This window comes from Ornithodoros turicata, chromosome 10 (assembly GCF_037126465.1).
Source record: "Ornithodoros turicata isolate Travis chromosome 10, ASM3712646v1, whole genome shotgun sequence".
Taxonomy (NCBI): domain Eukaryota; kingdom Metazoa; phylum Arthropoda; class Arachnida; order Ixodida; family Argasidae; genus Ornithodoros; species Ornithodoros turicata.
This window is the reverse complement of record NC_088210.1, coordinates 32,132,038-32,204,126: the sequence shown is the minus strand read 5'-3', so window position 1 is coordinate 32,204,126 and position 72,089 is coordinate 32,132,038. Positions and strand designations below refer to the sequence as shown.

The window sequence follows — 72,089 nt, the reverse complement described above, 5'->3', positions numbered from 1 at the left end:
GCTGTAAAAAAAAAAAAAAAAAAAACACACACACACAAGGGGGAAGGAGACAAAAAATATGACCCCTCTTGAATCTACCGCCTTCTCGTCTCTGCCAAACTGCGAAAAAGGATCAAAGCCTCGACCGCTATGTGTGTGATGGCGCTGTCTTCTTGCCTGGATTACACAATAACAAAGACCTCCGCTGTGTTCTCCATATAGGCGGCGTTGCAGTCATTTTTTTTTCTTCTTCTTCTTCTTCTTCTTTTTCCTTCTTCTGTATAGTCGTAGCGTGATCAGTTTGCGTGAAGGTGTGGTGGGGTTACTCGCAGCCCAGGAACTGTCTGCGCTATGAGCGTCTTGGCCTCGTGACATTTTGTACTCGAGGATTATTCTGATATAGTGTGTACGGGAGGGAAAAAAATGGAGGGGGGGAAGGAAATGATAAGGAATCGCGGAGACGGAGCAAAGACCTCTTTAGATGTGGAGAGGGCGAGAGGTGGGATTATAACTCTTTTTTTTTTTAACTGTATGTATGTGGAAGGGGGTTGTGACTGCGGTGTTATGAGAACAGTGATTTGTGACGATCCCCGATGGTACGATCTTCACGGGAACGTAGAAACGTATTATCCGGGAAATCACCATCAAGCGGAAAAAAAAAAAAAAAAAAAAAAAAAAACTAATTGGGTCGCCACTGAGTGCGAGAAAATTAGAAAATTGTATGGTTCGGCTTCCTCTAATCCACTGTAAAACTATGAACTGAAAATAAATTGAAACTATGAAAAAAAAAGTATTATAAGAAAAATCATATTATCTAAACTTACCTGTAATCTAATCTCATTTAATCCGGAGCTATAAAACAAATGGAGAAAATGTCTAAATTCTAATATTATCTAAACTTACCTGTAATCTAATCTCATTTAATCCGGAGCAATAAAACAGATGGAGAAAATGCCTAAATTCTAATATTATCTAAACTTACCTGTAATCTAATCTCATTTAATCCGGAGCTATAAAACAAATGGAGAAAATGCCTAAATTCTAATATTATCTAAACTTACCTGTAATCTAATCTCATTTAATCCGGAGCTATAAAACAAATGGAGAAAATGTCTAAATTCTAATATTATCTAAACTTACCTGTAATCTAATCTCGTTTAATCCGGAGCTATAAAACAAATTGAGAAAATGTCTAAATTCTAATATTATCTAAACTTACCTGTAATCTAATCTCATTTAATCTATAAAACAGATGGAGAACATTCCCGAGTTTGCTTATTCCGATTTAAAAAAAAAAAACGACAACGAAGCTGTACATAAAAAAATTGCGTAATGTGCTTCTCTATTGATCGCAGTATCTTTCGTAACTCAGCATAGACGCTGTTTTCCCAACTCTGCGCAAGTTTGTCATTCACCATTCTGTCTTTTCCGCCATTGTTTGACGGCGATTCAAACAGGATCTCCTCTTCTAAATGCGTAATACTGGTGCACGAATAATCTTCAAAAACAGGTATTGAGCTGTATGGAAGGTTGCAACACAAATCCCGCTTGTCTGAAAGTGCACGCTTTCAAAACCTTTTTGTGAGGAGTCAGAATATGTGAGGTCTCTTTTGATGTCAACATCTTTTCTCCGCGTACATATACCTTTTCACGCTCCGATGAGGATGAATATATTGATGAAGATGTATGGAACTTGGTAAAAGTATGACGAAAGCTTGAGGACACGGACTAAAGCAAATTTACTATGGACGAAATACAACGCTGTAACGAAATCGGCGTTTCGACGAGATGCTTTGATGGGGGTATTATATGTTTATGGGCAAGGCTTCGAGAGAAAACTGTGTCGACATCAGTTTGATTTTTTTTTTAAGCTATAGTTTTATAGGGTCACGTGACACGAAATTTTTATCTTCGACGATGGCCCTATATAGGTACAGGGTATTTATTTATTATTTTTTAGGGGGTATTTTTTATTTTTTATTCGACACAGATTTTTTTTATTTAAAAAGCTATTACAGCTGCATAAATTTCGTTTTTGCGCAGGTGGGTTTATATACGTCTAGGCGGATATCCTGTACAGGACATCCTGGACGACATAATTAAAATAAATTAATTAACTCGATTATTCGTTAATAACAGTGTCAGCGGTCGTGCTGAAGACTGTGAGGTACTGGGTTCGAATCCTACCACCGGCTGTGCTGTCGCTGAGGTTTTCCCTGGGTTTTCGGAAGACGTTCCAGACGAATGTCGGGCCAGTTCCCCCTGAAGTCGGCCCAGGACGCATAGTAATCCCCCTGCTGTCCTCTCCCCATCTGTCCACATCATAGCCACAGTTGCTTCGCGGCGCGAACACGCAATTAAAAAACATTAATAAATAAATTAATAACAAAAATAAAATCAATAAATAAAATAATTAATAAATAAATGATTAAAACACAGTGTACGCGTGCTATACGTCACTGCCACGTCACAATGTGACGTAGGTGAACACTCCCTATATTGGACCAATATTGGCACGAGATCGGGCCAATATCGCCAACATATATTGCGCTGCTTAGCATGGGCCTATGCAGTCAAACTCCTTTATAGCGAACACCTTTTTAACGAAAATACTATTACATCAAATTTCTTTGCGGTCCTGCTGGAGCCCTATAGGTCCAATAATGGACATCCTTTTTAACGAAAATTCCTTTACTGCGAATTTTTTTTTTTTTTTTTGCTGTCCCCCGAGTTTCGTTGTAAAGGAGTTTGACTGTACTTCTTGGTTAACTGTGTCGATATCCGCGCCTGGAAGACGTAGTAGCGGAAAACCTGAAACAGCACAGCCGCGTTATGGTTTGCCGATCCCTGCCATGGATATATTGCGCGTCAGATTATCTCTTGCTCGCATTCCTTCCCAGCATTCTAATTCTGTCATGTCGGAGAAAAGACGTTTCGGTGGGATCTCTCTCTCTTATCGCCAACACTTTCTTTGAACGATTCTATAAAAGGCTTCCCTCTTATCGCGTCCGTGCGTCACGGCAATGTTTTCCCGCAGAATCGTTGCCTTCTGTGTGTGTTTCGGAAGTTTTTTTTTTTTTTCCCCCTTTGAAAGACATCTTCCCGTGGGAGAAAAATGGTTCCGTTCGTGGGAGGATCTTCTTTCGACGTCCGGCGGCGACGATTTCCCGTATATGAGGTGGCGGGTGAACGGGAAAAATAACGGTGTTTTTTTTTTTTTTTCATTTTTGCTATTCGTTATTTTGTTGCTTTTATGTAAAGAATGTTGTCTCTTATTAGGTCGGAATACATTTTTTTTGTAATATATTATACTCTCATGAAACATAAACTTCTTTGAACAAGAGATAAACTGATGTTCTGAGGCTGGAACAACACAGAAGGGACAGATACAAACAAAGCCTCAAACTGCCTAAGAAATCAACGCTGAAAGATGAAAGTCACTGAAAAGGTTAGCCAGCTGTAGGGATCGAACCCTTAGCTTAGATTAGCTTAGCTCAATTGGTAGAGCCCTGGACCGGCAATCCAGAAGATGTGGGTTCGATCCCTACAGCTGGCTAACCTTTTCGGTGACTTTCATCTTTCATCATAAACTTCTTTATCCAGTTTGTAATTAGATGAGCGGATCCTGCACTCGTTGATAAAGTATCTGATTGGTCTTAGCTTCAACGCTGTGGACGCCATCACCGTCACATCTTCGGGAATGGTGTGATGTGATGTTGAAGTTGATGTCGAACGATTGATTTTGAAATTGAAGTCAAAGGATGAGTTTTGAAGTTGATGTCCAATTACCGGTTTTCAAATGTGAAGTCGAAGGCCTTGAAGTAGAATTCGAGCGGTGGATTCCTAAGTTGATGTCCGATGATGGGGTATGATGTTGATGTGATGTGACGAGCTGTGAGTAAGACTCACTTACTAAGAGTAAGCGAGTAAGTTCACGACTTTAGTTAAAACCGAAAAAAAACTCAAATTAACCACGTGGACGTCGTTCGACATGCTGCTCGATTTATAAGTCCATCATCTCTCTCCCCTTTTCTCCTCTCTTCTCTAGCGTTCCTTTCTCACTTCAGCTCAGTGTTGCCAGCCGAATGTTCAGAAAACGAAACTAATTGCCACAGGGGGCAACACGGAAACACACGGTCACTCCTTCGTCGTCTTCTTCACGACGTACAGGGTGTATTTAGCAAAGGTTACACATTTTGATCGCGTCGTAAAAATAGAAAATGTCGTTTCTGGCGCTTCAGACTTTGCAGACTGGTAGTCACTTGCCTCAAGTTTTATCCACATTTTTTTCCAAATGCTACCACTTTGCAGAAAAAAAGTTAGAAGCAAAGCAAATTCTCACCCCATGCATTTCCTATGGCCTATATGCCGCGCGCAAACCGCCATTTTTTCCTCTGTCTGCTTCACGTTCACATCACCTCGTATAGGTGGCGCTGTCTCGAAACCCTGCACTGGATTCTATAGGCTAGGTGGCGCAAGCTACTGCTCGCTCCAAAGGGAAAAGCCACAGTATCCATCCATCCATCCATCCATCCATCCATCCACTTGGTCCATCTGGTTGTTGTTGGTCGTTCCATTAGGTTTCGGTTTTGCTGCGTCTCCAGGCAGCGCCACCTGTGCGTGGTGATGTAAACGTGAAGCAGACAGAGGAAAAAATGGCGGTTTGCGCGCGGCATATAGGCCATAGGAAATGCATGGGGTGAGAATTTTTTCCTCTGTCTGCTTCACGTTCACATCACCACGTATAGGTGGCGCTGTCTCGAAACCCTGCACTGGATTCTATAGGCTACGTGGCGCAAGCTACCGCTCGCTCCAAAGGGAAAAGCCACAGTATCCATCCATCCATCCATCCATCCACTTGGTCCATCTGGTTGTTGTTAGTTGTTCCATTAGGTTTCGCTTTTGCTGCGTCTCCAGGCAGCGCCACCTGTGCGTGGTGATGTGAACGTTTAAACTAGACTTTTGTTTCTGTTATCTCGTGTGTATTTTATGAGTGTATTTTTAGTGTATTTTATTTAGTCCCAGAGGCTATGGCGAACCTTCTACCAGAAGTCGAACATAGCCCACCCTGACTCAAAAGGGATAGGACATGGCTACTACTACTACTACTACGTGAAGCGGACAGAGGAAAAAAAAAAAGGCTGTTCGCGAGCAGTATATAGGCCATAGGAAATGCATGGGGTGAGAATTTGATTTGCTTATAACTTTTTTTTCTACAAAGTGGTAGCATTTGAAAAAAATATGGATAAAACTTCATGCGAATCACTATCAGTGTGGAAAGTTTGAAGCGGCAGAGACGTTATATTGTATTTTTACGACTCGATCGAAATGTGTAGCCTTTGCTAAATTCACCCTGTCAGCAATAGAAGGCTTTCGTCTCTACGCCGTTCGTTCATTTATCTTTGCTCTTCATGAAAGAAGGCGTCCGACGGGCGAAATAGCGGGGCTTCGCATATATTTTCAAACTCAGGCAATATTACCATGAGAAAGCACTTTCGAAGTGTTGCAGGTTTTTTGGGGAAAATGTCGGCCTGATAAATCGGCGGATGAAAAACTTCGTCACCTCTTTTTATTTTTTATTTTTTTTTATATATACATATTTTTGTGTACCCCGTATTGCGCGCCATAAATTGCTGCGTGCGTCTTATACGATATTGAAGGAAATTGTGTTTCAACCGAGTATTGACGGCTATCAATTTTCGTTCCGCAAAAAGTTTAGATAAAGGAAATTGGAATTGATATTCTATGACATGCGGGGGTATAGAACGTTCGTTATAGCGGGTACTTCGTTGGCGAGTGCGCTTTCACCTTCGGTTTACAGCATGAAGGATATGGGACATTTAATTCTGTTTAGTTTCATAAGTGTTCTCCATACCAATAAAACCAATGACATAGCAATAAAATGCGATGGATAGTTGCATTTCGCGGAACGATTTGACGAAACCGGCGGATGATTTGTCGTTGACCTTTGTGCTTACTTTGGCAAACGTCCCGTGGTGGGACGCGAACCCAGCACCTTCCAGTCGTCAGTGCGTACTCGGGGTTACGACCAACCAGGAACAGACATAAAAAAAAAACAGATGAGGGCACCTGTGACGTGGAACCATACGTCACACATCCTGGTACCTTTTTTCTTTTGGCATTGATGCGACGCGCCTTTTAAAAACAGACGCCTTCCACTCGAATTGCTTATATATATTTGCCTTGCTGCTTTTTTGTTTCTAGGTTTTGTCCTTTAAAGGAAAACCCGGAAGCCGAAAAACATTTTCTTCCGTGTTTTTTTTTATTTTTTTTTTCGGTCGTAAAATACTTGACACGTTCATGGCATGTGCGCGCACGAAGAGAAGAGATAAAAAAAATTAAAAAAAAGTAGTTCTGGAAATGTCGACTAAACAAACACTCCCTACGCTGACGCTGGCAAGCAACCACGCAAACACCGTAAGCCAGAAATCTATTTGAAGCAACACCAGGGTATGGATAGAGACGTGTCATCTTTTGATGTCAAGTTGCCTGCGCGAGTCTCACAAACAAATATTTTTTTATTTTTTATTTTTATTTTTTTTTTTTGTTATTGCACGTCGTGCACGTAATAGTTTTGCATATTTGTGAGTTACCGGTATCTGATTTTCGTTCACCGTCCCCGGTCTACCGCGCGAAGAGAGAGAGAATATAAGTTTTGAGAAGTGCTCGTTGAATGCAAGCAGGAACGATCGATATGCGCATAATGTGGGAGTTTGCGGAGTTTGTTCCGGTTTGTTCTGCGTTCTTTGCCACCTGACAGTGAAAGTATATGCAAACAGACTTGCGCAAAACTTCTGCAGCAGAAGCGGGAGAGAGGAGGAAAGGAAGGACGAAGGCTTGGTCGAAGAAGGATGGAAAGGAGCCGTCTCATTGGACGGAAAAAGTTGCAAACGTGTGACGTCAGTTTAGTGTCGTCTGCTAACTGATTCGAAGAACGGTTTCGGACTTTCTCGATGCGTATACGCTCGTTCCTTGCTGAAAAATAACGCTTCCTTTCGTGTTCTTCGTCGTCTTTGTATGTCTCGACATAAACCACAGTTAAATAAATGTTGTCTTCGTTCACAGTCAGTGCGCGAAACATTTTAAATTCCGATTCGATTATTGGCGTCACTGTCGGCAACTTCCGGTTCCAGAGCTACTATGGTGGATGCTTCTTTTTTCTTTTTGGCCGTTATGAGACATCTTCGGCCGTAATGAGACTACCTTCGGCCGTATTGAGACTTTGGCCGTAACGAGACACTTGGGGATTAAAGGATTTTCGGCCGTAATGAGACTTTTGGCCGTAATGAGACTTCGGCCGTAATGAGACTCGGGCCGTAATGAGATGTTACCTTTCGCCAAGCAATCGAGACAGGCATTCGAGACAAAACTTGGTGGTTACGTTATATCGTATCCCAAAACAGTCCCAACTCTTGGTCGAGTACCCTTGTGACGTCACAGGAAAAAGGTGCGGTATAGCTTATGCTTACGTCACCGTAAAACCGAAACCGGAAGTGAAGAAAACGCTGTTCTTTTCTTCTTCTCCTTTTTTTTTTTCTTCTTCTTGTTTGTCTCAAAAACGATGAGGCTCTCTTGGACGAGATTTTGCGTATGGTTCTGGTTTCATGGTATGGTTATGGATATTGCATATAACTCACAGTTCAATCAGTGGACAGATCTAGCCTGGCCCCTTTAATCTTGTGCAATACGTGGCCTCCTTGTTTTCAAATCCGGATAGCATGTTTTAATTTACTATTCGGATTCAAACATAACATAAGGGAGGTGATTTAAATATTGATTACTTAAATCGCGATTAAAATCGGTGATTTAAATCTGGCTGATTTAAATCAATCAACCCTGCACATGATAGCATGAAAAACATTTGTCACATTTGAGGTACCAACGGCTGTGCAACCGGACGGCATCTGGGGACATTTTGTCCGGGGACATTTTCGGGGACGTTTTGTCCGGGGACATTTTGTCCGGATCCTGGATAGGGTAACCATCCATTGCGCTTGTTTTCTTCAAGTTCAGGGCCGTTGCTTCAACCATGCCTGTGGTTAGTCTCCCATTATATAGCCTCCTTTCCTGTTTCTTTCTTGCTCATCTCTATGTGTTGTGTGGTGGTGTCCCATTGGAGAAAATGCTGCTTTGACCTACAGTAGGAGGACAGCACACCGAGTCATTGCCCTGGCCTGTCACGTCGTGAAGAACAAAAGGAGGTTCGAATCGGGAGATTTGTATGCCTGAATAGGGAAACGTGAAAGACGTCACAGAAAAGACGTTTTCCCCTAGAGTTCTGAACATTATTCCGTGGCACGTAAAAGATCGTCTGATAACATTACTGTCCTAACTGTACAGGAGCTTGCTTTGCCTTTTTAGTTGCTATTGGTGTCAGAGTACGACGCCAGTGTTGCCTGGCCACCTGTTCACAAACGCCAGAGTCACGTGCAAGGAAACGTTTTTTGTCTCGGAGCTTCAGAATCAACTTTTTGTCTATTTATGTCTTCAGTTGTCGTTTTTGTCGCAGCTGGTCGCGGTGAAGCGCAAAAAGACACTCTTCCACTCCCTTATCCACAAATGAATTACGTCCTAGCACCAATGAATTACACCAATGAATTACGTCCTTTTGCGCTTCGCCGCGACCAGCCGCGAGAAACTATGTAAACCGAAGCCGATTAATTACTGTAATAAACGACCCGCTTCGGATCGGTGGCAGATCCTTCTCTAAAAGATGTCCCCTGAAGGTCCCAAAAGGGGTAGCGGGCATTTTAATGCCGACGGCACCCTGCTTTAGAAGTTACGTTTTTTTTTCATGAAACTCATTTGAATTGTTATTTAAATAATGAGCGCCTCCCACTCATTCACACGGTGCCCAGCTTGTATGTGGTACCGGACAGATACTTGTAAAAAAGAAACTTCGTCGATTGGTGTACCCGTTCGCGAATTATTTAGCCCGGGGACTTAGTAATAATAGCCCGGGGACATAGGCATATAAGAGTATGCAGTAAACAAACAGTTTCATGATACATCACACACACTTGGTGAAGGAACCTGCAGGTGTAAGACAGACCTTTAGCCCCTGTTTGCAGTATATTGCAAATATGTGGAATATTCAATGCAGTACGTATATTATTGGCGGATTCCGATTTTATCTCGTATTTATAGCGCCCATATACTTGTCTTTTTTATGTTAGCTGAACTTCTTTTTTAACTTTCTAAGGTCGCTTCAAATAGATCTATAGGAAATCCACCAGCGAAGAGGGTGAGGCGAGAGGTCGCCCACTTGCAGGCACGCCCGAAGCGTCTTTGTCACGACTACCTGCGTCACGAGGATGATCTTCCAAGACACATGGAAGCCGTGGGGAGATGCATCCGCTCCGGAAGCCATAGCGACGATGAAAATAAACACCACATCCCCCTCACGGAATATTGCAACCTAAAGAAGAGGCGACGAACTGCTCATGAGGCGTCAGAATATCGGGGAGCGGCGTTTGCGCACATATAGCAGACGACACCCGTCGTCCCTGCCTGTCGTCTGCTACAGAACGTTGAGCCCTCGTGCACGCGTGGCAGTAGAAATTGACCACGTCTTGCCATAGCCTCCTATATACTGATCAGTATATAGGAGGCTATGGTCTTGCACATCTTCCGCTGGATGGTGGTGGTGGTGGTGATAGGGCTTGCCGTTGTCGGCCTCACGTATGTGGGCAACGTCACGACTCACGCCCTGGGGGAATGTGCGTCCTGGGCCGACTTCTAAGGGAACTGTGCCGACATATGTCTAAAAGCGTCTGAGGAAAACCCAGGAAAAACCCCAGACAGCACAGCCGGCACCGGGATTCGAACCCGGGTACCTCCGGGTACTTCCGCCGGACTGTTCAGTATTCTGTGCAGTGCTCTCAACCAATCAGGTGCTGACGTACTCGTCGAGACAGGGATAATGGGACGAGGTTGCCTAGATAAGGTGAACACCGCAGCATCATACTTCGGAAATATACAGGGTGTTTGCTCTAACGTGTCCAGAAATTTTATTTAAAGCGAGCGATAAAAGAAAAGCAAGCGGTACTTTTCTGCTACTTGACTAAGAAACAGGTGCTACTAGTGAAGCAGTACCTGTTTCTTACTCAAGTAGCAGAAAAGTACCACTTGCTTTTCTTTTATCGCTCGCTTTAAATATAATTTCTGGACACGTTAGAGGAAACACCCTAGAAGTTAGCCTTCCGGAAACTCGACGGCTCCGATGAGGACCACCCTGTATTGTAATCGACAAAAACCATGAAGAATGAAGTATCTCAAAACAATTTTGTCGTTTCAGTACTTCCTATACTCCTGGTGTGAGCTAGATTTTGTTTTCCACACCCGAATTGGAGGATCTTCTGTGTATAGTTCTGCATCTTTGATATCCGTCAAGTACAGGCAGTTGCGCAGGGGAGTGAGGATGATGTGAGATATAGGGGAGGGAAGAACTGTAGACATCTCAGAATTCCAGTATCTTCTGTATCCAAAGAGATCTTACGGTTGTGTGTGGAATAACAGCAGAACTATATACATATACAACAATAACGGATTTTACGAGGCACGGGGTTGGATTTCTGCAAGGAAATCAGCCAATCAAAGGGATCGCAGAAGTGGTGTTATACTCGTTAATAAAATTTCACAACATTAATTTAAAGTCTCATTTCTATTAACTTGAAGCCTAAAAAATTGCTACTCAGCACCAGTCCTTCCAAACCGACCTTTGTGTTGTCGTCTGTTTCTTCCCCGAACGACTGCGACTCAACGACTTTGCCGTGCCCGTCCAAATTCCTAAGGACCCAGGAAAGAAAACTGAAGGACACCAGTTCATCCGTGAAGAAAAGCAGTTCACAGTGGCCCCATAAAACTGCGAGGGGGGAACAATAGCCCTCTTTAACTTGGCCATTTCGCGAAACACAAATATAAATAAAGCAATAATCGACGAGCACGATAACCCCAGCACCAGCGCAGTGACAATTGCGCATTTGGTGCCTGGTCGTTGGTCTAGTTTTGGTTTCGTTTTTCTTTTCTTTTTCTTTTTGCCTTGTACATTGCGTTTATTTTGGTACATATTGGTTTTCTTTGTTTTTGGAGCGCGTGACCCCGATACCTTGCCGGTGGAGCCGACGGGACGGGTCATCGAGATAGATGCAAAAGTGAGAGGCGTCAGTATGGCGCCGCCGAAGGAAGTGCTAGTTCTCCTAGTTCTCTTAGAAGCTAGCAGACGTTTCCCTATGACGTCATGACGGCAGGCACGCACGCACACACGCACGCACGCACGCGGAAGTGTAACGGTCGACGTATTGGGGCTCACATCGGCGATGTAGATGGGATAATAAAAGGCAAATCATGTTTCTGTTTGATTCAACTTCCGTGAAAGCGAACGATTGTAGCCGACGTAGCAGACGATAGAATAGCAGACGGCTCGCATTCTTGTAGTTAGCAGACGTCAAGCTCCTTTCAACGTCACGCAGATGAGAAATTCACGCTCATAAGGCGAAGGCCAGTCCTACAAGCAAGCTACGTAATGATCGCTGCCTTGTATCTTTCAAGTGGGGAAAGTTAAAAATATATTTCGTTGTTTCATTCCCTGCAGCTCATTATAACGTTGTCGTCTGCTTTGCTGTGTGACGTCATGCGTGCAGAAAACACGGAAACCTCTCTTTAAAAAAACGAAGAGGAACGTGCATGAGGAATGAAAGGGTAGAGACGGCGAACCCCGGGAGTGTGTTGCATGGGTTGTTGCCCTTTCCAAGTCGTTCTCTTCTCCCCCTCGCCTGTTATGATGTCAACGACCGGTTTCCTTTTAGCAGACGATATTTATCCTGTTTCTTTTCTTTCTTTCTTTTTTCTGCAACGGTTTCTTTTTCTTTTGTAGCGAGTTGGGTCTCACATCTGCATGTTGCTCCGTAGTCTCGAGGTTCGTGACTCGGCAGGCGTTGTCTTTCTGAGCGCGCTTCTGTTCGTTTGCCGGCGCGGCTTATTTTCGGTGCCAAGTAACAGACAGCGGCAGGGTTTTCTTTTTTTTTTCATTCCATCACGCTGTCGAAGTATGTTTGCAGTAAAACCACTCTCAGATCGTGACGGCGAATAAGAGTTGTCGACGTGCTTGTCAACGTGAGAATTTCCAACCAGTGTTTCACTGTCTTTCTAATGAGGTTTCGTATTGTACATTCTGCGAATGCAAGCAGTGTTCGCTCGGTCGCGTGCTCTTGCCTGATTGCACATAATCATCAAAACATTTATATTATACATATACGACAATTTGTCATGATTTCAGCTCTTCCAATAAAAAGCATAGCTGCGTATTTTATTGCCCCCCTCCCCCCCTCCATGCTGCCACCACAGCAGAACCCGAAACATAACGTAGTAAACACACAAGTCACACATCTGACCGTTTGGACCAACTTGACCCACATTATGACCTCCACGCCACTATAGAAACACTCTCCAACGCAGCTACCAAAATACCGGAAAGAGACCCGAACAACACGCTGGAGGACTCCTTCAAAATCCATCTCTCCTCCCCACCTCAGTGGAAACGCATTTCGTAATCAAGAAGCAAGGGTTTTCAAGCGCAAACTTTTGCCAGGTTAGCAGAAAGAAATACAAAAATGGCAAAGAGACTGGCGAGGAGGAGGTGATCCCCTTCCCAACGACAGACGAGTCTACGGTGAAGGCGAGGCGCCCCCCTCTGAAGGTCGTACGTCTGTGCGTTCGTCTCGTCCCGCGCGCGCGCGCGCAAAGTAGAACGTCATTCAGTCACGTGACTGCGCGCCGCATAGCACAGTCGCCAGACAAAACACGATGCCAAGAGAAAGGAGGGTGGGGAGAGCGCGCGCTGTTTGTACTTGTTACTTGTGCGAGGCGAGGGGGGGTGATGCGAACGGGATGGAACAGCCATCCCTTCTGGGCCCTGGCTGCTGTTGGCTTGGCGACGTGTTCGGTTTTCGCTGCGGCTAAAAGAACAGTACTGCGGATATTCGTTCGCGTTTTTGTGGCAAATGACGCACAATAGCTTGGCGTTGCAGTAGCTGCGTGTGAAGAAGACGACACTGCTATTGTGGAAGAAGCAGCGGTGGACAGCGTTCGTCGTCTGCAAAGCGGGTGGGTATCGCTTCCTCGTGCTGGGAGTTGCCGTCTGCTTCCTAACAGGTCTCGCATCCCCGTCCTGCTTTAAACAGCCCTTGTTTTACTGAATACTGTGAACTGTGATGTACTAGAGGTAAGAGCGTGTTTATGTATATAATGTTTTGTTGTTCTCATTGCGGTGCAGGAAGCAGACGAGAATATTTGTTGCTAAGTGCCCCTCTCTGCTGCCGATGAGCGGAGCGGTGGGGAGAGCGCGCGGCTCTCGGATCGGCTCGCCGCGCCCTCGAGCGGCAATCGCGCGAGACTCGGCCAACAGAACGTCATGACGATCCGGCGCGCTCAGTCGCAGTATGTTGGCGCTCGATGACCGTCGCTGCTGAGGCGCCGCCATGGATGCCCCGTCGTTGTCGTCGCCTTCGTTACCGGCGTGTACGCCGCACCTGAAGCGAGTGCTCAAGAGCTATCAGGCTGCCGCCATGTCCAGTCTCCATGGGCCCCCTCCCAACAGTTTCATGGCGGACTCCGCTTCTCCGCCGCGCAAGACTCCCGACAAGTCCGTCGCCGGCAGCACGGACCCGGACTCCGACGACCCATTTCTGGCTCCGCCGCCGTTCCCTATTCAACAACCTCCACTGTTCACACCGCCCGATCAGTCTTGCTGCGACAGATCGGAGACCATCTTAGAGTCTCACACGATATCGTGCTTCTGCGTGGGCGGCGAACGGCGACTGTGTCTGCCGCAGATCCTGACCACGGTGCTCCGAGACTTCACCCTGCAACAGATCAACGGTGTCTGTGACGATCTGCAGATTTTCTGCTCGCGCTGCAACGCTGAACAACTGGAAGTGCTCAAAGTCAGCCGCGTGTTGCCGTCGTGTGCGCCCAGCTGCGGCCTCATCACGAAGACGGACGCGGAACGCCTGTGCGCCGAGCTCCTTCACTCGAGCGGCGACGCGGTGGACGAAGCCGTACTCGGCACCTTCCAGGTTCCCGTCTACCACGAGTGTTTCGGCGGCACGCACGGCGACCTTTTCCCGGACGCTTATACGGAGTCCGATGCCGCTTGTGTTCGCTGTGGAGAGTGTTCGGCCATGTTTTCACCACGCCGGTTTGTGTGCCACGCTCACAGGGGACGCGAAAACAGGACTTGCCACTGGGGATTTGACTCTGCAAATTGGAGGGCCTATGTGCTTCTCGATGAAGAGCAAGTTCGTGGGCAGGACGTCGCCCGGCTGACGCGGGCCCTCGACGACGTCAAGGCCAAGTTTGCTAGCGACGGCAAGCGGAAACAGGTGAGTTTCTTTATTTGTTTTTTTTTTCTTCTTCTTAATATAAAAACCATTGCAGGTGTTCTTCCCATTGAAATTGTTACGTTCGCGGCTCGGGCATAGATTTTTATCCTTTATTTGTTTCTTTCGCGTTAACCGGTGTTGGTGAGGCCCGCGCCCACCGCGAGTAATCGATCCAATCTCTCGACCGCGCACGGTTCCCTCCCCCGTCCTCCTCCCCCCACCCTTTCTTCCGTTTCACTATTTATTTTTGTTAGTAGTTAGAGTAGTCGCTACGCCATGCAATGTATGCATGCATGCGCCTGTTGCTGGCCTTTGGTTGTTGGAAGCGTTGATTCAGGTCTGAGCGGGTACCCTACTATTTTCGTCGCCAAGTCCCTTCAGCGCTTGAAAAAAAAAAACAAAAAAAAAAGAGAGAGAAAAGCTATGCTATAGCTTAGAGATAACTAGAAAGATGGCCTGCGGTGACCATGGTTTGTTATTTCCCAATATATACACCATTGGTAGCGCTTGTAGTTTTGGGAAATCGCCGTGATCTTTCTTTTTTTTGTCTGATACCCGAACAGGTACACCACGCAGCCACAATACCCCATTACGGGCGACTTTAATGGTAAAAAAATCGCTTTGGTAGTGCTTGGTAGTAGTGCTATATATATCTCGTCAGCACTACGAGCAAAATGTTGCTAAGTAAGGGGTTCGCGGCTGGGAAGCACTTTACGAACGTGCACTACGGCTCAAGGTCTTTCGGTGCCGGCAGTTGCTTTCGCCATTGGGAGCGGAATCGCGATACCGTTGGCACGCTTCCGACGCAATTTTTACCCTCAGACACCTCGCTATCAATGCCGGTAGTGATGCAACGCGCTGATCGGGATGGTGGATGTGGCTCGCCGTTTCAGACAGCACAGCTGGCATCGGGATTCGAACCCGGGTACCTCGACGTGACGTGGCCAGCACGCTAACCAGTGAGCACGCCGGCTGGTTCGCCCATTTTCGCTAGATTGTTTCTACGTCGTACGGGGTTCCACCATTGGGATTCCACGGACTTGGTAGAGAGAGAGAGAGAAAAAAAAAGATCAAGTTGGGGACCTCCTGGCCTCAGACGCTAGGGTGATTGCTGCAGTGAATATCAGTCTACAAAGCACCAGATTTTTCTCACTACGTACAAAAAGAAAAAGAAAAAAAAAACAGCAAGAACGCGCAACATTTTCAGGTTAAACTGCAAATAATGGTCTCGGTTGTCTCGCGACGTAAACCCCCAATTATTATTATGCAAATAATGGTGATATCTACCTTATAAAGGCAAAATAGCGGACATCGATACATAAAATGCCCTCCTTGCTCCCTGCCTTGCAAACCCCCACTGACTTCTTGCCATAGTTTTTCCGGCGATGTCTGATTCGCTAGGGACAAACTTAAGCGAGGCGCGGACTTGTTGTCAGTCAGTCACCTGTTCCGATTTCTTCCATCTGCTGTAAGGTCCATTACCTTCGCTTCCAACGTGTTCTGGTGGAAAAAAAAAGGGCCCCCAAATTTCCGCAACAAATTGAGCGCTTCGACACATGCACAGGCAGGCATGCAGGTCGAGCAACACACACACACGGGGCCCTCCTCTTTTCCTGGATAGTGAGATGACCACAAAGAAAAGGAGTTCTCGGAAAAAGAAGGAACTGAGGTGTCCGCACGTAGTAAGCAGTTGTTCGGCTCTCCGAATAGTCTGTGGATGAATGCGTTGCGCCCGCGGCTATGAAAGGAAAAGGTTGCTGGCCTCTGGTAAGAGCGTCTGTTGTTCTTGCAGTCGGAAGGACATAGAGCGCGTGCGTTCTCGACTGTCGCGGTCGGGAAATCCCAGTTTAGGTTATGTGGGGGTGTTTCTTTGTGGTTAGCTCTTGTTTCGTTATCGTTCGCCAGTGTGAGCCCGTTTTCTTTTATTGGGCTGCGAGAATTGAGCAGTAACAAAAAGAGAGATAAGTATTGTGTTCGGAATAACGAGAAGAGAGACACTTCAAGAGTGCTCTAAGGCATGGAGGAGGACATCGGTGAGATCCCTGCTGCTTGTGAAGTAGTTTATTTATTTATTGAGATGCATATTACGGAGAACGGACTATTAATAGTTAAAGGAGTCCTTTGGGCCTGTTGGTGCCGAACTGAAGTAATCCAAAGCTTTGAAACTTTGCGCAGAGTTAAAACTACATATTTATTACGAGGACTACTAACTACAGGATTAAGTCTGATGAAAGTGAGCATTCGGTGGTGTGTCGACTTAGCTCGGTCTACATAGTATTACCGCTTTTTAAAAAGATGACTTCAGGAGATAAACTGATGTTCTGAGGCTGGAACAACATAGAAGGGACAGATACAAACAAAGCCTCAAATTGCCTAAGAAATCAACGATTCCAGAAGATGTGGGTTCGATCCCTACAGCTGGCTAACCTTTTCAGTGACTTTCATCTTTCATCGTTGACTTCAGGACTACTAATAGTGTCTCTAATTCGTCTCGCGCGTCTGTACTTCGATAAAATTCTGCCTTAGACGTGGACAGACCCATCTGGTGTGTGTAGTAGACATATTTGCCGAGTTGAATATTTTTTAAACCGCAAGTGACGCAGAAATTAAGTAACCATACTGGTACACCCACGCATCGATGCAGCCCGTAGACAAATTGGGAACCGTGTTTTTTTTTTTGTTTGTTTTTTTCTCCGTACCACGTGATTTTGCCGAGACTGCAACAGGCTTGTCGAGACTATTCTGGGTAGGATGGCTCATCTGGCAACAGCGGGGTTGCTCCTCGGTCCAGGATTTTTGGGAAGGCTTTTCGAGGAATCTGGTGGGCGGCCCCCGTCCCTATCACACGTCCCTGTGGGGGAGGGGGACATGTGTGAAAGGAGGGTTGGACACCTGCTACTGCGTGTCTTTCAACGGAAGAAGTTTCTGCTGGCTGGGCCCCGCAAAATCGAGTCAAGTGCACTCGTTTGAAGGGTGTTCGGGATTTTTTAGTTTACGTATTGGGAGAGACGCCTTTGGCTGATGTAATCTAGGCTTTGGCGTTTTCGGGTTCAGGTCGGAGACATCGATTGTTCGAAGTATCCTGCCAGCAAACTCCGCTTAGTGCGATGGACGAGCTGGCGGATGTCCGTACGGCAAATTCAGAATTACGTTCTCTCTCTCTGTGTGTGTTTGTTTCTTTCTCGATTTGTCAATAAGAGTGAGTGGCTGCCAATGTGCTCACCACAAAGGTCTGTTTGCGTGCTTGAATTCTTTTTCTGAGACATCCGCGCTTCCTGGTCACTTTCACTTCGTTGTAACAAGAATTCGTTATAACGAAAATATAACAAAAATTCGTTATAACGAGAATTCGTTATAACGATAGCCTGGCGATCACGTGGCCCTATGAAGCTTTCCTTCTTTTTGGCTCCACCTATAGCGTTGCTGCCGCATCGTGTTGCGTGCATTTCACCTCCAGTTTTCACTCTGGCACTGACGCTTGAAAAGACGAGACTGGTTCCCGCAACTGCACCAACCGGTTGAGTCGAACAACTACTACGCTACGAGAACATTTACGAAACACAAAACAACATACTTGTCCACGTGAAACACACACACACACAAAGTGCATGGTATCGAGGATGGAGCGAGCGGTCCTTCGTGAGTTGAAGACGAGGGATAATCGTATATCCCCACCTAGAGACGCACTGCGCTTGCAGCTCATTGATTGTACGGGACATTTACAAAGATTTCTTTGTCGCTGCTGCAAGGACGGGTTTATTTTGTTGCGTCGATTGGCATGAGAAGGGTTGTTGTGTAGATAGTGGTTACGTACTTTAGGAGAGACCACGCCCTCGTGTTGTGCGTTTTTCGCCCATCCATCGCTCAGGCTCTCCTATCATGGAGATCATCCGCCAAACTTGCTGTTATGGTTCACAGTGCTACGGAGATCAATTTGTAAAACTTTGTGTGACAACCAGGAATATTAGCTTTCCGCGATAAAAGTACCAAAATTTCGTGCTAAACTATTGTGAATTCCTCGTTAAATATTGAAGGGTGTCCTGCATTAATGTTCATTTTACCTTACATATTCCGATATTGTCGTCTTTTTTTTTTTTTACTTGGTTGCTAGCTTATCACCTGTAACTTATCTGTAATATCGCGTTGAACTAGCACTGGGAACTACCCAGAGAGAAGAGACGACCGGGCAGGTGCTAGATTTCCACGGTTGGTACCGTACTTTACTTTACGGAAAGCTCTGGATGAGCTAATCGCAGCAGCAAGGAGAAATTGCATCGCTACCGTATACCGTGGAGTATTTGTAAACGTTTGTGTGCAATATACTGAGCGGTACTTACACTATGTGATACCAATAAAATAATACTATGACGTCGGTGGTACGACTACCAACCATACGCTGTACACCGGTACACACATAGGCCGTTCTGTCTTGGATGCTGTCTTCTAATGAGGCAAATTGGTGCTCTAGTGGTCTGGCAATTGGCATCATTTTAAGTGTCATTTAAAATGGGGGGGGGGGGCGAGCCAAGTGCGTAGAGGTAGTCCAAACGGCACGAACGAACGCATAATTATGCGAGCGACGTATAATTAATTAATACTAATTAGTTGACGTATAATTACGTCAGCCATCTTTGAGATGCGGATATATTGGACTTCGGATACGACTGCGAAAGCAGACGTCCGTGCCAACTTGATGCCGCATCGTACTCTTGAAGTGGTTCTGCACTGCTGCGCCGCTAGCGCAGAAGTCTCGTCTGCAAGGAATGTCGTCTGCTATGCGCTTGACGCTTGCAGTACCTTTCTCCGTGTTTCGGACGTGTGTCGTTGCAGACTAAATTGCTACGCATATTATACTTTACGGATTACAACCGTGCAATTGATGTCTAAAATACGACTTAAACGTTATTCTTAAACGCTGTTGAAATGCCTTGCGTAAAAAAAAAAAATCTCACTAACACTCGATCCGTCCTTGAAGAAGAGGTGCCTTTGCGGACTTTGCCGTTTGTGTGTTGCCGTTTCCACTTTTGGAGCACGTTTAATAACAGGGGGAGAGGCAGTGGTATATCTCATCGATCCCTCCAAACGCCCACCTCCTCACTCTCTACTTTTCTTTTTTATTCTGTTCTTCTTCTTTTTGAGAGGGCTTCCGCATTGCTTTCTATTTTATTCCTCGGGTATTTCATTGCGCTCTATCTCTTCCCTTCTCTCTTTCTCTCTCTCGAAGTGTGCTGGATTAAATAGCTTGGAAATAGGCGGGTGAAGCTTCGAGGAGTGACAAACAATCGATTGCGCATGCTCCGGCTGGAATGTTTCGGAAGTACGTGTCCGGGCTGGGGGTGTGCTGCAGCTCGGTTGGTCCTGTTCTGATCGTTCGCCAGTTCTGATCAGAGCGAGCCCTGTTTCTGTTCACCGCGCAGCTGTATAGGCTGTTTTCACGTGACGTCAGACGAACGCGTTTGGCCGCTTGGTGGCGGTGATCACCCTTTCGGCGCGGCTGCCGAGATTATCTAGCACTTCTTTTATCCGGAAGACAATTCATCGTTGTCGTTCGCTCAAACACAAGCGTCACAGTTTTTCTTGTCGGATGTTGTTGGCCGGACAAGTCCGTCCCTGTGATCTGCAATGTTTCTTGTCTTATGGTCGGTAAACACTCATTACAGTGATTCAACGTGCTTATATGAGCACGCTTCTACATTTATATCTGATACGTAGGCTTTCAAGTTCCCAAAACTTCGAGGCGGAACCGTTTCGCTTCGTCGTCACCAGAGGCGTCAGAGTCACTGCCTCGCTGACTCCCTCTATTGGCGTGACGAAAACTTTGGTCGCGTGCTGCGGGTCGTTACACGCTGGTCGTAAAGATAACGTCCAACGCAGAAAAGTAGCGGGGAAAAAAAAAAGTTGATGTTTCTGAGGTGACTGGGGAAAAAAAGGTAGTTCTGCTGTCGGGTCTCAGCGCGCGAGCAATGTCGTCTGCGAAACGACCGACGAAGCCAAGAACGCACTTTCATCTGCAAAGAAAAGCCAGAAAGAGAGCCGAAGAGAAGCCAGAACGAAGCTGACATTGTCGTCTGCTAAAAATGTAGGCTCGTACCCGGCGTTTCTGCTTGCGTTAGTGATAACTTAGTGATAGGAATGAACCGAAGTATTGAAATTATATGCATTCGATAGATGTCACATATTTTGTCAGTTGGCTGTTCGTGGATCGATATCGTTTGTCGTCTGCAACATCATTGAAATGACAGCAGCAGGACGGATCATGTATGGGAGCGTTTGCAATGGCCCAATATGTCGTATTGTATTCGGATTCTAAAATACATCTTTGCAAACGGCTCTCTCGTTTATGAAACACACTCACACAACATGGAATACTGAACGGGAGGAGATTTACATTCCATAGGAAGTCAAGGGGGAAGGAATGTGCCAATTCGGCTTCTTTCTCTATCGGAACATCTGGTGAAAGCCCGTCAGAATTCCGACGATGCGGCGCTCCAGACTGGTGGGGTAATACCGTCGTCGAACAGGTATACGGGGGCTTGAAGAAAAAATAAAGGTAATCCTGTCTAGGATTTCTGTACTGAGGAGGCGATGAAGCAAGCGTAATCTCAAGTGGTGGCGGTGTTGCAAAACTCACGAGATTGTCCTTTCCACTTCAGACAAAAGAAAAACGATAGGAAAAAGAACGAGCAGGTGACGATGAATTAAAGGCGCATGCGCAGTGCAAGCAACGCTGTCTTCTTGCGTACGCGACGTACTAAAACTAATGTTTGGCAGTTGAGAGTCACATTCTAAAGCTGCGTATTATAGATGGAGAGTGACTTTTTCCGGTTAAACCCGACTCTGCCCGGTTATTTCCCCCGAACTGACCTCCGACCAATTCGTGTTAAACCCGATTTCTCCCCGAATTCCAGTCACTACGAAATCCTCAAGTGACGTTTCCACTGAAGACGAACAAAGGTCGCCAATGTGTAACACGTGTAAGAATGGGTCACTTACGTTCCCAGCAATACACTCATGTGTGTCAACACTGTCTATGCCTTCGGGGATTACCGCTAGAAGATCACGATTCCGCAAAAAAAAAAAAAAAAGAAGAAAAAGGTTAGGAAAGGAGTTAATAGACAAGACGAGAAACAAAAACACCCGATAACACCCGAAGGCACAATCATCGCCCGATTTCTCCCCGAATTACAGGTTTAAAAATAGCGCCCGATTTTTACCCCCCCGAATCTGAGAAAGGCATTCAACCCGAAAAAGTCGCTCCCTAATTATAGATTACACCAGTATATACCTGTCATATTTTAAAAATTTGATTAATTTTAGTCTGTATCATCTCGTAAGCAGAATGAATTTTTTTTCCCTTGTACATGTAATCTTAGGCTATTTTGCCGTCTTTTTTTTTTTTTTTTTTAACGGTGCATTACGTAACACCAATGTTACCACAAAGCAGGCCGGAGCGCAAATTAATTTCAGGGTAACCCCACCTAATATAAATATTCCCACTTTACAAGCGAGCTTTTATGAACACCAGCCCCTGTTTCTAATCCACTTGAAGCACTTTATGACGCTGCGCAGTATCAGCCAGCACGCGCTTCAATTTATTACACTTGCCCAGAGCTGCCGCCTTTTTCAATATATTTTCCCGTGCTACGTGCTGAGTCTTGCTCTTGCATTTCGTGCCCAGCCTCTCCTATACATTGTATATTGATTTTGTGTATATTTTCTATTCTTTTTGGCCAGTCATGTTTCGTGCTTTCGAAGCATTAGTGGCCTGGCCGGACGCGGTCTGCTGTGTCGAACAAATGCGTGGCAGTCCTGCCGGTTGTAGCCTTTGTACGCGTCACTTCGGGTGTGTTGAACGTGCTCTGGTTCCGTCGTCGTCGCCTGTGAGTTGGGGGTCGCCGGGAAAAAAATGTAATCTGCGTATACTCTGTTTGATGAGCTTGTAAACTACGAAGTAATGTCTGTTCCTAATGTGATACTTGTTTCCTGGCGTGGGGGGTGTTTATTAACCGGGGTAAGTCCAGGGTTTGTTGGGTGTACAGTCAAACTCCTTTACAACGAAGCTCAGGGGACAGCAAAAAAAAAATCGCAGTAAAGGTATTTTCGTTAAAAAGGATGTCCATTATTGGACCTATAGGCTCCAGCGGGACTGCAAAAAAATTTGCTGTAGTGGTATTTTCGTTAAAAAGGTGTTCGCTATAAAGGAGTTTGACTGTATTACAGAAAAGAAAAAAAAAAAGAAAATTATGAAGTCAAACACTGTGCTCCAGGGGCTGTCATAGCGCTGTGTATACGCTGTGCGCTTTGTAATGGGTGGTACCCTTAGGGAAGCACTTCCTACCATATTTTGTCGACGTCATAGTGGACCGTCAAATTTATTATTCCAGTACTAATGCTGCCAGTACCTCGGTGTTCATGTCGATTCTTCTCGTACAACGGTATCCGCATATTAATAGCATAATGAATGATGCTGATATAGCGTGTGACGTTATCTTGGATGCAATTTCTCAGCTGCCCCTAATCGCTCGAAGTTGTTGCTTTGTATATAACGTCCGTAACTTACGCTGCGCATGCATGGTGTCCCAGCTCTGATCGATTCCATTGAACCTATGGAAAATAACGTGGCGCGCGTTCCATTCTTCACGATTATTTGCAGTGTACGTCTGTTCCCCGCTGTAATATCCACGGCCGTGAGTTAAAAAAAATGATAAAAAAATGCGACCCCCCCTCCCCGATAGCGTCTGTATATACACGGGATTTCCCCCTCTCTCCTCTCGCCCACTACGCGATCCGACAACCCCCCCCCCCTCCCTCAAGTCCGACGGTGTGGATCCGGCCCTGGTTCTCGTGCGCATTCACACTTGCAGGAATGTCGCCAGACCTTCTCCGACCCATCAGACAAAGTGGGGGGGGGGGGGGGGGGACTACTCCGTCTTTAAATATAGCAACCTGTTTCCCCCCTTCCTTCCAGCCCGCGTGCAAGGCCTCTCTCAATTGTAGCTGTGTCATCATAGACTTTTCCTTCAACTTGCAGAGGTAAATGAAAGCGAAACTAAAAAAAGACGAAACGGGCAGGTTTGAGGAAGCTTCCCTTTGCATGCCTGGTGATAATGCTCGCCCGTCTAATAAAAAAAAAAAAAAAAGAAAATGAAGAGAGAATGCTTCGCAGGCAAGGAATAAGTGTGATGCCCATCTTTTTTTTTTCTTTTTTTTGCCATCGTTACGATTCTCGGTTGTAGTCTTCGCCTCTCCCCTTTTATATTTTTTTGCGCATACTTTATCTTTCGCCAGCGCGCCGAAGAAAGTAGTCGCGGCGTTGTTGCGAGGAGAAATGAGAAATCTTGTCTGCGGACGCGGACCGGTCTAGCAGCTCCCAGACGACGACGACGGTGGCTGGGCTTGTTTCCCGAGGTCGCTCGTCGACTTTGTTACGTTGCCTACTGTGTAGGTGAGAAGGTGGAGTACCCCCCTCCCCCCCGTGTAGGTAGATTTCGTCGTGTCCCTTCTTTCAAGCCGCGACTTGTTTACTTCACGCGTTTAACCGTCAGCGGCTTCCGCTAATTAAAATGCGCTGATGGTGCCCGTGTTATCTTCGTTTTCTCTCTTATTTAAATGTTAATGTATTTTAAGGTATTGCATAAAACAAACATCGTCGTTTTAATGCTCGCAGTGAAAAAAAAAAGAAAGAGGTAAAATACGAAAGTGCGTCGAGTGACTCGGCAACTTCTGCTTCAGAAAGACTGAAAGATGAGCCATTATTGGTTATGGTTTCAGACGACGGCTACTGTTCTCTATTTCGAGCTTCCAATGTAATGAGCTTCGTTACCTAGTACACCAACTTGTAGTCGCTGCGCCATAAAAACTCTAATCATCATCATCATCATCATCAACACCAACTACGTAGTGCTCGAAAAAGCGAGAAACCGGAAGTAACTCCACTAGCAGACGACAGTTTCGTAAGACAGTACCAGTCTCCGGCACCGCTGACACTTACCCGTCACGCCACCGCGGTTGTGCTTTGAATTGGTAATATAAATCGTTCATCTCGTCGAAACGAAAGTTGCTGCGATTCTTCTCCTTCACGCAGACGACATATCTTTTTTTTTTTTTTTTTTCGTTCCCAAACTTTCTGCTGCGGTGGGCGTGTGACAGTGGTGTCTGTCGTCTGCTTTGAAAAAGCCGGGTGCGAGCTCGCGAAGCAGGCAGTGGGTCGATACCGGCGGATGTGGAAGGCTACTTGTTTTGATCGCGGTGCCGTGGCTATTTATTTGATTCAGCCGATCGAAGTGGCGGGTCGGCGAGGGAGAGGGGGTTGCTCGTGACGCCATCGCGGCGGCGTCTGCGTATCTGGCTCCAAGGAGTTCTGAAGGCGCCGACGGAGACACGGAGATGCCAACACTCTGCATGACCTCGTGCATGAAACGGAAGCTCCTGGGATAATGTGAAGTTATATTACGGTCTGTGGTTGGTTATGGGTGTGGTGTGGCACATGTTCTGGCTGTATTATGCAGCCACCGGCTGCTCCACCCGCTTGCTCGTATATCTACACGATTTTATATTACACTTAGGCATTTTGAAATTCCTGCAGTTCCGGGTTTCGATTTAGTTCGACATGTAAGGCGATTCATCGACTATGCTGGCACGCTGACGGGATAAATATTGCTCACGTTTACACCAGAGGTGATATATATTTCTTCGATTTCGTAGGCTGATTACCTTTCACGTATTTTCCTTCATCGATAGGTTTGATTACTTGTGATCAGCTCGGAGAATATGCTTATATTCAATCTGTAGCTTGTGGCACAATGTTTGCACCTTATCCTCACGAGCACCCATTGGCTTGCTGTGTGCATACTGCACAGCTGTGTTTCTGCAGGAAAAACAAAGTCCACCGTTTTTCTCGCAACGAAGTTTATGGGTCAAGGAAAAAGCGGTACCCGGTGTTTTGTGGAACTTGGCAATCCTTTTCCTCGCGCATCGGGCCCTGTGGTCCTCGTACCTGGCGAGGATGACAGCTCGAGAAATATGAGGAGACGTCCTTTTGTTTTCGCCTCTGTGAGAGGTGTGATATATCGCCTCATTTAGCTCCCAACACTTTAAGTCACGATGAATGGCCCATTGTACTCTTGTCCGCAGGGCCCTACAGCCTGGTTGGCAGGGTGTTCGCACTAATTGCGACGCCATTATATGAGGGTGGTGCGCATGAGGAATTTCGTTGTCATATATATATTTTTTTTTTTTACCCTAACCTTTGTATGTGGGGTAAGCAGTGGCTTCATCGTGGCCAGTCTTCCTCGAAGATCGATTAAAATGTGAGGCTGCCAACCGGCCTCTTCATATTTCTGTTAAAAAAATTAAATGAGGTTCATTTGGCAATTTTCAAAGTTCAATTGAAAAAAAATATACATTTCCCGCAATTAAAAAGCCTTCCTCAATGGTGGCAAAAGTTTCCAGAAAGTAATTGCCGAAATTCCGACAATCCTACGGCGAGTACGTAGCCAGTTACAATTTTTTATCACCTTAGATGAAACACCCTCGTATTGTCTATTGTGCTGGGGTTAGGCGAACGACCTTCAATTGTGTGGACGTCCAGCTCCTTGAAACTTTGCACATTTCAATTAAGGTTGTAGTTCAAAGGAAACGAAGAGAAGACACGGTCCATAGAGGTGGTATTGAAGTAACAAAAATGAAGATACGAAGTATTCAATTAGTGATATTAATTAATACTAATAATAGGTAATAAGTATTTAATTAGCGAGTAATTAAGTAAATTTTGTATCTTCATTTTCGTTATTTCAAGGTTGTCTAAGATGGATTTTTTCTAGTAACATATGTGACTTTACGATTTGCCAAAATTCTGCTCGCTGAATTTTTTTTTCTTCTTCTTTCTGATTTGTTATCACAGTCACGTTCGGTAGGCGGAGCTACAATCGCGAAAATAGTCTCTTTTTTTGTGCCTCGTCCGGTTGTCTGGAATACACATAATATTATCTGTGTTTTGCATTCCGCTTCTTTCGCCCAATCTGATAACGTTGTCTCGTGATCTTCAGTCTGGGTTAGACCGGAACTCATTCCAGGCCGATACAAAGGTTTCATCTGATAACCGAGAATTCCCTCATTGGAGCAGTTCCAGGCGCACACGCCTTACCATTGTATTCCTGACACCTTATCTCGTACAGTCGATAAACGATTTAATTGGAAGCGAGATGTACACCCTTAAAAATGAACTTCACCGCATAGCACGCTCTTAGCCAACCATCATCTCGAATGATATCGTTATCTGCCCTGATTTGTTGAAAACGGGAGGCGTACGCCTTTTTTTTTGTGACACTTACGCTGTTCGTAATTACCACAAAAAGGCGTACGTCTCCTGTTTTTTTTAACAAATCAGAGCAGATAACGATATCATTCGAGATGAATTCCAGAAATGATGGTTGGCTACGAGCGTGCTACACTCTTAAAAATGAACTTCACCGCATAGCACGCTCCTAGCCAACCATAATCTCGAATGATATCGTTATCTGCCCTGATTTGTTGAAAACGGGAGGCGTACGCCTTTTTTTGTGACACTTAATACTGTTCGTAATTGCCACAAAAAGGCGTACGTCTCCTGTTTTTAACAAATCAGAGCAGATAACGATATCATTCGAGATGAATTCGAGAAATGATGGTTGGCTACGAGCGTGCTGCACTCTTAAAAATGAACTTCACCGCATAGCACGCTCCTAGCCAACCATAATCTCGAATGATATCGTTATCTGCCCTGATTTGTTGAAAACGGGAGGAGTACGCCTTTTTTGTGACACTTATACTGTTCATAATTGTCACAAAAAAGGCGTACGCCTACCGTTTTCAACAAATCAGGGCAGGCAAGGACATCATTCGAGATTATGGTTGGCTAGGAGCGTGCTATGCGGTGAAGTTCATTTTTAAGAGTGTATGCGGTGAAGTTCATTTGTAAAGAGTGTCTAGTGTCGGTGAAGATGCACGTGTTCAGCCAAGGGAGGTGATTTTTGAGTGTGATAATCTTTCACGCAAGATTTAACGGGTCCGCATCTCGAGCAGTCTATAAATTATACCCTGCAATGCAGTAACACACTTCCTCATTACTTTCAGAGCTCCGTAACTAAGTTGTGTCTCTTAAAAACTTTAACCCCGCCGAAGGTCCACCGGCGATCTCGCCACTTAATTATGCAAATCTGCCATGCCGCCTGGCTCCCAACCGCTCGGCCTTTACATACCATCTCTCCCTTTCCACCTGCTCTATCTTCCGTTTAATCTAAGGCGACAGGTATCTCCCCGTTACGTCACTGTCAATGCAAGCCAGACCTTTGCAGGAGAGCGCATTATCTCTCTCTCATTTTCTCGACGGGGACATCAAGATTAGTACGCGCATTGTCGGCATCCGCGGTTGAGATAAGCAAATGCAGAGATGGCAGTGCGTGTCAGTCCTTGATCGGATCGTGGGCAACCCCGTACTTTGGTCCCGTTATCTGGATCGTTGTTGCTAACGTTCTGTCTTCTGCAAACGTGATGAGGGAGGAGGTCGTTGAAGACGATAGAATTTTGGCTTGTAGTTTGGCGCAGATAGGTGTCGAGATGTCATGGCCTCTTGAATGTTGATGTAGGAATTAAAAAAAGAAGAAGAAAGAAACAAACAAGAAAGCGGCCGCATTTTTTGGCATTCCGCCAAACGTGTTGAAATGCATTGTAGCCTTTTTCCTTCTTTTTTTCTCCCCTCTCCACTTTTACTGACAGGCGTACGCTCGATGTTGGAGCGCACAAATAAGCAGTTGTGGACAATGCCACTCAGTATTTTACTGAGGTGCAATGTACTTTATATTTATGGAACCTTACCTTTATGGAGTGTACCTTAGCATTATAGTGCAAATCATTCATGCTTTGTATCGTATATGTGGCCGTTTTTTTTTTTTCTTCTCAGCTTCGCTTCATTATTATTATCATTATTATTAATTTTATTTTATTCACTTCATTAAGATGATTACAATGCGAGGACTCGCCTAAACCAACAAGAGCTTGTGGAGCACGTCTTGGCTAACAGTGGAAACCGCGCTTAAAAACTGCACATAAAAACACGAAATACAGCATCAACGAACAAGTTAATCGAAGATTTACATTAAAAAAAAAGAAAACGAACAAGCGAAGCGCATTCAACTACAGAATAAAGAACGAAAGAATGTTTTTTTAGGGAGACAATCGATGATAAATTCAGAGCATCAGCCGGTAGAGAGTTAGGTAAAAGCGGAGGAGGGAGCACAGTGAGAGCGTTGCCCTTTTCAATACAGGAAGTGACGATTGACAATATAACTTTCAGGGCATCTGGTTTGTATTGGAAGAATCCGCACAGTTTTAAAATTATCGGTCCATTAATAGTTGCGAATGAAATAATAATTTTGTGTTCGACACAAACAGAAATAAATGAAATGAAAAAAATATATATATAATCGCACGCGTTCCTGAGCATATTATCCGGGGCTTTGAGTACGATACGAGTGTACCGGAAGTTATACACTCTTAAAAATGAACTTCACCGCATAGCACGCTCCTAGCCAACCATAATCTCGAATGATATCGTTATCTGCCCTGATTTGTTGAAAACGGGAGGCGTACGCCTTTTTTTGTGACACTTACGCTGTTCATAATTGTCACAAAAAAAGGCGTACGCCTACCGTTTTCAACAAATCAGGGCAGATAACGATATCATTCGAGATTATAGTTGGCTAGGAGCCTGCTACGCGGTGAAGTTCATTTTTAAGAGTGTACTGCCCACGACCTACTAGATTATAACGATCATGTCAGGCGCACCCCTTCTATGCGCCGCATTTTTGGAAGGTAGCGGTGGCGCTTCTGATCGTCCCAGTTATTGCTTCCTCAACTTCTACAATACTTCGTACTTCAGCTTACCTTAGTATTTCTGTACAAGCGGTGGGCGTTCCACAGATGTTTCATTCTGAGGTTGATTATCATCATCATTCTACGCGTTTTCATGGGAGCTATCGCTGTCGTCTGCTACGGTAGTCGTACGGTGGTGGTGGTGGTGGCGATAGGGCTTGCCGTTGTCGGCCTCACGTATGTGGGCAACGTCACGACTCACGCCCTGGGGGAATGTGCGTCCTGGGCCGACTTCTAAGGGAACTGTGCCGACATATGTCTGAAAGCGTCTGAGGAAAACCCAGGAAAAACCCCAGACAGCGGTTTTGACCAGACGGTAGTCGTACACACGCTTCTGCGCGTTCAGAATTCAAATTTCCATCGTCCAATCGTGTTGTGCCGATCAGTAGCGCCCCTGGCGGATCATGCGGACAGGCTCCTCATAGGGTTTTCTGATTGTGACATGGTCTTTATAATCTAGTAGGTCGTGGTACTGCCCTAACGCGCTTTAGATTTTAAACTGACGAATACAGCAACAAGAAAGTCTGCGACAACATGGCATAATATTTGTAGGAAGGAAACCGTGCGGGGAGGTGGGGGGGGTTCAAGAATCTTGGCCGGTTGCCTCCGCTCGCTTTGGCCGTCGGCTTCCACGGGCCAGGCCGGCTACAGCCGGTATCTTGCCAAGGAGAATGCGCTGGCGCCGTTCCCGAACTGCTGCGGCCTCATCGACGGATATGCAGAGATATGTTTGTAAACTGCTCTCTCTTTCTCGGACTTTGGCTATGCGCGTGCACCGGGAGTGCAGTTGGAGCGTGTAGGTGTTGAAAAATTGGCTCGTCTGTATAGGCGCCGTAAAGTGTGGGTATATACCCTTACATTGTTTGCGGCCGTTCGCGTCATCCGAGTTAAAACGTACCTGTCGAAATGAGGTTTACAAAAGGATAAGCTATAGATATATTTTTTTTAACGAAGCTGTTACCTACACTCTAAGGGGGAAAAAAAGGAGTAATTTTACTCCTTTTGGGGACTGAATGCATTGCCACAAAAAATAGTCCCTTTCGGGAGTAAATGAATGTCACAGAGTGGAGACTGCATTTCACGCGCTGTTGTAACAGTCCCAAGTACATAACTCGTGTGCATGCATGGAAATACTTTGAAGCAAACCGCCAAGCGTGATATAGTATCGAGTGATATAAAATCTTGCGCCATACATAGGGCACAATTTGCGAGTTTCTTACTGTGTGGCTGGAAAATTGCTACATTTGCTGGGTTATACAGCCTTATGCCATCAAATTGACCTAGGGCACATATTCACGTAGACTGTTGCATTCACGAGACCATTCGCGAAGTTCAGTGACAATTTGCAGTCCTGGGGAGTAAATGTCGGGTTAGGGGACTAAATAGGGGAGTAATTGCAGTCTAGGGGAGTAGACGCTGCAATTACTCCCCGTTTTACTCCTTTTTTTTTTCTTAGAGTGTACAGTTAGAAGCTACAAGGCACTATTGAATTAAAAACGAAATGGTTCCTGTGTCTGTGACGAATCTAACCAGAACAGCAGAAAACCCCGGATGTAAGCTAGTTTGGCAAAACAGCTCCCTGGTGGCACAACTTGTGGACGTCGTCTGCTAGAGTGCCTTCGTCTGTAACCTTGCACTGTAAAACTGTTACATACGTCTAGAGACTTATACCATGGAATTTATTTTATACCAATTTTTCATTTCTGATCTGTCTCTGATTACCCTGTACATAGTCACTTTTCTTCTCTCTATCATTCTGCACTTTCGTAGGCAGTTTCGCAGCAGAAACGCGTCTGCGTCCTTTGCGCTCGCGCGAACTCATCTGCACGCGGTGGAGCACTTGCAATATGAACTCCGGATGCTCGCCAGGCATAACGTCAACATCAGTTAAGCATGTACTTTATTAAAGACTCTACAGGCACGGCGCGTGCAATTTGTTTTCGGATGAGACTCATGCACCATCTCCTTTCACTTTCATCAGCGCGAAATTAAGTTCGCAGAAGTTGAGGCTCTGTTGTGTTTTACAGAAGTCTCCTTCTTGTCCAATTACATCAGTCATTACTCAAGGCGTGCTCCGCAAGTGGCATCAGCGTCCGCGTTTACAGAGTAATGTTTCCGACCCGCCAGCTCTCCTTTACAAAACGACGTCAGGAGGACATCGCGTCTTCTGCTTTGGAAAAACTGTCGTCTGCTAGGAAAGATCGTCTGCAAACGGGTGACATGTATGTATAATCTGTTGAATGTGTGGACCGGGCCTCTGGTTGAGCGGAAACTCATTTTCGAAACTTCCTTCTTCGTAGAAGGAAAAAGAAAAGAAGAAAAATAATCTGTTTCACTATTCGAAGCGAGCGAAACAGTCGCTAGGCGGCAGCGGCGAGTTGATGGCCGAAATGACCTCGTCTTGTCCTGACTTCCGTCTGCCAAAGTATTCGCGGTGCCACTTGCCTGCCTTTATGTTCACTCCTTCCGCGCTTTCTGCTACATTACTGCAGCCTTTTGCTTTTATTTTCCCCCATTGTTTACGTGTTTGTCCGCCGCTTTTTTTTATTGATGTATTTTTTGTCTTCGCGTTCTTCGTCTGCGGTGCCATGTCGCCGCGTAGGAGTCTATTTTCATTCTTCTCGGCTGTTCTTTTTTCTTTTCTTTTGTTCTCTGGATCGCCTGTTTCCGCTATTTTGTGTACGTGGTTGGGGTCGTCTGCATTTCGTCGTCTTGCGCCCGTAATGCCTCAGTAGACTTTGCGCGTTAGGAAGCCTCTGTCCATTTCGTTTCTTATTGACCGCTGAGTCGTTTGCTATCAGACGACACGGCGCTCGCAGACGACACAGCACTCGCAGACGACACGGCGCTGGCAGACGACACGGCATCTCGCAGACGACACGGCACTCGCAGACGACACGGACGTGTCGCATGTATTCGTGTACACTCTGCGGCGTTGCTTGCAGCTCAGAATAAATAGATTAGACAAATCATGTACGCTGACTGAAACGACGTCATCACAAAGCGTCTTTCTCCGAACAGCGACGGGAAAATCCTTACCACATAGCATTCTTGACTCGATTGACAAACATCGTCTGCTAATTACTGTAGCAGACGATGGTGATTTTAAGTACGTCAACAGAGGGTCACTCTAAAATGGCCCGAATTATGTATTCTGTCTGTTCGTTCACGTACACCTTACTGACTTCGAAATTCTCACGTAGTCGTCCGCGAAGTCCTAGCAGACGACAGCGTGGGACGTTGTGGTGACGTTGTTCTTGTTGATGTGTTTGTTTAATTCATACTTTTCAAACATATTTTCCCCAGCCTGTCACACACTATCCGGATCTCCGGATCCTGTCATAATAAACCCAAAGGACATTTCGGCTCACATCGCTCTCTTCCAAATTCCTGCTCACCTGGTGCTGATGGTGTCGATAATAAGGTTCTAAAACTAACAAACGAACACCCCAGCGTTTTACTGGGCTACTTGTATCAGGACTCGCTAGAAGGTGTACTGCCACTCGACTGGCTCCAGCATGCAGACGTCATATGATACCCATTCCTAAAGGAACCGACACAGTAAACATTGAAACTTGAATTATAGAACCCAGTTCGTAATTATCAATTCCAAAACTTCACCACCTCAAGGATCTGTCTTGGGAACAATTCTTCTCCTTATTTACGTAGACGATGCGCCAGAAAGCATACTGCACGTTCATAAGGCCTCGGCTCGAATATGCTAGCATCATTTGGAATCCCATTTCAGGATTACCTGTAGTAAGCTCTGTAGTATTGTAGTACACGTACCTATAATTCCATGATTCCTCTTATGCCCTATGTTGATCGAACCCCCCACCCTATGTAATGCCAACACAAAATAAAAACGAAATGCAATGAAATCACCAAAATGGCCCTTGTCTTCTCACAAAGGATGTTATTCAGGGGCCGTTTCTGTCAGCTCTCGGTGTTATGATGGATTGCCGGCAGTTTCGTTTTTGCCTGTGGATAGCGCGGGCAGTATTATACATCGGCGGCGTTGTCTGGAAAAAAGTTTTGTGATCGGGCGAGGAGGTTGTCTTCGATCACTTTGAGGAGTAGAAAGGGGTTGTCTTGGTGTCGTCTTAGTCTTGCCACGCGGTGACTTCTTTCTCTTCGCTACACTTTAGGGCGCGGTTACATTTTAGTAAGTCATTTTGGCGAATTGCCATGATTCGATGCGACCTTTTTTTGCAGTATATGTAGTTTGGCGTTCCGTACAGATGGCAGAGACAGACAAGTTTGCGAGATATAGTTTAGTATTCGCGGGGCTGAACGTTCTTTTGTTGGCTCCCGTGAAGGATACGAGACGGAGTACCCCATCAGAAGAGATTGAGCGCTCTTTTTGTGTCGTAGAAGTTTCAGAGAAAATGCTGTTTTGGAAGAAAAAAGCAGTCGCATTGTTTCGCGGACTTGACGTTGTGACATTGTTATTACACGACACGAGGGGATAAAGTTACAAAAATGAAAGACAAAAAAAAAAGATTTGAAACATGGGCGTCCATAAAAAAAAAGAAATAGATTTTTGCAGTTGCAGACGACAACACCACTTGACGACATCCAAGCGGAATACACCGTTCTAGAATGAAATCGATGATGAAGCGAGGGAAAAATGTCATGAGCAGACCATTTTCTGCATACTAGCTGACACGTTGATAAATCCTAGCATAAATCTCGAATAAACGACGCAATTCCACCGCGCACCTCGTGACGTATATCACGCGTGGCAGACGACTCATCTAGCAGACGACACCTGCGTCTGCATCGTGTCTGCGTGCACCTGCAGTTGCAAAAAGGGCCACGTGCTGCCGGCAACCCGTTGCGAGGTGTACAACACGACGCATTCTTTGCTGAGAACTACCCGCTTGTCACGTGGGAAGAAAAAACGAAGAAAACGAGGTGGAGTCCGTCTCGGGCAGCTCAGGAAAAAGCATCAATCATCATTTAGGCTTAGCTAGCGAGTGGGTGGCAGCGCGTCGAGTTTCCGCCCCGTGTTGCGAGATACGGATTCTGTGCCTCTCTCTCTCGCTCGCTCTCGCTCTCTTTTTGTGAAGTGGCGTGTTGCATGCGTGTGGCTTCGCCTATTACATCTCATTAGGTGCTGCTTTGACAAAGACTAATGTTTGAAAGTGATAAACAGCGCGATCGATAAGATTAATTGAGCTCAAGTGCAATTTCGATCTTTAGCGTTCACACGTTGGTTTTAAAAGGTCGCACTGAGGAGTGAGAGCCTGAGAGGAGCTGGGTCCACACACAAGTCGACCTGGGATGCGTAGTACCCTCTCCTACTCCCTGCTGTCCACTTTTTCGGTCTGTTCACGTCTGCACGTCACTCACAGCTACGGCTGCTTCGCGGTGGCAACACGATCTTCGTGTACAGAAAAAAAAAAGGAAAGAAATATATGGCCGTCTCTATGCTGAAAACCAATAGAGCTGGGAGAGGGAAGAAAGAAAGAAAGAAAGAAGGAAAGGAGACAAAAACAGAAATAATCCATACACGTTTCTGCCTTGCGTGTCACACTTCTCTCTCGCTCTCTTTTATATATATATATTTTTATTTGTTTGTTTTGTCCTTTATTGTCTGTCGGCTATTCGGTTTTTATTTGTTTTTCTTCTCTAACATACAAGGGTTCTTGAAGCTTGTAATGAAAACATCCTTTCTTGATGGGGTTGTCCTAAGAGAGTATCGCGTGTCTTCAAAACTTTCTCTCTCTTACTATCTCTTTATTTGCGCCGTGTTCCCTTTCTTGATTTCAATTGTCGTTCGTTTACAGGAGGAGTTTTACTGCAGGGTCTATCTAAGCCATTCTCGTTTTCTTGACGCACCTCTTCACAAGGAGAATGGGGTGATCTCTTGAAAACACGGAAAAGATCTTAGTTTAACGGCCGGGACTTTCTTCCCTTTTCAAGATGTAACGGTATAGGGTCGTGTATCGGGGGAATGGTAAAATTTGGGAAATATCGATCGCGCGAACCTCGTTTTGTCCGATTTAAACGGTACAACGAAAGTAAGAGGAACGAACAGAGAAAGTATAGTCACCGTCTCCATCTACAACAGGGGACGCTTGTCGCATAATCTGCAAAGGTTTGTCCAGGTTCGAAGAAGCGCAATCTGCAAGTCAGTGCAATCCAAAAGCCAAGCCAGATCAGCTTATCATCCAGCTGTGCGGGCCATCCCTCATGCCATTACCCACCTCTAATAAAGGTTAAATATATTAAAATGCGAGGCAGGGTGTTAATTTGAAGTAACTCAAACGTCATATAGCAGACGGCGCAAACTGTCATAACACTTTTTACCATACGCCCATATCAACATTCAAGTGTGTTCCAACTATTTCTTGAATTCTTGAGATCTTCGAAGTGCATATTATATTTTGCGATTTTATAGCTATTCGACGTGTTATTCTCATGTTACACTTTCCGCTATCCAGCGAACATCGCCACCATTTTGAGTTTTGAGCCATGTAGCGGGCGCCATTGCGGTAACTCATTGAACTAAAAGTTGCACAAGTTTTCCTTGAGAGTACCATTATGATGAGCTCACATAGCTCACCATAGCTTCCAGGCCCGCTGCAATATATCCGTACATGGAAGCCTAGCCGTTGCACTGTTTGTAATGTGTAATGTGTGTGTTTGTATATGGGTTAAAAGAGAGGTTAGTCAAGACAGGGCTGGCTTGCTACTCTATAATCAAATATGATCTACCGCATAAGCATCAGCTTATGCTCCTGCGTGCATGCAGCCTTCGTCCCTTCGAAACCTGCAGTCGCGTGGGGCCGACTGACTCTCACATGGCAACCAGCCGAGCTTATTTTTTTCCGTGCCACCACTTCCAATTCTGCCACTTTCCCCCTCGCCGTTTTTTTAAATATGGATACGCGGGTGAGGGGTGGCGAGACGCGAAGAGGCCTTGTACTTGCGGCGGCGAAAATGCGGTCAAGGAATATACAATTACACAAGTGCCACTTCTCCTCTTGTCTTTGGCCATATTTCTGTCGTCTGCTACTTTCACGAGAATGCAGTTCGTTCCGGCGGCTTCTTGAAAGAGTGTTCGCTTTTAGATGGCGCTTGCGTAGAAAGTGTGACAGGCTATCAGGCCGCACACAAACACAATTCTCAAACACAACTGAGGATTTAATGCCATTCAAAGGGAGGTCTTAATGCCATTAAAACCTTAGCCGTGTTTGAGACTTGTGTTTGTGTGCATAATTTTTTTTTTATGTTTATGTTCCCCTAGTCTCGGGTTTTCGTTATGAATACCACACCGTGTTCCGCGTAATGCGCGACGATTATTTCTTTGGGTACCCACGGGTACCGTGTTCCGAAACTTTCTATATCGTCAACCCAGTTTTAATCCACGAATCGTAGCGCTGCTGTTCACGATAGCTTCATGCACCATCTCCGCTAGTCCACGCTCGTTAACAAATCGGAAAAACTGCTTTTTTTTATTGGCTGTTAGTAACGATCCGGACTCGGTGCGAGGCTAGCGCTTGTCACGTATGCGCCCAAAGTGCCGACCATTTCCGATTGGCGTAAACAAGCGTAAATAAGATCCACATGCAGTGGTCGTACCGAGATACTGATCGGGGGGAAATATTTTACTGCTATTAGCATGCGTGGCTTTCTTTTTCGTTCTATTTTTCTTTTTTTTTTACGGCTGCAAGAAACCTGTTTTATTGGCCCGCAACAACGCATACTTCGCGCGCGCGCGGCACAAAACATAGTTTTAACTTCGCTGCTCCATGCGTGTTACGAAATCGATAACCACAATAGGTCGGCTTACATGTGGCGTGACGGGCGATATGCGGATAAAGATAAGGGGGCGCTTTAGAACCCCTTTTGGCAGCGTCTAGCACAAACAAAGTTCTAGTTCTGATAATGAGCCAGCGTTGGGTTCGAGGTTATCGCGTTTTTTCGTGATGAAAGAGGGCTGTTTGCGCGTTTGGCCTGGATCAGTGGCGCGGTTAAACTTTCCAAAAGTGATAGATATTTTTTCGCGTTATTCGTTCAATTTGGCGTCCGCGGTGCAAGGCTTGCGTGGCTGTGCTCGCTGAATGGCTAGGTAACTTGATGCGTCGTGATAGCTAACAGCGGGCTCCTATTGGACAGCGGGGACCCCGCTCTCTATAGTAAGACCGTTGTCTTAGATTTCTCCACACATCCAGTACTGGATGTGTCGATGTGTTTTGCTGATTGTCCAGATAACGTTATCTGGACAATCAGTAAGCATAGCGTCCCTGCTCAAGCAACACCACTCACACTAAAATAAAATACTGATAATTTTAGTCCTCTTTAGATCTTGCGTTTTGTTGTTGACCTCGTACAGTAATTTCATTAATCTTTTAATAATGTTTATTAACCGTCTGGATAAAAGAGAGAGAGAGAGAAAAAAAAACAGTTTTGTTTTGTTCTGCTTCCGATAAATGAATACTGCGAACGTATTTTTTATTCGCGATGTATTAATTTTCGCAAATTTCGCGACTGCTAAAAAATCGCGAAAAATTGTACTCGCGAACACAGCTTAACGCGTTGATCCCGCCGAAGGAAACAGACCGGGAATCGCGAAATTAAACACTCGCGGATAATTTCCCAATTGCGACTCGCGAAAATGAATACAATAAACGTATAACGTACAATACAAATAACGTACAATAAACGAATAAAAATATACGTTTACAGTAAACTGCGATACTGCGAAGAAAGCGCGATACATTTATGGATCTTTTCCCCGTTCCCACTGGGCGCGAGGGTATCTTTTGATTCGCGTCTTTCCCGCGTTGCGAACAGCGCGGCAGTCCCTTCGTCTTGCACAGTGGAATAACGGGGGAAGATGACAAATTACCGTCACGGGTCGCTTAAAATAGCCGAGGCTAGAAATGTGGGCCACCGGTTCAGACCCCGGAGTTTGTTTGGATGCCGGCGACGATAAGGACGAGAGGGGTCGGGCTATAAACCCCGCGAAAGGTCGAAAAAAAAAAAAAATGGGTCCCCTCGTTTCGCCGTGGAACGACCTACAAGAGCTCGCTGGTACCGTAAAACGCTTTTATTTTTTCGCCAGCCCTTATAGTTTTCGCGAATCGAGAAAATTCGCGAACTTTAAGGGCACGCGAAAATCTCAAAACAGAAGGAGGAGGAACTCGAGGAGCTCGCGAAATTTAGTGGTCGCGAATATATTCCGTTTACTCGATTCTGCGAAAAATTTAGAGCCGCGAAATTAAAGGGTTTTACAGTATAGCTAGATGATCCACTTTATCTGCAAAGCAGTAGAGGCTGCAGTCTCAGAAACTTTTATCTATTGGATAGCCTGTGCTCTCACTACTCTTACGTCACAATTTCCGTCCCAATTGCGTTCATCGTTTTTTTTTTTTCTTTTAGAAAAAATAAAATTAAAATTACGGGTAACACTGTGTTGAAGTCGCCGCCAACTGCGCGTTGCACCCAAAGTACGGCGGCAAAACTACATTGCATGCGCATAACACTACAAAAGAAGTCGGCTACGTAGTCATCATTAGCCGCAAGCCAGTCGGGAACATAGATCACTGTTGCTTGACAAATTGGGGTTTATTTGCCACCAGGCGTCGCCACGAGCCCCCTTTTTTACCGCAATATTACTAGCAAATGAAAAATATTCCGCGTTCCTTGTCACATGTATAACTTCTTTACTGGGTTTACAAGTAACATCCATTAAACTGCGCCGGTAACATAACCTATATATGTACCAGTATACCTATAACATAACCTATATACCTATATAACACATATACCTATATACCAGCTCCCGTTGCATATAGTGGTTATAGGATGATCGCTTTCCACGTCGAGACTGGGGAAGGGACACGGCTTCGAATCCTGGCACCGGCTGTGTTGTCTGAGGTTTTCCCCGGGTTTTCCGAAAACTTTCCAGACGAACGTCGGCACACCTCCCCCCCCCCCCTGAAGTCGGCTCAGGACTCATACTAACCCCCCACTGTCTCCCACTCCTTCCTGCTCTCCTCTCTCCATGTGTCCGCGTCAGTACGCCGCTCATAGCCACAGTTGATTCGCGGCGCTAACACAGAAATATAAAAAAAAACATGACCTATCTGTCTGCTGCTTTACGCGGTATCTTTAACACGAATAGTTGACCGATCTGCCGCACAGTGGCGCAGAGGAAAACGCGTGTATCTGGGACAGACTCAGAGACATCGACACCAGGGGTTTAGTCCATCCCCTTAGGGAGTGGTGGGGAGTAAATTTCATCTCCAGGTAACCATAGTGGAGAGTAATTGGCTGTAAACTATTAGGAGACTAGAAGCTTTAATTGCCCCCTTGAAGTCTGCCCATGAGGCACACTACACCCCCCTCCCCCCTTGTTTCCCACTCCTTCCTGTTGTCCTCTCTCCACTGTCCACTCTAACGGCGCTAACACTGCATGAATAAAGTTACGTTAAACAGTAAAAAAAAACAAAAAACAATACAATCTTGCAGCCAAAACCTGACACGCAACGCGACGTTTTTGTGTTACGCCACATTTGTGACGTCACTCGCACAGCGCCCACGCAGAGAAGCAGCGCGCGCATGAAACATACAATAAATTGAACTTTTCGAAACCGAACACTTCTTCTTCTTCTTTTTTTTTTTTGCATGACACCGTGATTGCAGGAGACTCAAAAATGGGCGGACTTCCCCTACAAATGGATTCGCTCATCAAAAAATTGAAGTAGTCAATTTTTCTGCAAAGTATCACGGGGCATATATTTCGTATTAATGTATAACAAAGCGTGATAGAGCCTATATATTCTACGAATATCGAGTATCAAGTTCGGCGAAACGTATTGTCGTCCCAGTTGTTACTCGATATCAGATACACACACGATGCAACATGATGCGTTCCATTCCTGAAGTTCGTGGGCATGTTATTTTAGGAGGAGAGATATGAAAGATAAGACATTAAAACACACACGTACAAGTACCATCTGTATAAGTGTACAACAAGTAAATGTGCGCTGGGTCTTTCGCGGTAATAGGTTCTCTTTTTGTTTCGTACGTTCATGTTTTGTGCTGTTAGTAACTGGAGAAGACCCAGCCTTTCAAATATTCCACATATGCGGGCCTCGCGTATCGAATATCCTCAATCTACAAATATATCTAGTAGCATCTCGTGTTTCGTTTTGTAGTGCTTCGTACGTGAAAGATAAGTGCTTGTTGTATTCAACGGACGATTTTTTTTGCTTCTCTCTTTGCAGGTAAGATGTGCTTTCATATCGGATTTCCGCGTAGTTGTAAGTTGCGCTTGGTCCTTTCTTTTAATTTTGTACGTGGGCGTGGTTGTTTCGTCTGGTAACTGTGTTGAACCGCGATCTGAACGATTTCGGGCAACAGGCACTACCGGTTATAGCGATTACGGGCCACAGACACTGCCGGTTATAACGATTACAGTCCGCAACCCAATTTTAACGATAAAAGTTGGTGCATGTTACCTGTTATACAGATTGCAGCGGACAGGTCGAAACGGGCTGTAACGATTTTTTTCTACACTACCGGTTATAACGATTGTAGACTACGTGCCCAACTGGAATACGATTGCATAGTCAGCACAGCACGCATTACCGGTTATATTGACTGCAGTAGGTAACCCATCAGGTTGTTATAATCGACAGGATGTACCGTTTATAGCGGTTATGAGCGGCAGGTTGTGCCGTTTATAACGATGTCGCGTGCTGAGTGCAAGCCCGCCGCTGTACATAACTACGTATGATTAGTTCTAAGAACTAAACGGTGCATTCTGCATCGGATGGCTACGCATTTTCATAAATTCCGCGTTGTAGAGATAAAGTGGTGACAATATACACTACTGTGACAATATATTTGTCACCATGTACAGGTTGGGGGGGTAGGATATAAATGCACGCAATTTGTACTTCTACTGCTACACTATACTGCAAAAACATATATATGTACGCTCGATGACTGAGAGATGCATCACCCTGCTTAGTATAGGGCTGCACTCATGTAGTGACTTTTATGTCCGCTATGTGGCCATGATGGGGCTTTTCGATCATGTCAAACCGAGGGCGAGGATGCACCATATCATTATTCACACATCATTTCTTCCTACTGCAGTCTGCCGACTAGGGGCATTTAAGTGGAAAAATTTCCCCGATCATCATCATCATCATTACACGTTTTTGTCGTTGTGGGCGCCGGCTATAGAAAACAACTGGGGAAACGAAGAGGTATACCGTGCATTCACATGAGCGACATTCCCCCAGAAGCGTAAGATGCGGAAAGCGTCATAGCTTTCTGCTGTCACCTGAGCGCGAGCGCTCAACGTCGTGTCTTTACCTACACTCCTGCGACGCAACCACAAGACATTCCGTAGCAGACGACAGGAAAACACGCTGACGGTGTCGTCTGCTAAGTGTCGTCTGCTAAGTGTCGTCTGCTAAATGTCGTCTGCTAAATGCGCAGTACGCCACTCCCAACATTCTGCACCGTGGGAATGCTCAACATAACACGGGATGGAACTTTGGCTCTGTGAGGCAGTGTTTTCGCTTTTTCTTCCACTAGAATATTCCGTGAGGATGTCGCTAAGTGTGAATACCCGGACTGCGGTACAGCGGATTCATTTCTGCAATAAGTCTCGCCTGAATTGTCCTTCTCCCCATTGCAACATCTCGGTGCGGTATATTAAAACACGTAGTATTCACCGTATCGCGTTCCTTCCTGGAAGCGAATCAGAAAAGGAGGTGAAATTGCAGATTGGCGTGACCGTTTGCGAGAGCCACGATTATTTTAATGGCAGCAACAGCGCTGGCGCCGTCTTGCGGTGATGTATCACTTAATGAGGACCTCTCTCTCTCCCTCTCTTATTAGTCTTCCTTTTTTTAGGCCTCGCGGACGACTGCACTTGCCAATAGCGTTTCTTTATATACCCACGTCCGACGGATATCCACGTCACAGTTGTTTGGACGGCGACGACGAAATGCAGACGCCAAAAGCGTGGGCTAAGTGTCGGTTGGTGCGAATGCGACTGTTGACGTCTACAGAAGAGTCGGCAGAAAGAAAATGTGATTGATTGCTCAGCTATGGGATGTACGCGAAAGAATATCTTTACGCAGTTTGTGCGACATCCATTTACTCTTTTGACAACAACGCGATAATACGCTTATATAGTCCAATTCACTTCAAACGGGAAAAGGACATGCCCGAGAAACTTCATCATGACGTTGGTAGACAGACTGAAACCGAAACAAATCTTAAGGACAGGGCTAGGTTCCACGAATGGGCACTTGTTCGCTGCCTCCCTAGCTTCGAGCATAGTTCAACTCTACCAAATTGGTGGCGCTGTCGAACACTATGACGTCATTTGTTGACAAACAGGGAGAGGTCTATTGGGAAACATGCGACACAGGAAGCAACATTAAAACCGAAACCTGATGTGGCCACTTGGCACCAGCCTTCTTTAAAAAATAAAAAATAAAAAAAAAATAAAACACTTTCGAGGTGGTGGGTACGGGTCCTTCCACCAGCTCTCTGAGGTCTTCCCACAGTTCCCCCTGAAGTCGGCCTAAGACTTCTGTCTCCTGCTGCCCTCGCCTTTACGGCGCTAAATAGCCGCAGGCGCTAGCGCGGAATAATAATAATAATAATAATAATAATCTTTATTAACGTGCCAAAGCCTCGGTATTGGCGCACGCATTAACAATAATAATAATAAAGACAATATATTGGCGGGTAATTGTCACTTTTGAAGAAGAGGATGCGGTTCAGACGTGTCGACGTAGCGTCGTAGCAGCCGTCGCGCCTCGCTGCCCGACACACGATATGCAGTGAACGTTGCGGGGCTTGCGTGATCGCAATACATAGGACAGACAGGGAAGACGCGCGTCACAATATACTAGAGTGTATACACAGGGAGAGTGTGAAAAGCTTCGGTTGGACTGGCTACTCTGAAATGGCGCAGCCGATATATGATGCCGACATAATTCCGAGCACGTCGTCCGTCGTTTCTCGAAAAAGGGAGAGGGAATTTTTCTCCTAATTTTTACTTCCTCCGTACGGTTGCATTTCCTTTTTTATTATTTTTTTTTTCGCGGAGAACTTTAACCCTTTTTCGATATGTTGCGGTGATTACTTCGTGCTGTCTTCTGGAAGGTGACTTTTTCTTCTTTTTGTCGTTATTGAAAAGGGGTTTTCGTGGTACTTCGCGCTGGTAATTGAAGTCGGAAACGTCGGAAAGTTTGTTCGGCACAGTGTTGCCAGCCTTTGCTGGGGGTTTGCTGGATTGTTGTTGTATTTTAGTCTGTGTGGTTAATGTCGCTGTTTTTCTTTTTTCTTTCTTTTTTTTTTCTTCTTCTTTTTTTTACCAGCAGGTAGCTCGGCTTCGGGATCCGCCAAATATATGGCGACTATTGCGCTTAATTTTGGGCAACGCTGCTTTTTACGATAAAAGTATATCCTCTGCCAGAGTTGGCGTAATTCACACGACGGAAGCTCTTCGCCGATATTCCGATGACGGTGCAGTGTTTCCTGGATTGCTTGCAGTCAGCCGCGTTTAGCAACATCGCTTCATTCACACCCGCTGAACTCTTCGGACTGACACTCAAGATGACCACATGGCCCTTTGACTCCATCAAATTTTAGCGGCACGGCGATGCCTGTCAGACTTACTAAACGAAAATTCGTACGTAATGAATGATATTTCGGTACTTGTATAAGATGACGCATATATATTTCGTTTAAACATGTCGGGCAGCTTTAATAAAAAAATAATAATAATAATTGAACCTCTTTTGACCTGTCGTTGAATCCGGAAATGAAAATCCAGATGGGCTCCCCAGCACACATGTGTCCTCGCGCAGCTGACGCAGTTCACGAAACCGACGCAACAGACACCGAGTTAGAAACAAAGCAAAAATGTCCTAAAAACATAAACAGTTTCGCAGCTGGTGTCGTACAGTGGATACGCAGGGATCCCCCCCTCCCACTCCAACTGCTTCCATTTTTGTAACCATCCAACGAATTTTGAGCTCATGCTGCCTAGGTTTCCCTGCAAAAAAAGTATAATATTTATTTAAAACTTTATTAAATATTTATTAATATATAAAGTTTAATAATAATTATAAAAGTTTAAAGTTTAGTTTAAATTGAACAACAACAACAACTTTATTTTGAGAGGAAGAGAGTGGAGGTTCATCAGTTTAATTTGAAAAATACAAGTATATGTCCCAAAATAACGTTGTTGAATTTACGTTGTGGACATTGTTCTTTTTCTTTTCTTTTTCTTTTTTTAAATTTCGGGGTGAATTTGAGTACCCGAGCAGTTATAACAAAAGTGCCCCTCGTCTACCGCAAGAAAAACACGTCCTCGGGAACTTTTGGTACCCCCCATCTTAAAACATTCCGTATTAACATTTAACCTTATAGTCCCTTTCTTAACCTTTCGCCCAAATAAAGCACATTTCAGCTGACGCTTATCACACGCCTCATTAGGTGCAAGCTTAAAACAGCGCCCTCTCATCTCTAGTGGCTAACGTATCTGACGTTACTGATAGAATAGTTGGGTCTGATGATTACGTCATGTCTGACGTACGTACGACCTAAGCTAGAATGCGCCTCTGCCATACGAGATCCATTTCAAACTTGCTAATCCATTCCTTCCATTTCGTTGCTAATGACTTCTACTTCTTCACTGACTGGAGTGATCTTCCGATACCCTCCTGCAACCATTAGTGACCATAAATCATTTCAATTCAGTTCAGTTTAATTTTTATGTTCCTTTCGGATGGGAGAGAGTAAAACGCCAGAAGGCTTGACGAAGACTCTGAATACATCGTGCAGCAGCATTACAGAGAAGTATACACACAAGAAGCACATAAACGATAGAAATTCACTTAATCCCTGGATATAAAGAAATGGCAAAATTCCCGTTTAGCAAACAAGAAAGGGTCTACCGCAGCACCTATAAACTGATTCAACAGAGACGCCGACATGCACTGTAGTGACTGTATCCTCAAGTTAGCTCTACATATTGGTGCACCAAATTGCACAGCTCTTAAGTTGACAGGAACAGGACCGTTTCCGAAGATTACACACATTTCTCGAACATACTCACGATCACTTTACCTATAAGGTCACCCATCTTGTGCAACAACGTGGATTATGTATGTATATAATAATCCAATGAGTGTGTTTCCTGAATGTCTGTATGATGTACTTCCCCATGTAATGTCCGTAAGGACCCTTTGTGGTATTAAGAAATAAATAAATGAATAAATAAATAAATCTCTGTCGGAAAGGCCCGCTACGTGCTGTCATTGTCGGCTCAGTCGGCCGACCCAATTAAACTCTAGCTACTAAAAACGGACTCATTTAGCCAACATGTGACGTCATTGCGTTTGTGTCCTGACCTCAATATCCTGAGCATTTCCATCGAAATAGATCAGAGCCAACAGCGTAAGAGGTTTGCTACCGGTACCCCGTTCTGCTTGCCGCAGCATTTGCATCTTTTTACTTGCCCTTATTGCGCCCTCGCTCAACCGGGGAGTTTCCATTCTCAAGGTTGCCCGTTTCAAGGTCACTCTCGCGCTGGCTCGCCATTGGATCGTCCGAGCGCGGCACGCGCGCGCGCGTCGCAGCCAGCGAGGAGGGAAGCGTTTGGGGGGGTTCAGGGGGTTGACCTCCCTGTGACGTAGCTGGTTGTTTGTGGGGCGTCGTTGAGGGACACTTCGTGTTGTGGTTCGACGTCCTCTAGTAAAGTGGTACACAAGCGAGAGCGCCATCGAGCTGTCACGTGGTTTTGAAATACGCCTAGTTTCGGTTTCGTAGTTTTTTCGTTTCTTTTTTTTTTTTTTCAGTGAATAGCAGTACGCAAGATGATGTGAGGGGATTCGGGTTCGAATCCCCTCACCTAGTGTGCTGTCTTAGGTGTTCCGGCAGACTTTCGTCACACTTCCCCCTGAAGTCGGCCCAGGATGCACATTAACCCATGCCCCCGTCTACCCGTTTTTTCTTTCTCGTTCTTTCTCTTTGTTTACGTAATATATATCTTGCTTCTAATTCTTATTCAGTCCAGTTTACAACAACCGCCTTTCCACATTGATGGAGGAAAAAGCTGAAAAGCATCCAATCTGTGCGTACTGTTATCATTGCTTTCCTTTTCCACCTTTGTTATTTGTAGCTGTCTGTTACGTGCGTGAAGGAATGAGGTGCAGATAACGTGTATCTAAAAGGGAAACCGTCCTTTGTCCAGCCTTATCTTTACCGTCCGGCTCCTCCTCGGAGGAAAACGCGTGACCACTTCGAGGAAGGACAAGATAAAGCAAAAGTAATGAAGCTATTGTGGCCACCAGGCACGTGCTCGGGATCACGTTCTTGGTGACGTCACGATTTCAACTGTAGCTGGCGCATTGGAAATGATGGACATGGTTGCAAACCGAAACTAGGTTTAGTTTAGATATGAACCAGATCGTCGATAAATAGAGTGCAGTTGTACCATTTTGTTCTCAAATTTCACACCAAAAGGCTCGAAACAGCAAGTATCCACTAAAAGCTCAAATCACATTGTCCGCTATTTCACAATACCTCGCTAAATTTGGCGAGTTTTTCTGCGCATCAAGCAACAGTGGGTGTCGTCTGCGTAAAGCTTCGTATGCAGATCTTGCGAAAACTGACAGCATCACGCGGCCGAAATGCGACCCATTTTCAGGCACAGCGAATCGCTGGCTTTTTTTTTTTTTTTTATAATCTGGTTCTCCCTGTACGTGCGAGCGTGTGCCACAATCGCAAGGTCAGTCGGTTATCGCACCGTGCTGTTTTGCATTGCGTTCGACCTTCGCATGGCGACAGGCGGCATCCACGAACGGCGCCTTCCCGTCTGGTTCACGTCCAGTAGACGGCCCTGCCGGAAGTCACGTGTTTGTTCCTCCCTCGGGCGAATCACAGCGCGAAGAATTTGATCTGCTCGTGCAGGCACTGGTAAGGGTGGTAAGGGCACTGCTTGACCGTTTTATCCTGCTTTTATCGCCCTGATTCTCTGCTATAGGGCGCCCATATATGTAACCGAACGACTGTTGAACCAGACTGCATGTTGCCGGACACCTGCATTTATGTTTTTTTTTTTTTCGGTATTGTATGACAATGGAAATTATGGGAAAGGACGTGAAAATTAATGAGTCTGTGGTGAGAAATCTGGACGTCCCCTTTCGGCCTCCGTCTTCTTCGATTGGGCTTTTTCGGGTTTTTACTTCATAAATATTTTCGCTCGCAAATGTTCATTTCAGAAGATAGCAGAAGTTGCTGCTCAGAAGAAAGCAGACGACAGAGCATAGCAGAAGTTGCTGCTCAGAAGAAAGCAGACGACAGCGCATAGCAGAAGTTGCTGCTCAGAAGAAAGCAGACGACAGAGCATAGCAGAAGTTGCTCAGAAGAAAGCAGACGACAGCGCATAGCAGAAGTTGCTGCTCAGAAGAAAGCAGACGACAGCGCATAGCAGAAGTTGCTGAGAAGAAAGCAGACGACAGAAGACAGCAGCACGGGAAAAGAAGCAAACTACGATGAAGGCGTATCGACCCGATCCGACATTTACATTGACGCGTTTCAAGGCTTTACCACTTGACGAGATCGGACAACAATGTTCGGGAGACGACGCAATGCGTTTTAAAATAACCGACGGCGAATGAGGAGGGAAAATGCATTTACAAAAGCTAGATCGTCTTTCAGTCTCTAAATGGAACAGAAGTGGTTGAACTTTTCGAGGCGCAACGACAGCAAGGCGTGTCGAGACTGCCACACACTTTTCTTCGTCTCATGGGAACAGAGAGATCACAACATCCAGCGTAAGGCAGCGCACCGAGGGATTACTGAGAGATCTTTTCAGACTGTCGCGAATGGAAATGGTATCGGCTTTTTACGTTTCTCCCATAGCTCTTGGAAGATTGGAGAGATGTCTCAGTAAATTACGCGATGTGCGTCTCATATAGCATAGAGGGCGCATTTACGAGTTGAGAGGCAGGACGAGGATGCCCGATTGCTTCGTACTTCATTCGTCGTCATTCACTTGTTTTCGATATCTGTACAGGTCGTTTTAGCGAACGAAAGCCACATTTTAGCAGCCGTTAGGCTTAGCAGGGCGGAAGCGACGGAGCATTTATTTACAGTATAGTAGCATTTTGCAACGGGGATTTCGATCACTTTATTTCGAGGTACACCCGAGTTGAGAACGTGTCATCTGCGTCGTGTATTATCAGATCATCGTCGTCGGCGTCGTCATAGGTGCGAGTGCTTATGGTGGAATGCTTTCCTGTTGGATAAATATGGCGGCGAAAGTGAAAGCAGTGCATCTACTACACCTACACTCTTAAAAATGAACTTCACCGCATAGCACGCTCCTAGCCAACCATCATCCCGTATGACTACGTTCTCGCCCCTGATTTGTTGAAAACGGGAGGAGGAGCCTATTTTGTGCCGTGCATAATAGGCACAAAATAGGCTCCTCCTCCCATTTTCAACAAATCAGGGGCGAGAACGTTGTCATTCGGGATGATGGTTGGCTAGGAGCGTGCTATGTGGTGAAGTTTATTTTTAAGAGTGTAGTAATGATAAATCACCGTCGTCATCAGTTTGGTCTTTGTTGGATGTGCTTTCATAAGTTCGGTACAGAATGCAGTAAATTATGGAAAAAAGAAGCGTGTTCTAGGCGTAATTATACTGGGTGCAGCCCCGAGGAACCTGCAGCTTTATGCATTGCGAAACCACGGTTCTGATCGAAGGAACTTTGACAGCAGCAGCCGTTGAATAATTGAAAGAACTCGAAGGTAGCACGCATAGTATTACTTGGTAACGAATCTCGAGAGATGCCCTCCGTCCAAACAGCTTATGTTTGCCTCTGTGGATCTGCTTCTCTCTGTGCCATAAGATGACTTTGAAAAAAAAAAAAAAAAAAGAGCCCAACAAACATCATGTGCTCCTGCTTTCGAGGGTGGAGGAGAGGCTTAACGATGCATAATTTAGCTGTTGTTGCGGTTCTGCATACGCCCTTCTGCATAACACTTCTCCGTCGAGCACGTTTTGTGGATGAGAAAACTCCGCGAATACGCGGAATCTTCTGATATATGATAATGTTATCGGATACATCGTGCGTTCATTGACGCAGTAGTATACAGACTCCAAGCTCATATATGCTAGATACCAGAAGGAGGTGGGTATAATGAAGCGCCCACAAAACATCATCAGCAAAATAATACAGTCAAACTCCTTTACAACGAAACTCGCAGTAAAGGTATTTTCGTTAAAAAGGATGTCCATTATTGAACCTATACGGTTCCAGCGGGACCGCAAAAAAATTTGCTGTAGTTGTATTTTCGTTAAAAAGGTGTTCGCTATAAAGGAGTTTGACTGTAGTGGTTGTTGTTTTCCTCCACACTGGCTTGTGCTGCCGAAGGGTTTGCCCTTTGCGTTTTTCGACAAGTTTTCTAGGCAGGCAGATGTCGGGCCAAATGAAGTCGGCCCAACACACACCATCCCCCTCCCCCCTCTCTCACTCCTTCCTACCGCCTTCTCGTTCACCTCCCTTTGTCATATCCCACTGTCTTTTCTTTGGTGCAAGCCGCGGTACCACGTGACCTTCGCACGCAGGTGGCGCCGCCGGGTGGTCACCGTCGCCCCTGCGGACAATTTGAAAGGCAAATGAAGGTGTCGACCGCCACGCCCCCCTTCTTCTCCTGCAGTATAAAATAAATGAAGGCATACGGGTACTTCCGCATTTTGGGGCAGGTGACGTATTGCGGTGATGGCGGTTTAACCCGTTCGTCTTGGGCTGGGTTCGAGGTTTTGCAGTGGGCGCGTTAACTGGATTCTGGCGCTGCCTTTAAGATATATGGCATGTGGTCACGTGTGGTTACATTTGTCTCACGCCTTGCTGTCGACATGGTGATAAGTAAACCGACGGGGTTCCCTGTTTACTGTCACGAGTTTATATAGGTACGTAAACAGAGTACAAACATGCAAAAGCGCCCCCCTAGCGGTTAGGAAAGAAGAGTGACGTATACGTGGATAGAACATGTGGGCTAACCATTTATTGTGGCTGCGCCTACTTTTTTTTTTCTTCTTTTTTTTGCCACGCCCAGGTATGCACATCTATTTGCATATGTGGTGTCGTTTTGTTATTATTTTCGTCGTCGGTGGTATTGGTTTATGCTCGGGAAAGCTTTGGAAGTATAGTCAAGGTTTACCAAGTTCATTATCCTTCTGCACACGTGGAATCTAATGATGAGGCTTTGTGTGTAGTTGTCCTTTCTATGTGTTTGCAGCCTCAGAACATCAATTGTCTCATGGAATCTATGTTTATGTGAGATAGTCAAACAGTCAGAGAACAGTACTACGTCAGTGTGTAGTAGTCCAGTTTTGTTGTTTTCCCACTGGCTGAGCTCAATCTGATGTGATGCCTAGCCGGCAGGGGTCCTATTCACTATTTCGGTAGGTGCTACCTTTGTCTTTTGAGTAAAAGAGGTCGAAATAATATTGCGATGTAAAAGGATGCAATTTGCAAACGTTATCCTTCATTTTTTTTTTATTATTCCTTCCTACTCACCATCTTAAAGACAAAGTAGTAGTTGTTGTTATTATACCTGTGCGCCACTTTCGCGATGATCACTACTTCGTATCGGAAAACTCTACGCTCCGCAAAAAAAAAGTTTCAGAAGAAAAAAAAATATAAACGGACGAGGAGCTAAGTAACAATAAAGTATTATTACCGCGAAGTTAATAAACGGCACTATAAGGTGAAGGTAGATTTCTTTGGGTCGATTTAATAATCGTTAGAGTTAACGTAGTTTTAGCTCCGGTAGCAAACTTTCTAAGAAAGTCTGAAAATACTTGGATAGTTACAAGCCCTTTCGCCTAAGAGATACGTTCTCAACGTCGAGAACTTAGAATAACTCGCAGCCAGTAGGTTATTTATTTATTTATATATTTATTTATTTTAATGAGAAGTTGTCTGGAGAAGAGTTCTTGGAGGCAAGATTTCGTTTTCCACGTACAGACGCCGGAAGAAGAGACAGAAAAAAAAAAGGATGCTGGGTTTGAGGCTATAACGTTGAGGCTCCACCAACCTCTTCCGTCATGACCCTCCTGACAGGCTAATGCTATACATCCGAGGAATTTTCTTCCATCTCCACGCGACGCCGCGGGATTAATAAGGAATTCGGTGGGGAGAAAAAGGAGGATGGGAGCACACGGACCGATAAGAGAGAGAGAGTGAAAAAAAAAAGATCAGTCTCGTGGAGCGATACCAGGGATTTCCCCAGTATTTTCATCTTGGTTACGTGTTTGTGTCTCGTTGCGGTGACATATCCATATCAGCTGCTTTTGTGTCCTTCCTGCAGGTATTTTGGGGCGGCGTCGCAATGTCTTTGGGGTGCATTAGGGGTGTGTGTGTGGGACTTGCGGAGCCATTCCTTGATAGGAATACGGCGGAAATTCTCCTTTGTATGGTCCTTTTATTACGCTGTCTTCATGGAAGCTCTTGAAAGCAGGTAGCGGTTGAAGAGTTTTAGGTCTGTCCCGAAGTCGGAGCTATTTTTCATTTTACCAGTTAGACGCGGGACAACTGAAACGCTAGTCAGTTTTCGTACAATATTTCAGCGTCTACAACAGGTCCTGAAATGTGCAATTGAAGCTCTATCATTTCATTACAAATGTGCAAATTTCTTATATCTTATTAGGAAAATACAGCCGTCTCCTCTTGGGGCCTTAGCAGGAGCGGGAACTTGCAACAGACATTTATAGCAATTTAACTTCAAGCACGTACACAACACTCGATACTGCCACGTAGGTAAATATGGATACTTATATATTAATACACTGAAAGGATGGCACTGCCGTCCGTGTGTTGAAATACCAGCAGTTTTCCCTTTACCAGCTCCCGTGTCATAGGGGTTATGGGATCATCACCGCTTTCCACGAGGAGACTGGGAGGTGACTCGGGTTCGAACCCCCCCTCACCGGTTGTGCTGTCTGGGGATTTCTCTATATAGGTCTTCCCGCAGACTTTCCAGACGAATGTCTGCACAGTTTCCCCCTGAAGTCGGCCCAGGACGCTTACTATCCCCCAACTTCTTCCTGCTGTCCTCTCTCCATCTGTGCACATCATAGCCACAGTTGCTTCCCGGCGCTAACACGATGATGATGATGATGACCATGCCCTTTGTAACGGGTGGACGTCGCAGTTCTTTCTGCGCGTCTCGGCCGGGAACCCAAAAAAGTTTCCCTTTCCTTTCTGTTGCCCTTTCCCAATCTCTACATAGCACGAAATGACGTCACCTGACGTCACCCCGCAGCATTGCTCGAAGTTATATGTTCCCGCCTTCATTCGCTGCCATGTGCTTTTTTGGATTGGATTGGATTGGATTTTTGGAAATTCCTTGGATGTGCTACAAATCACACAGCACAGTAACTTCGCAACAATAAATATACGGTGAGTACGATCTGGGTGATCTTGGATGGGACCCACAATATGGCTGCCGATAGCAGCACATCTGCCCGCTAGCGACAGTGGCGGTCTCCCGCGGATGACGTCATGGGAATGAAAACGAAAGTGCTAAAAGAGGAAACTGAAAGCGCTTAGTTGTTCCAGTGTGCCGTTTTCACTGCAACTGAACAGTAAGTCTCGAAACAAGAAGAAAGAATCGTATAGTTTCATGTTTACCTCACTGAATTTTACGAGCCACCTGCACGCATACCCCCTATCGGGACTCTCTCTGACTACCGTGGGGATACAGACACCATTGACCCCCTGGCCTGTGTATGTGTGAGCGGAACTTTTTGCCCCGAAGCCAGACAGCTGCCAGCCGGCGGATCCATAGAACACACGTGCGTCTAGTGCCACTCCCAGGAGGAGGAAGAAGGGATTCCTTTTTTGAGAATCTCAAAATAGACGCACTTTCACCGCCGCAGCATATAGTCGTGGGAGTACGGGGCGGTCACAAAAGCCAGTGTCAAGCGGATAGAACGAATCGGTCGGCGACGCTCTTCACAAGGGGCCACCTACGAGGACAAGGTGCATGCATGCATGCATGCGCTTCTGTTTCCCTGGCGGACTCACAGAAGACAGAATGTCTGGTGCAGCGAAAGGATGACAGGGTTTTTACGTCGCTGACGCTTTTTCGCCCTAAACTTGGCGAGGTCGCTTGCTTTTGGAATTTGGGAATCGGCGGGGGCCGTGTGTGGGAACCATTGCCGCCAGCTTCCTTTCACTCTTCTTTTTTTTTTCTATTTTTTTTTTCGAATCTAAGAGGTGAATGGTTTACGACTGCGAGTGTAGCACTGTGATTGTTCGCGTATACAGTGAATCGTCATGCGTGTTCATGTACGTTCCTGAACGTGTTACTTCATTTTGTTCAGATTTTTTTATTCGCAGTGTCGCTCCTTTTAAGCTGCGTGCGCTTGCGGATTGTTGCGTACATCATCAATGCTCCATGTCGACGCTGTCTACTAAAAAACACCGTGGTATATACTAACCGATACGGACGATATTTTTCGAGCGTTTGTAAGGTAGATTTTTAACGAAAATATCTTTCCGGGAACGGCACCGTAAGATAGATCCATGCTGAAGAACCCCGAGACGAGGGAAATCGAAAAAAAACAAAAAAAACAAAAAAAAACGGACAAACACAACGAACAAACGAACGGACATTTGATGGACCTTTATCACCAGCTCTAAAAAAAATTAAGGTGAGATTGTTCTTTGCTGCCCCGCACGGCATGAAAAACTCGAAGAACAAATATAAAATGGTGGAAGCGAGCCACTGTACTGTAGAACTTCTATAAAAAAATCTGAAAATTCTAAAAAATCTAAAAATTCTGAAAAATTCTAAAGATTCTGAAAAATTCTAAAGAATTCTAAAAATATTTTAAAAACTAGCCCTGAATTTACGGCAAGTACCCCAACCTGCGCGATCGTACGGCGCATGCGCGTAACGTGCAGCTCACTCAAAGTACCCAAAAACTTAGATAGAGAGTATGCACCTCCCTTTGCAGCCAAGTAAAGGGTGGGGGGGGGGGGGCGACAGGGCTCCATATACCGACCGAGCCAGCCCCCATGCGGAAGTGATTGCCTGGCAAATATATCTGCAAAAATCGCGGTCTCCGTTTATTTTCCCAAAGCTTACGGGAGCCTTTTTCGGGATCTGTCTTGCCTCCTCCGGCGCCTGCTCCCAGCAGGCCGGCATAGACTGGGACAAATTTTGCTCTTAACACGCCAGGACACTTTTGATGCGCTTAGCTGCCTCTGTCTTCCTTCATTCGTTTCTCCGACAGTCGGGGTAAACAGGGCCAGGCTCTACCTTTCGAAACTTCGGCATTTTATTTAGACGTGCGAGGTTAGAAAATACGGACGTCGCGGTATACAAAATAACTTTGACGAGCTGCAAGACACGGCATATCATCTGGAGGAGCAGTCGAGCATACACTCTTAAAAATGAACTTCACCACATAGCACGCTCCTAGCCAACAATCACCCCGAATGACAACGTTCTCGCCCTAGATTTGTTGAAAACGGGAGGAGGAGCCTATTTTGTGCCGTGCATAATGGCCAAAATAGGCTCCTCCTCCCGTTTTCAACAAATCAGGGGCGAGAACGTTGTCATTCGGGGTGATGGTTGGCTAGGAGCGTGCTATGTGGTGAAGTTCATTTTTAAGAGTGTACTCCTCGCTATTACTTGTTTCGAGATCGGGGATTTCGCATCCGGGAATATCGAGGTCCTCCCCCATCAGACACATGGGCAGCCACTTGGTAGCCACAGAAAGACAGTTTGAAATCGTCGGCGGCAGACGAAGCAGATTGAAGCAGACGACACTTCCTGAAGCAGACAAGACTGTGTGCACACGAAGTCAGAACTCGTCTGCTACTGCGATTCGCCGTTCTGCGAATTCAAGAACTAGCATATGAATGCATCTAACTTCACAAATTTGAACCTGTAGAGTAAAAGTGCAACACGCTTTCCAGAAAATTTGTCCTAAGAAAAATATAGGACCGTTTCGCGTTTCGTTTTCCGATTTAGCACGCAGAGATGTTCACTACTCGCAGACGACAGTGGCTGCCCATGCGGCTGGCGATGGCTCGTCTCCATGGCTGCGACCGCTGAAAGCGCGTTCGCGATTGGCTACGGCCGTTGAAAGCACGGTCCTGGTTGGCTGACTCTTAGTTGTTACGTCGCTTCGACGAGTCAGCAAGCTTTCTATATATAGGTGGTGGTTGCTGGACGACTCCTTGCTCTCCTTTGTCACGGTGTCGTCCGCGTCGGTCAATCGTCGCAGACAATTTCAAACGCAGAATGCTTATTGGCTACGTGTGGCTGCCTGTCCGGCTCAAACTGGCTCGTTTCTGGGCTACGTCACGCTCGAGTAACGATCAGAGAAGCAGGAAGGCTGACTGGCTCTAGGTGTAAATCTACTCCCAACTATTCATTATACAGGAATAGCTACCTAACACAGTTTACCCAATATGGCTTCCATCTTGAATGTTTGTCCATAGGGATTTGTAGGTTTTTGGTTGTAACTTTGGATTGCGATGTTGAATCGGTTTGCAATTGACCACGATGAAACGTACCAATTAGAGTTCCACGCGGGCACAGGGATTTTCCACCTACATTGAGTAATTGGTGAGTGCGGCGCGCCGGCATGGGTGAACTTTTATAGGTATATGCATGGCACGTGTGTTTTGGAAGCTTCTGTGAAGACCTATAGTTCTTCAATTGGGAGTTTCACTAAACCACACATGCCGCCCAATTCGGACTCTCTATAACCAGCGTCAGAGCGCTGCATATTGAGTCGTGGAAGTCACGGTACCTGAAACGGCCGGGTCTTTGTTTTTCGTGTTCGTTTTCAACATAAACTCCGATTCCTTCGTCGAGCGTAATGACGACTGTCATCAACGAGAACACTCTAAAAACTGAACTTCACCGCAATGCACCCTCTGCGCCAACCATTGCCAAGAATGATTAGATTATCTCTTCTGATTCGAAGACAGAGAGGGGGGGGGGGCGTACGCCTTTTTGTATCGGTTTGGATATATGATAATTGACGCAAAAAGGCGTACGCCTCCCTCTCTCCTCGAATCAAAAGCGGTAACCCTATCATTCGTGGCAACGGTTGGCGCAGAGGGTGCCATGCGGTGAAACTCAGTTTTTAGAGTGACTCCGCAGGTTCAGGTAATTGACGGTTAACCCTGTAAGAAATCCGACGTTCGACAACAACCTATTCGTGACACCAACATTTTTGTTTTTGTTTTTAGTATTAGTTTCCAAAAAAAAGTAGTATTTACAATTACGATTACGATACCATTCACGATACGGAGGGAACGGATACGGAAAGGATACGGAGTCTTGGCGCGTGAAGCGAAGTTGCTCTCTTTAATTTTTACTGTCGTCGCTTTACGAAAACCTGCATACCTCCTACCTGCCTTCGTACCCCCCCCCCCCCCCCGAACCACTTTTCCCCCGAACCACTTTTCCCCCCGAACAAACAACCTTAAAAAAAAATCCATTCTCTTCTACTCACTTTTGCGAGGACTTCCCTGTCGCATAGTGTCGGGGGAAATTGTGGTTCTATGTGACGACCACTATACGCGAGCGAAAGCGGCATACCGATGGAAGGAGAAAGGGAGCTTCATTGATCGCGGCTTCGGCGTAAACAAGCGGGCCCGGTCGATGAGGCTCACCGGAAGTCTGCGCCAGACCTTCCTGCAGCAATTCGGCAAGCAGGTCGACAAGGCTGTCACAGCTGACTGCGAATCTCGGGCTCTTTCGGCCAAATGAGCTTGGTGGCGCTAAGGCGCTAATTGCGCGTTAAAAGTAACAATGATATACACTACAGTGAAGCCCCGTTATTATGACCACGGTCGTTCGCGAAAATTGTGGTCATAGTGCGGAATTGTCATATTAACGGGGGGATTTGCGGAGGTTTCACTGCAACGGTTCCCCGTGAGTATGGTCGTAAAGCGCGTATGTCAGATTATCGGGGGTTATATTAACGAGAGTTCGCTGTACAGTGAACCCTCGTTAATATGACCCCCGATAATCTGACATACGCGCTTTACGACCATACTCTTGGGGGACAATGCTGTGAAACATCTGCAAATCTCCCCCGTTAATATGACAATTCCGCATTATGACCAGAATTTTCGGGAACGACCATGGTCATAATAACGAGGGTTCACTGTATATGCGGTGTGCTGTGCCCGCAACAAGGCCATGGCCCCCTCCCCTCCGTGGCGTACGCCACGGAGGACAAGACGAACCGGCGTCTGTCGCCAACTTTTGTTTACGCAAGAGGTTTGCGGCAGAAGCCTGAATAAACGACGTAGGTCTTTTTTTGGCTTCACCTCATTTGCACGACGCCAAAGTGAATTCTTTTGCCTGTTTTCCGCGTTCCTGTAACCGGGTGTCCCAACGTCCCGAGAGAGAGGAAAAAAAAAAAAAGATCTCTGCATTGTCCCATTCGTGTCTGCGGTGTGTCTTGATGCCATTGCTGGCGAGCGTTCAGTTTCATTTATACGCTGTGTTCCCTTCCACGAGCGATTATTATAAGCAACACTGGGCTGTAAGTTGCTCATTTGTTGCTCATTTGACAATGAGTTGTTTTTGTTTTTGTTGACAAGCGTGAAAGCTATTTCGGGAGGGTTCTATGGGGACTTTAGATAGAGGAGGAGGAGGAGGATCTCACAATCGTTTCCCTCTCCCAAATGCACTACCAAAAGGTGCGATTACACGAGGATTGTTTGTTTAATTGTTCGAGCCGAGGGTTGATCTTTACTGAATGGAGTGCTGGCGTACCAGTCAATTCTATAATATGTTTCTAAGGCAATGCATTGTGATGAGCGTTCCTTTCAGTAATACGCGTATTTATTTCTGAAGGCCAGTTGTCGTCTGGTCATTGTTTCCCGTATCGCGTCTGGCATCTGATGACGTTGCTGTCGCAATGCCGTACGCTCGCCACGCAAGCAGACGATGGCCATTGAGTGCGCGTTGCCAGACGCTTTTTTCTGCGACGGCGTTTCAGCAGGCGCCCGCAATTTCGCAAGCACGCTTTCGTGTCGGGCACTTCGCTGTGAGCTGCAGTTCATCACGGGGCTGCTTTTTATTTCCCTTTATTTTTTTCGCACGCCAGGAGTGGATTGGGGCGCAGCGCTAGCCGAACTCGTCCAGAGGCGTTTATGCTGTCGTCTGCAATCGTGCTCGCGCGTCTGCATCATCTCGTCTGCTATCGTGCCTTCCCATTCGTACATTGAACGAACTGGAATTCATAAAAATTGAAGGAATTCACGTGTTTGTGTGTGTGTGCACGCTGTTTCTTTCTCTATTTTAGATTATTATTCTCTCTAGACGCATGCGCAAAATGACACGTAGAGATATTAGTACATGACTGTAATTACGAGACCCCCTCGTTTTTTTTTTTTTTTTTTTGCAACCCCCGCTTGCGAACGTGGACAGGCCTCTGGTACTTTAAATCAAAATGTCACTTGTTTTCCCAGTGTTGTCAGCCAACCTGTGGTAACCTTTTCTCGTAATTCGGCGAAGGTTTTTTCTGAGCTCGGTGCATTAGTATGGAAGTTGTGGTTGCCCCCTCCTAAATACTTCAACTCGCAACTTGCACTCTTGCTTTTCGACTGGCAAGTTGAGCATCCCAATAAATGTGGCCAAGCTGTTCATCTTCAGTTGTATTTGCCCGTATCAGTGAGCGAGAAATATCGTTTTCGACATCGCACAGCGAGGAGGGAAACAACTTGGAGAGGACGAACGAAGACTGATCTATATACTTATTGGTGGCTGTCAGACATCTGATGCACCTTAACTAACCATTGTTGTTGATCTATGCAGGTTGTCCTTTAAAGATGTGTTGTTCGGCTTCATCGGCCTTGTTGTATGTAGACACGAAGTGCTTCGTGAGCGAAAACTTCGAATAAACACGGGGAATGTGATTTTGTGTTCGTATGTGGGTTATATACACGATAGGAGTGCGAAGCAAAATAGGCATTTTGCTTAAAATGCGATCTTCAATGATGATCAAGCACAGGCTGCAAGGGACAAAGAGAACCGCCTTATTTCTTTCACCTAACACGTTTAGGCGAGATGGGACTGCTTGGCACATACATTAGGCGAACTAGGACACCGAGCAGTTCTGGGTGAGGGAACCGGATTTGGCGATGATCCGACGAAAAGCGTTAGGCGAAATGGGAATAGGCGAAGTGGGACCGGAAGGCACGCATGGAACTTCATTCGTAGCAGAAGACGCTTTTGCACTGTAGCGAAAAAAAAAAGTGGCGTGTTATGAGATCGCTCTCTAATGGTTAAAATTAAATACAGGTTGCCGATGCTCGAGCTTTCGCATCAAACCTGAAATATAATTGGTACGGAATTATAAAATTGCTATCGGTGCAGCAGGCGATATCTGCAACCAATGTTGGCAGGCCAGTAACAAAGTTTACGTGCGCTCGGCCTTTGTTTGGTTGAATCCAGTTTCTGTGGTGCACAGACTCTGTGACCAAAGCACTTCAAAGCATCTCATTCGTCAGTGCCACACCCTCACCCCTTACCCTCATACACTTTACCCTCACCTATCGTTTTTTAAATCTAATCTGTCTTTAATCTATCTCATCCATCATTTTGTTTGTCTATCCTTTATTTCCTAGTTATTCTCTCTCTTCTTCTTCTTCTTTTTTTTTTGTTTGTTTGTTGTGGCATAGCAAGCCGACATACTGTTTGGCTGACCTTTTTCCTCCTTTTCTTCCCCCTTTTTCCCCCCATTTGTTCTAATAAATATATCCCCCCAACAGTTTCTGTGCAGCCTGAGGACAAGATGAATGCTGCATTCACATCACGACAGGCGCTCTCAATATGTGAACTATAGAGCGTGAGGAAGTCAAAAGGAAAAAAAAGAAAACCCGAAATCTTGGCAGTATCGTGACATTTTCTCTCTCTCTCTCTACTTTCGCCAAGCTTGACGTCGCTGCTACCGAGTATTACCCCCCCTCTGTATGCAAATATGGCGCACACGCGATGATGGCGCCACCTTGACTGTTTTGCCTTTAAAATGCCGCGTTTCTAAATTTCCGGCGCCTCTTGCACCACGTTTTTGCGAAACGCCGCAGCGTTGTGTTTCGTCTGGCTTGCCTGGCGCCGCGCTCGGGCCCAGATTTGTTTTCGCTAGCGCTTCCTTCATGCAGATGTTTTCTCAAAGGCGAAACGCTCACGCGTGAGCGAAAAAAATAGCGCGTATGGTTGTACTTAGGAGTGGGAAACGCATCAAAGAGAGCTTGATTTATGATTATGGCGGCCATCTTATAATGAGATGCGTGGACTGTCAGAGTTCGCAGACCCTTCCAGACTATCTGGCATGTTACACAACGGACTCTCTTTCATACGCAGTGTATGCGGCGTATGCTAGGAAAGTGCCCGGACGAAGTTGCGCACATAAACATAACTCCCCCGTGTGCGCGAATAACACTTGGCGACATGGATTGAATAAGAATTTGAAAAAAAAAAAAAAAAAGAATCCGGTTGCTGATTAAGTTGAGAGTATGGCCCCAGATAAAACGGTTTGTCCATTGTTCGTTGTTGCTGTGGTCAGTGTGTCGAGAAAAACACATTTTTTTACCTCTTCCCAATAAAAAAGAGTTAAAATCGTTTTGTAAACATTTGAATTTCCCGCCATAACGCCCACGCCACTGTCCAACCTCTCAGTCAGATATAAGGCGATGAATTCGACCGTTCGGACCATCTCTGGCTCTCACCGGTTAACCCGCAGTGTAGGTGAACCGCACGACCAAAAGATATTTCAGATTCCCGCCAGGGCGGAAACTGGCGCTACGTTACATGGCAGGAACGCAAAAAGCCATCCGGCAGTTTCTTGAAAATGAGTGACGCCACCCTCCTTCTTACACAACGGGTTTCACAGTACGACTGTTTGGAAACAGCACTGAAGCAAAAAGAAGACTGATCATAAACAAGTCACCCGCATGTCATCTTAGTCTGTTATACGAGTTTGTTTGCCTGCCATCTGTGCATGCTGGATTTACAACCCGTTGTGCGTTGACGGTTGGCCTTGGACTCAACCCCCTTCTCTCTCCCTGGAACCAAAGAACAAAGTAAAATATGGACTTCGGAGCATCCTTCGCGCGTTGCCCCCGACCTCCACCACCCCATATTTAATTTCGACCCTTTTTTGTTTCGCAGACGGTCCAGAAGGCTCCAAAAGCTTCATATAAATCCCGGCCTGTCGGGATAGAAATAAAAACGCAAAAAAATCATCGCTGCGTATTTTCGCAGAAGTTGTAAATCAGGTGAGAGCTTTCAGAAGTCTGCTCCGGCAGTTTCTGCTTCCTTTGCACTGGTGTGTGCGGTGGCGCCACCTGGATTGGCGAGGAGAAAATTATGGCAACGCGCTGTCATCTTTATAGAGCTGCATGTGTTTTCTTTCGTCCCGTTTTTATTTATTGTCCCTTCCGTTCCGCGCACGTTATTTCTTAGTCAGTCGACGTCTTTAGATGTGGAGCATTACTGGGAATCGTTCCCAAAAATCGCATTGGAAACGTTAAAAACTGCGCATTGCGCAAGCAACGTATTTTGTCTGCAATAAATTTCGCCTCTTATGCGTTCGCTCCAAAGCAGACGACACTGCGCTCATTCAGCTTTGTTTCCGATCTCTGTGCGTTCGGCGGACTTGCACGCGTACACCGTCCATTCATTTGTGGTTAAGGCCGCCCAGTGTTGAGATTCTTGCTGAGCAGGTGGCAGTAATGATTATCAAGAAAAAGGCATTCCTGATCATTGTTTACAGAGCTCCATGTTCATAGAAAAAGAGGTGAAGTGTCAGACACCGCTTTTGCGGAAAAAGGATGTACCTCCGCCTCTGTTGGCGCCCGTTCCGAAGGAAGGAATGAGATTTGAGCGACAGCCGAAAGGAAATGCGACGTTTCGTCGCCGGTGTCGCTTTGTTCCCATCGAAACTGTCGTCTGCAACGGTAGCCTACCTCTGACGGCTTCTGTTACGAGAAAAACACCTCTCGTGTTACACACCAATAAAACGGCACGATAAAAAAAAAACACATCTGGCAGCGTTTCCTGTTTCCGTACATATTCCTGTTACTCGATCGGGATAGGTTGCACGTCGTTGTGTGTGGGTCAATGTGCTCCCTTGGAAGGGTTATCGATTTTCACAGCAGAATCACTATCCCATGCAACAGGAACAGGGTATGACTGGTTTGTGCTGCTACGTATGCTGATATGTTCTTGTTGCTTCTTTCATTACTGGTCGCATAATTTGGTCGTAGCAGAAACATAATCTGGTATGTTCTACGCTTGCGTTCCCTGCACCTGCCCACTTTGATCCATTAATGTCCGCACGGGACGTCCCTGGGCGCTACAGTGGCGCTGTTTTTCTGTCTCATTCTGCCCTTCTCTCACACATAAGACGGACGTGAGAAGGATGTACGTGGGACGTCCAAATGTCCGTTCTCGGATATTCCTGGACATCCATAGATGTGTTGTTGGGGGCAATTGCTAGCGGTACGTCATAAAAAAGTAGCTGTCCTGTGGAATTCTCTCGTTTTTTGTCTATTCTGCTGCTTTTATGGTGTATGTTCTTTGCGTTCGCATAATCTTTCCTATTGGTTGTTCAAAGCACGTGGTCTCCTGCGTGGTGGGTGCCTTTGAGGGCGAGCGCGAGACATTTGGGTATCTTGTGTTGTGGTGACGTTATTGCCGCGTTATAATTGTTTGCACACCTACATTCTTCGCTAAGGCAAATTAGGAGCGTGCTTTCCCATCAAAATGACCAACAACCGACAAAAAACAGTTGCAGTTGCAACCAACATATGCAGTTTCCCGTTGTAGTACAAAGTCAAGAGAGCTTTGGGCGAAGTCCTATTAATAGGACACTCCTGGGCCGGTCCAAGCAATTCTGATGGGAAATTGACCAGGATAACACGCCAGCTGCATGTGCACACGTCTCAAATGACAGCCCTTCGTGCTGTGCTCCCTACTGCGAAAGCAAGATTCCCCAGCAGCGATTGAGTAAAGCATGGCCAATGGCACGGCACGCGTTTTGCTTGGACGGTAATTCATTCCCGATAGCACGTAGGTGTCAAAAGTGCGCCACGTGTTTGATTCAACGGCCTGTTCTAAGCTGTTCGAGGAGAATGGATAGTATATTGGGCCTTAAAAAAAAAAAAAAACCCGGTTAACGCGCCGTATGCAGACGTGAAGTACTGGAAGCCGTGTTCCAGAACCGGTGTCACTTGGATTCGCGTGTATATGGAAACGAGTTAACGGCCTCCGTTCTTTGCATTTGCATGGCGGCGTGGTCCCCGAAGAACGCAGCCTCCTGTGTAAGCGCTCTGTACTGAGCCTGCGCTTTGATCCCCTTTTTGGTCGGAGGTCAGTCACAGGAGACTGTTGTGATGGCTCCCAAGAGGCGCAAAAAAGTATCAGACTTCTAATCGGGACCACTCGAAAAGTTCACCGTCACATACACAAAAAGAAAAAAAAAAAAAAAAAAGCGCCACCGTGGATACGCGCAAAAAGGAAGATGTCTTATTTGGGCGAGAGTTCTGAATATACGCATTTACACCATACAGCCTCCTTGTCTCTCTCTCTCTCTCACACACACACACACTTATTGTTGTCATTATTATTTTTATTTTATTTTTATTTATTTATTTATTTCGTTGTTTGAGTAATAGACGGTTTCACAGATCCCCGCACTTGACTCGCTTGTCCGGAAATTCGTTATCTGGACAATAGAGGGCGGGCACCGAAGCGTACGAAAACTCCGAAAGATGGCGGAGGCTATAGCTATAATACCACTCGAAACCATAAAATGATCGCTTCCAAATGAAAATAAGATTGTTCCGCGTGCTCTTTCAAGATCCAAATGGTTAGGAAGACGTGCACAGACCCGTGCGTTCTGGAACACCATTTTTGGGGGGCTTTCTTTTCCAGATGTCGTCTGCGCTCTTTTTCCTAGCAGACGACATCCACCTTAGACAGACATTAGACAGACGACATTAGCGTTGGTCGCGAATTTCATTGTTTCTTCTTCGCCCGTGTTTACCACTCGGCTGAAGTCCCTCAACGGGCGAGGCATCACGGCCAAAAAAGACACGTCCAAACGAAACGGATGGGGAATATTGCGTCCACGTGAACGAAGCCAAGGCAGCCGCAAAGTACTTGGCACGGCTTCTCCGTTTTGTTTGTGAACAGACGACAGAAGAAAGGAGTCCCGCATCATTAAATGGACAAACAAAAAAATTGGAGTCTTTTGTCGGTTTCCTCTTTCGTCTCTGAGCCGTCTGTGTATGCGTAATGGAATTCCGCCCTCTGGAAAGCCACGATGGCGGCGCTCCCGTAGCTGAGGCGCCCCTCCGCCCGCCCGCGAGACCGGCGGCCTGGCGGCAAAGGGGTGATTGCCCGCTTACGTTTTTTTGTGCACCCTCGAGAGGGTTGTTTGTCGTCCTCAGATGAGAGTATCGTAGGCAAGACTGGTTGCAGCATAAACTGGTGCTGCTCCTGCTGATGTGAAACAGGCTTGCAGGGAGAAAAGCACTGACGCATGGGGCGGGTGTTGCAAAATATATTATCGCCGGACGTAGAACTAAGCCTGGTGTATCTCTGCAGCGTCTAGTGCCGCTTTCTTCTGAATTATACGCAACAACACATGCGCACAGATTGGAGAAACGGCTCGATCAAATGAAATCCTCCTCAAGATTTCCTGAGGGAAATTTTGAGCTCTAGTTTTTCTCCTGAGCTGGTTTGTCAAAATGACTATTAAAATAAATAAATAAATAAATAAATAAAAGGCACTTAAAGTTCACCAAAGTATACCTCCCCAAACTTTTCTGGAGTTTGCCACTGGTTTATATGTGAGTACTCTTAGCCTGTTATGGCAAAGCATGTACTCTGTGACAGGTGTCAAATTTTCGTATAACAGACACATAAATTTTGTAACGGCTTTACTCGCATTTAATTTGTCTTACAACTTCTTGCTCAGGTAAAATGCGGAGAAGATTCAATACACATGGGTCCAAAGAGTATAGAATGCCTTTGTACGTATATCTAAGTCCATGCACACGTTCATATATAATGCGGAAGCTCGGAGAAGAAACGTCGAGGGTTTGCACGGGAATCCACAACTTTCACTGTCCACGTAAAACAAGGGTGTTTCATTTATCTGTGTCAGGTGAAAGTTGCAGCTATCAAGCATTTTCCCCACTTCAGAAGCACAGCCACGAGAATAAGATAACATTTGAAATGTTGCAACGGATGCAACAGTACACAGAACGTACACTACGACATTGTTCCAAACTTCATGGCTGCACAAAGAGTGAGAGATAACTGAGGTATATGGCGGGGCCCACATGCGTAAGCATTATCACTAAAAATGATTAAGACGGACATCCCTTTCAAATCGCCAAACACGAAGGCCAGTCGTGGTCTGGTCATTGTTTCCCTTATTGCACCTGTCTCGGTTCCGAGACGACATCGCTGCCATAGTGTCATCTGCTCCGCAAGCAAGCGGATAACTGCCGTTGAGAGCGGGTTGTCAGCGCTTTTCCTGATGCCGTATACGGTAATACACATATAGATAACGAAAAAGTACATGCTTCAGACAAAACTAGAGACTTCAACCGGAACGCTAATGTGTAAATCAGTTTTTTTGTTTTTTTCAAAATAAAATATATAAAATATTAAAAATATATTATATATATAACATATTTCCACTTCGAATTTCTTCATCAATACGATCGCTGTTCGTAAAGTATCCAGACTTGATTTACGTTAAAGGGACTAAAAATCTACACAGATTATTATACAAATTGTTGATCTTCCCTGCAGAATCCGCCACTGGTCGAGGGCGCAAAGAAGAAAATTCGCGCGGAGGATGAGGTGCGCCTGACTGCCATGATGCACCCGTACATGGCCTTTGGCCTGGACCCAGCCCTCTGGTACCAGTCCCAGGTGGCTAGAGCCTCGGCCTTCAAGCCATGGAATCCTGCCCTGCTCAAGGACCGAAAGCTACCGCCTCACCTGTCCGCTGCACTTCCTCAGAATATACCGGTGTATCTGAAAAACAGGTAAGCAGCTCGAAGGAAAGCTGGAAGGGTTAGTGTTTCTCGGCTCGTCCTTTAAGACGCACGTTTTTTTTCTCTCTCGCCCAGTGTGCCCTATCCCATGTTCACCTACGTGTCCGGCGAGGTGCCCGCCGAACTTCACAAGGTGACCGGCGTGAAGCCGGATCCCGAGAGGTGGGTAACTGTCCATCTGATTATCGACCGGGGCCGTCTACCGACCTGGGAAAGTCGGGAGAGTGTCGGGGAAGTAGCCAGAAAGCAGGAGAAGTCGGGGGAAAGTCGCAGACAAAATGCCAGGATGATGTGTAGCGAATCGCGAGTGCCGATCGGTGTGGTTAGTCGCGAGTAGCAATTAGCCAGTATGACAACGGAAAAGAACGTCATCCTCACTATTACATCACCTTTAACGAAAAATAAATGAATAAAGACAAGGTTCATAAATGAGAAAGAGTACTAGCTATCCCTACCGAAGGGTAAAAAAAAAAGGTTCCCTTAACAAACAGTAACACTACAATAAAATAACAGTAAACTGTTTCGTGAGTGGTCTGTATCAAAACGTTGGAGCAGACAACCAAGTTTCCTTTTTGTTTTGGTCGGGGAATTCGCTTGAAATAGTCAGTGGAAACATGGAAAAGTCAGGGAATTTGAAGGTCACATTTTGGTAGACACCCTGTTGACAAATTTTACAAAATTCTTCCAGTGCTCTGTTGCCAAATTTACGTTCCGCGACCCGAGCAAGAAGCGGAAATGTTTAAGCTCCTGCAGCAAACAATGACCAGTAATTTAAGAGCATTGTGAGAAAGCATAACCTGCTGGCAGAGTTGTGACAAAACTGCAACGAATGAAAACATCTGAAGAAGCTTTAAATTTTCAGTCTCCTAAATGTATCTCGTAACTACAGTGTCCGGCTTATGGTGTTTAATTTACTAGATCTTCGGCGGGAAAAATCTGTGGTTATTTCGCTCACCACAAACCTGTGGTTTTTCGATGGTGATATTTTAAGCGCGAGGACAACTCTTTGAAAGACATTCAGAAACAAAACTGACATTGCCTGTACATACAGTGAACGCGAGACTTTATCTACAATTTTTTGTTAAAGTAACAACTGCTAAAACCTGAGCTTGCCATAATAAATTGCCAGTTACATATTGAGGGATTACGGCAAAATCACACGCCGTTCCTCTTGTCACAACAGTGCTTGCGAAAAAGTTACAAAGTTGTTTCAGTTAAAAATCGGTTCGATGTGAAACGACAGGAAATAAAAACAAGTGCTGTAAAGTCCTCATACCTGTGGTTGTCGGTGTATAATTGTTTTCAGCAAACACGCAAGAAATTTACTGGCGTACGTTTATTACGTTTATACGTTTCTTTTCAACAAACACGTAAGAAATTTACTGGTGTACGTTTATCGGTGCTTTTTGGTAACTACGGCAACCCGGAAGCCCTACTCATAACTGATCCAAACTAAGCTTTACCAACCTTGGCCAAGTCTATTCATAAGAATTTCTTGGAAAACAAACTTTTGCTTCCGGAGTGATGTTACAAGGTGTGGAAGCAAGGAATATACATTGTTACATTGAGTTGCATTGTTACATTGAGAATAGTTACGTTGAGTGCAGCTAGTAAGAGGTAACGATGTAATGCAGGCAGAGTCAGCCATGTACGCCACTGCTGGTGACGCTACCAAAGCATCACAAGAAACGACTGCAGTTGGAAGGGGAGTTGAAAGCCGAGGTCACGGAAAAGACGTCCAGCGGACGACTGTCCATTGACGGCGAGGAGACCATGTCGAGCAGCAGCCTGAGCACGTTGTCGGGTAAGTGTCTCGCAGTGTTTTCTTGTTTTTTTTATCGTTGCTCTCTTACTGTTTGTGCAATCTTTCACAAGAACATTCCTAGAAAAAGAAGAAGAAAAAAGAACAAAAAGCCACACATATGATTGTCCCTGCTGCCTGTTGGTAATTTCTGTGCACGACCTACTAGATTATAACGACCACGTCATAATCGGCAACCCCTATGAGGAGCCCGTCTGCTAGGAGATCTACATCATGATTGGACGACGGAAATTCGAATTTTGAACGCGCAGAAGCGGACGTGACGACTACCGTAGCAGACGACAGCAACAGCTCTATGAAAACGCGTAGAATGACGATGATAATCAGCTCTAGAACGAAACATCTTCTGTGGGACATCCACCGCTTGTACAAAAATACTAAGCTAAGCTGAAGTACAAAGTATTGTAGAAGTTGAGGAAGCAATAACGGGGCCGATATAAATATCTGGATATATTTTGCTTCAATAATTCGGGTGTGATCGGGTTGAACTGAACCTTATTCACACCAATTCGGGTTGAAACGGATTGAATCAGGTGTAATTCTTAAGTTTACCAGCATAATAAACACGACACTCTAGTAGACAGACACAGAGTATCGATATTTATTCCATGTAACTAAGAGGTAGCAAGGGTCTCTGTTTTGACAGTTTGTATGGACGTGTTTATGCATTTACAACACAGTTTCCAAAGTTCTGTGTTAGATTTCTGCAAGAAATACTAGCGCTGTTGAGTTGTGCCCTCTAGCAGTGAGCTCATGTGGCTTATGCGTAGGTATGGAAGAAGCGAGCATGCCAGAAGACGATAGCGAGAGCATAGAGTTGAGAGGCCTGTACACGGTTCTTGAAAGGCACTCCGTGGACGAAAAGGCCAAGCAAGACATCCTGCAGGAAGTACAGCACATCATCTTGGAGTGCCGTAAAAGGTTTTCCGAAGCATCAACATTTTATCATCCTCCTGCACTTAAAGTAAGTAATTCGGCGCATTCTGGTGTGTGAGTGCTCAAACGTCATAGTTTTGATTGCATTGCAGGATTTGATTTGATTGGATTGCAGGAAAAATTGCATTATAAAAAAATGTTACATTTTTGCGCAAGGTATGAGAATGTGAGAGCGCACATTTTAATGCTGTGTGGGCATCGACGCGAGTGTTTGAATGGTGACGTTCGTGTGGAGAGTTGTGACGGGACAACGTAGCCATGCCGGTGTTCAAACCATTATGCGTTGCAGAAAAACGTGGAATTTCCGTTGTTTTGTCGTAGAATTCAGACATTTTTACTGTAGAGACCTATAGGAACCCTGATAAGACGTAAAATTCGTGCCTCTAACTGTATATCGTCAGTCGTATACTGTTTGCTCTTGCAGTCCTGTTTCCTTTTGTGTTGGCCCCGTGCTATCCAATAAAACATTGTGAACAGCTCTCGTAATTGTGATCTTCCAGGACATGTACGCACTTCCTTCGAAAGCCCTGCGCAGCCAGTGCGACACCCCGCCCACCAGGGCGACACCGAGCAAGCTGCTTCATCCGCTTCAGGTCCACTTGCCAAAGGACGTGAAAAGTGTTGTTGTTGTTGACAAAGACGTTGTACCCGAAGACAAAGACTTGGCAGGCTACAGCCTCTGCAACAACAAGGAGCTGTCAAACCACAACATGCCCAGGCCACTCATCGAAAAGAAGGTGCTAGTTGCTGCCTAAGCTTTGCGGCACAATTTGCGCATCCGTCTGACCTCCTCTCTCTCTCTCTCTCTCTCCACCCTGTACTCTCTCGTTCTCCGCGAGAGCTTTCGTCACCTCCATGCCTCAGCAAGGGCCTGTTTTGTTGTCCGTATCTGTACTGCATTAACATCCGTTGCCAACAGAATGCCGGCGTAAGGCCGGCATAAGATTCCGCCATTAAATGGTTCAAACATCTCTCTCCCCGGCAGAACCTGCCGTTGTTTAACCGCGTGCGACTAAACTTTCGCAACAGTTTGTTTTTCCGTGCAGATCAAAAATGTACACGTACACAAACGCGAGCACACGCGGAGGTACCCGCATACATATTATTGCACAGCCTTTGGAGGCCACCGAGCCAAGTGACAGATGTTCCGCTTCTAAGACGTGTAATATAACGCACGAAAAAGAAAGAAAGAAAGGGGAAAAAAAAAAGAAACTCAACTTTATCGTTGTTATGTGTTGACTGGATGAATGTTAGTAAACTTTTCTGGTATTTCCAGTTTCTCCACCTCCCCCTAGCATACTATAGATACCGTCCGATACAGAATCGAAAAGAAGTGGATTAAAACCGACATGTAAATATAAGTGTAGCGGAGAAAGAACATTGCGTATGTTAGACGTGCTTGACTGTGCGTTGCGTGACCTTGCATTAAGATACTATTAAAGTGCAGACAGATATATATATATATAAATATATACATATATATATCGCTAAATAGTTCCACAGCAATACTCCACTTCACCTGCCTTGATATCGGTGGAAAAAAAAAAAAGTTTCAGAAATTCCAGTCTACCGTTTTAGATGTTAATTCATTCTGTTTCTCCAAATTATGCTGCTGTGTAAACTATATCTATACATATACCTCACTGTTTGGAATGTCTCAAGCACATATGTTCCACCCTGATAACCTTGACACATGCGGGTCACTTCGATGCTGAAGTAATAGATACACTAGTCATAACATATTCATCTTATCCCACCTAATCTTTTTTTCTTTTTTTTTGCAGTACAGATATTAAAAAAGAAATAGAGGGATTCAGTGTATTCCATTTTGTCTTTTTGCTTAGCTATGTATAATTAGTGCTTCCATTATCAACTTGAGTGTCTCGGGGGAAAAACATTATTGAAGAACATGTTTTGCCTTGTATCACACCTATTCACTCGAATACAAGATGCATTTTGTTATCTCGTACTTGAGTAAATATGGCATGGCATTGAAGTTGTAGAAGATTTTGTTGCAGTATCAGGGAAGATGTCAATTAATCCTCTGGCACAGCCAGTATTTCGACTTGCTTTGTGGATGTGGTATTCTTTTTGTCAACACCAATCCACCAGCGCAGGTTTATTATAGACGGTTACTGTTACGGTTACGTTTGTTACCGATAAGTCAACAATGTCTTACCGTAGCCTTTGTACAAAGCTTTACCTGATATATCGCTATCAAACAAGTGAATGAGGTGTGTAAACATGCTCATAATGCTGGAAGGAATTACAGCTTATGTGGTGCTCAGGGTGATTGTAAGCTTATCTATGTATATGTATATTGTGCAGTCGGAATGTGCAGCACGTGCTAAGCTCTTTTATCTCCTCGTAAATCGATATCCTGTACGTCGACGTATGTAATATGTGAAAATCTGATCGTACACGATGAGACACATTGGTGATCAACAAGCACATCGCGCGGCCAACACAGACGTTACAGCTCTTACTACTCAGTTGTTCTCTATACGTAAGGTGCCAATATTTAAGATACTGTCTGTCCCAAAACTCGCACTAACAAATGAGTCAGGTGTTAGAACGTGCAAGCACCAAAACATGAATGTCAGTATTAAGGATGTTTCTGCCACAACAGAATATGCGCATCTGACGCACCAGTCATCATCTTGTCACCGATTGATAACACATCCATGTCTAAAGTACTTCTAACACTCATCAATCCATGTATTTAATCTTCCTCGAGTATGATCCATACCAAAGTGCTACATCACCTTGTATTTCCTGCACAGTAGAAGCAGTCACTTGTTAAGTGCGCACAGCGGTAGCTTTTACCGAATAATTTGCGATTGCTGGCATAGGCCAACATCCCCTAAAGTCTCTAAATTGGCTGCAGCTTCACAGATGCAATACT

General features: G+C 45.5%; 1 protein-coding gene across 1 annotated transcript; it reads left to right on the top strand.

Annotated features, from left to right (window-relative positions):
* The first annotated feature begins 12,862 nt into the window (after positions 1-12,862).
* Positions 12,863-70,378, top strand: LOC135369927 (ski oncogene-like). The gene is made up of 7 exons (XM_064603520.1): positions 12,863-13,104; positions 13,274-14,381; positions 66,179-66,417; positions 66,502-66,588; positions 68,061-68,230; positions 69,019-69,212; positions 69,685-70,378. Exons 2-7 carry the CDS (start codon positions 13,479-13,481, stop codon positions 69,937-69,939), a joined length of 1,848 nt encoding a protein of 615 aa, XP_064459590.1. The 5' UTR covers positions 12,863-13,104; positions 13,274-13,478; the 3' UTR covers positions 69,940-70,378.
* Positions 70,379-72,089: the final 1,711 nt, after the last annotated feature.

Excerpts from the sequence above, each read along its gene's own strand:
- LOC135369927 (XM_064603520.1), top strand. The coding sequence starts at position 13,479 with ATGGATGCCCCGTCGTTGTCGTCGCCTTCGTTACCGGCGTGTACGCCG. Across the intron at positions 14,382-66,178 it reads GCGACGGCAAGCGGAAACAG|AATCCGCCACTGGTCGAGGG; the intron begins GTGAGTTTCTTT and ends TCTTCCCTGCAG. Across the intron at positions 69,213-69,684 it reads ATCATCCTCCTGCACTTAAA|GACATGTACGCACTTCCTTC; the intron begins GTAAGTAATTCG and ends GTGATCTTCCAG.